The 62,463-nt window shown below is 42.0% G+C and overlaps 12 non-coding genes and 5 pseudogenes across 12 annotated transcripts; all 17 read right to left on the minus strand.

Moving 5' to 3' along the window:
• Positions 1 to 13,526: 13,526 nt before the first annotated feature.
• Positions 13,527 to 13,741, minus strand: LOC130131868 (small nucleolar RNA U3). The gene has a single exon (XR_008812417.1). It is a non-coding gene; the product is annotated as a small nucleolar RNA U3 (small nucleolar RNA).
• A 4,733-nt stretch (positions 13,742 to 18,474) lies between these two features.
• LOC130131858 (small nucleolar RNA U3) lies at positions 18,475 to 18,651 on the minus strand (annotated as a pseudogene).
• Positions 18,652 to 20,099: 1,448 nt separating this feature from the next.
• LOC130131844 (small nucleolar RNA U3) lies at positions 20,100 to 20,318 on the minus strand. Its single transcript, XR_008812401.1, has one exon. It is a non-coding gene; the product is annotated as a small nucleolar RNA U3 (small nucleolar RNA).
• A 2,647-nt stretch (positions 20,319 to 22,965) lies between these two features.
• On the minus strand, positions 22,966 to 23,182 carry LOC130131847 (small nucleolar RNA U3). The gene has a single exon (XR_008812404.1). It is a non-coding gene; the product is annotated as a small nucleolar RNA U3 (small nucleolar RNA).
• A 3,990-nt stretch (positions 23,183 to 27,172) lies between these two features.
• On the minus strand, positions 27,173 to 27,384 carry LOC130131854 (small nucleolar RNA U3). The gene has a single exon (XR_008812409.1). It is a non-coding gene; the product is annotated as a small nucleolar RNA U3 (small nucleolar RNA).
• Positions 27,385 to 29,722: 2,338 nt separating this feature from the next.
• LOC130131856 (small nucleolar RNA U3) lies at positions 29,723 to 29,898 on the minus strand (annotated as a pseudogene).
• A 1,020-nt stretch (positions 29,899 to 30,918) lies between these two features.
• LOC130131853 (small nucleolar RNA U3) lies at positions 30,919 to 31,134 on the minus strand. Its single transcript, XR_008812408.1, has one exon. It is a non-coding gene; the product is annotated as a small nucleolar RNA U3 (small nucleolar RNA).
• A 2,692-nt stretch (positions 31,135 to 33,826) lies between these two features.
• Positions 33,827 to 34,044, minus strand: LOC130131839 (small nucleolar RNA U3). The gene has a single exon (XR_008812396.1). It is a non-coding gene; the product is annotated as a small nucleolar RNA U3 (small nucleolar RNA).
• Positions 34,045 to 40,506: 6,462 nt separating this feature from the next.
• LOC130131857 (small nucleolar RNA U3) lies at positions 40,507 to 40,682 on the minus strand (annotated as a pseudogene).
• Positions 40,683 to 41,704: 1,022 nt separating this feature from the next.
• On the minus strand, positions 41,705 to 41,920 carry LOC130131852 (small nucleolar RNA U3). Its single transcript, XR_008812407.1, has one exon. It is a non-coding gene; the product is annotated as a small nucleolar RNA U3 (small nucleolar RNA).
• A 4,718-nt stretch (positions 41,921 to 46,638) lies between these two features.
• On the minus strand, positions 46,639 to 46,814 carry LOC130131850 (small nucleolar RNA U3; annotated as a pseudogene).
• Positions 46,815 to 47,752: 938 nt separating this feature from the next.
• Positions 47,753 to 47,973, minus strand: LOC130131846 (small nucleolar RNA U3). The gene has a single exon (XR_008812403.1). It is a non-coding gene; the product is annotated as a small nucleolar RNA U3 (small nucleolar RNA).
• A 1,962-nt stretch (positions 47,974 to 49,935) lies between these two features.
• On the minus strand, positions 49,936 to 50,153 carry LOC130131840 (small nucleolar RNA U3). Its single transcript, XR_008812397.1, has one exon. It is a non-coding gene; the product is annotated as a small nucleolar RNA U3 (small nucleolar RNA).
• A 1,445-nt stretch (positions 50,154 to 51,598) lies between these two features.
• Positions 51,599 to 51,809, minus strand: LOC130131855 (small nucleolar RNA U3). The gene has a single exon (XR_008812410.1). It is a non-coding gene; the product is annotated as a small nucleolar RNA U3 (small nucleolar RNA).
• A 4,023-nt stretch (positions 51,810 to 55,832) lies between these two features.
• On the minus strand, positions 55,833 to 56,044 carry LOC130131841 (small nucleolar RNA U3). Its single transcript, XR_008812398.1, has one exon. It is a non-coding gene; the product is annotated as a small nucleolar RNA U3 (small nucleolar RNA).
• Positions 56,045 to 58,726: 2,682 nt separating this feature from the next.
• On the minus strand, positions 58,727 to 58,900 carry LOC130131859 (small nucleolar RNA U3; annotated as a pseudogene).
• Positions 58,901 to 59,923: 1,023 nt separating this feature from the next.
• On the minus strand, positions 59,924 to 60,145 carry LOC130131848 (small nucleolar RNA U3). Its single transcript, XR_008812405.1, has one exon. It is a non-coding gene; the product is annotated as a small nucleolar RNA U3 (small nucleolar RNA).
• Positions 60,146 to 62,463: the final 2,318 nt, after the last annotated feature.

The raw sequence follows: 62,463 nt of genomic DNA on the forward strand, positions 1-62,463 counted from the left end.
GGGCGGCAGTGTCTTCCAGCTGGCTCGGGTTCAGGCCGCACTTCTTTATGATGGTCTTCAGCTGGTCTTTGTACCGTTTTTTCTGGCCCCCTGCCAAGCGGCGGCCAAGATGTAGCTGGCCATACAGCACTTTACGCGGTAAGCGCTCCTTTGGCATCCTGATGACGTGACCGAGCCATCGAAGTTGGTGCTGGGTGACGGTAGCCTCCATGCTGATGCAGTTGGTCTTGCGGAGTATTTCAGTATGGGCACTCGGTCACGCCAGGTTATCCTCAGGATGCATTGTAGGCATCTGATGTGGAAGGCCTCAAGCATCCTGAGGTGGTGGCTGTACAGGGTCCACGCCTCACAGCTGTAGAGGAGAGTCGTGATGACAACTGCCAAGTAGACAGATATTTTGGTGTGGAGGTTGAGGTCTTTGTTTTGAAAGACCCTTCTCCTAAGTCTGCCAAAAGAGGATGACGCTTGTTTAATCCGGTTTTGCATCTCCCTGTCGATGCTGCAGTCGTCAGAGAGAAAGCTGCCCAGGTATTTGAAGGATTCCACTGTTGCAAGCGGTTTGTCGGAGATGTTGAAGGTTGGTGAATGAGATGGAGGAGTAGATGCCCACTGGCATACTACTTCAGTCTTTGTCACATTTATAGAGAGCCCCGGCCTACCATACGCCCTTGTAGCAGCTGCAAGGGTAGCTTGTAGTGCCTCGGGTGTGTGGGCCACAACTGCACAGTCATCTGCGTACTGTAACTCAATGATGTGCTCCGATGTCATTTTTGTGACCGCTTGGAGCCTACGGATGTTAAATAGGTTTCCATCTAGTCTGAAGTCCACAGTAACCCCACTGTCCTTCCTGATTTCCTTGTGGAGCAGCAATGTCACACACAGGAGGAAGATGTTAAAAAGAACTGGAGCAAGGATGCACCCCTGACGTACCCCGGTGCACACCCTGAAGGGCTCAGATTCCTGGCCTCCAATGGTCACACGTGCCATCATCCCCACGTGAAATCTTTGAAGGATGTTGACAAACTTTCGTGGACAGCCAAACTTCAGGAGGATGTTCCATAGGATGTCCCTGTTGACTGTGTCGAAAGCCTTTGACAGGTCGATGAAGGCTATGAAGAGGTTCTGATGTTGCTCCCTGCACTTCTCTTGGAGTTGCCGTGCTGTGAACACCATGTCCACAGTACTCCTATTCTTCCTAAACCCACACTGTGACTCAGGCAACAGCTCCTCTGAGATGTGTTTTACCAGCCTGTGTAACATGAGTTTGGCCAGGACTTTTCCAGCAACAGCCAGTAGTGAAATGCCACGGCTGTTGCAACAGAGGGACTTGTCTCCTTTGCCTTTATATATGGAGATGTTAGCATCCCTCCACTGCTGAGGGACAGTTTCGTTCTTCCATACGTGTGAGATGAACAGGAAAAGTGCACGGGTGCAGAGGTAGCCTCCCTGTTTAAAAATCTCTGCAGGGATACTGTCAGGGCCAGGGGTCTTGTTATTTTTCAGCGACCTAACTGCACAATGAACCTCTTCAAAGGTTGGTGGAAGGTCAAGGTCTTGGATGGTGGGGCGGACAGGTAGTTCATCCAAGATCGAGGGATCGGTTGGGGAGGGCTGGTTCAAAAGAGTCTCAAAATGTTCTGCCCATCTTTTTGTGATGAGTTTCTGGTCTTTTATGAGGGTGGTACCATCATCAGACTTCAGGGGGGAGACAGAGCAGTTTCTTGGGCCGTAGATGGTTTTCACTGCATCATAAAAGTTGTGCATATCATTTCTATCGGCATGGGATTGTATTTCATTTGCCTTCGATATCCACCACTCATTCTGCAGGGCACGCAATTTTGACTGCACCTCTCTCCTGGATGCTTGCCATTGTTGCCGGAGTGTAGCTGATGTGGGATTGTTGAGGACAGCACTGTGTGCTTTATGCATGCCTTTGAGTATGGAAGTTATTGTGCCTGTGTTGTCATTGAACCAGTCCTGGTGTTTTCTGCTCTTGTAACCGATGGATTGGGATGCTGCCTTGTAGAGTCTGGAGCTCACGGAAGACCATTTCCTGTCAATGGAATCATCCGTGCTCAAGAGAAGCTCAATGTCTTCCAGGTTTTCAGCCAGAGAGAGGCGGAGATTGTTCTGGACCTCAGCCTTTTCTAGCCGGGTACAGTCAAGCCTCTTCTTTCCTGACCTTTGGAGACGAACAGCAGGGCGTACCTCCACCTGGAGCCTGGTCATGATGAGCCGGTGATCTGTCCAGCACTCAGCACCTCTCATTGCACGAGTGAGTAAGACGTCTTTTGTATCAGCACGTCTCACAATGATGTAGTCCAATAGGTGCCAATGTTTGGAGCGTGGGTGCATCCAGGATGTTTTGTGCTTGTTTTTTAATTGGAAGAGGGTGTTTGTGATGGTCAAGCCATGCTCAGCACAGAGGCTTAGGAGGCGCAGTCCATTTGCATTGACTTTCCCAATGCCATGCCCACCAATGACACCACTCCACACCTTGTTGTCTTTCCCCACTCTGGCATTGAAATCGCCCAGCAAAAAGATCTTGTCCTCCTTGGGTATATGACGGAGAGCCTCATCTAGTGACTGATAGAAGCGGTCCTTTACGTCATCCTCTGATGGCAGTGTTGGTGCATAGGCACCTAGGAGGGTGGCATAACGTTTCTTGGCCAGAGGGATCCTGAGCGACATGAGTCTTTCACTTATGCCAATCGGTGTTTCAGTGAGTCTTGGTAGGAGGCTGTTTTTTATTGCAAATCCCACACCATGCTGATGTTGTCCTCCTGCAGGGTATCCCTTCCAGAAGAAGGTGTAGGTGTCCTCCTTCAGGGAGCCTTCATCCAGGAACCTGGTTTCACTGAGTGCAGCAATGTCAATATTGTAGCGATTGAGTTCCGCTGCAATTAGTGCAGTCCTTCGCTGAGGTCTTTCGGCATTAACGTCCAGCAGAGTTCTTATGTTCCATGTTGCCAGTTTAAAGGGAATTATTTTCTTTTTTTTATTTCGACCGCAGAGTGGAATGTCCTGATAGGTGCGGTAGCCTATCCAGGATGTTTTGAGTGGGCAATGTTTAGGCCACCTTTTCTAGGCCCCTCCCCAGTTGGGGTGAGCAGTGTGGCTCCTAAATAGGGCTGCTCAGACACACAGGGGTCTGCCGAGAGCAGCTGCCACTCAAGCCCAGCTGCTGGCGACCATGAATAGCCCTGTGCCGCTGGCGTGCAGGGGTCTGATCAGGAGCTTCCAGTGCATTCATACCTGCTCCCGTCACCAGACACCCCATCGCCGCCAGACTTTGATCCATATTCCGGTTGCTGGTCTCACCGAGGCAGAGGTGGATACCTGCGCAAAGAGATTATTTACAGTGCCGCTGGGGGTGCGCATGTCCCAGCAGCACTTCTTCACTGTGAGAGGGTGGGATCTGGTGGCAAGGGGGGCCCAAGACGACCAGCACTCTTCCACAGCTGCAGGAGGCTGCCGGAGCTCCAGTCTGTCAGAGGACCGCCTATCGTGCGCCGCCATGCACATTGCTTTTCTCTCAGGGTGTGCTCCCCTAGCCTTTGTCGTCCTACACTTACCCACAAGGCAGTGGGACAGTGGTTGGTCAATGCCAGGGCGTATCCACTTCACATGGGCCTGCGCATTAGACCTCTGGGGACCACTGTAGCTCCGAGATCCCCTACAGTTTAGCCAGGGACCGCAAGGTACCCAGTTACCGTGTGTGGCCACGAGGAGGCACTGCAGGAGTCTTGGCGGTAGAGAGGCTATGTACCGGCAGGGGAGACTTACGCACTCGGCTCCTCTTTTCACCCCCACAAAGAGGGCTAGCCGGCGGCAGTAGCTGAGAGCAGAGAGTAGCAAGCAGAAGCAGCATGCAGCATGCACTAACTACAAGCACTACTACCCCAGTATTACTGCACTGACGCATCACACACGCCCTGTGCATCACACACACACACAATATATGGTACTACCTACGAGACAAAGGCACATTGCAAATTTGGCAAAAGCGGCATTAGGGCTCATTTAAAAGACTTAAGATCACGGTGCAACCAGCAAACACAAGGTTCGTTGCCTGTCTAGTGTGAAACCCTTTACTGTGCCCATGACGAGCAACCAGAACATCAAAGACGACCAGAAACGCCACGAGCTCAGCATAGCAACGTCTATCGCTCGCCACACTTCTATTAACGCTGTGAACGACTTATCAGATATACTGCAAGATGAGACCGGAGAATTTAAAACGCACAGAACCAAGTGTAGGACTGTAATCAAATCAGTACTGGCACCGCATTTCAGACAAGAGTTTAGAGAGGACATCGGTGAGTCCCCTTACTTTATCTGAATGAAACCACCAACATTTCTGTAAACAAACTGCTTTGCATTTACGTGAAATGTCGCTCCAAGAAACAACTTTGTCAGCAATTACCTCGGCCTGGCTGAACTTTCACGTTCAGATGCCAAAAGGGATTGTGGAAGCTATCATTAGGTTTTTGGAAGATAGCAGTCTAAAAATTAACAACATGGTGAGAATTGCTCCTGACGGAGCCAGGGTCATAGTTGATAAACAACAGTTTACACTACTCATAAAACAAGAACCCGGTTTACAGCTAATTAGCTGTGTGTGCGCCATTTCCTTGACATCGTTGCTCAAGGCGATGCAGCATCTCCCTAACAATCTGGATTACATACGAGTCCTACAACTGGTTCGCTCATTCAGCCAAGCGCCAGTCGAGCTATCTACAAGACCATTAACAATGGGGAATGTCCGCTGAAAATGTTTTCACCAAGTGCTACCCGTTGGTTAGTGACAGCTGACTGCATCGATAGAATACTTGAGCAAGAAAATAAGCTCAAGTTACACTTCACTCAGGCAACAAATGATGAGCACTGCTATGCTGTGCAACTCCTGAGTGAGATGTATAATGACTCGACAAAGTGTTTTCATGCATTTTCTACATCCAATTCTTCAGGAGATCAAAGTTGTGATCAAGTACTTTCAGCTGGAAACAGGAGACAGCTTAGGCGTTTTCAGGGACCTTAACAGGCTGTTCATGTCAACACAGACGAATAATCAAGCAGATCATACGTCGCATGAACACTGATCAACAGATCAGGTAACTGGACCTACAACACCCAAACATTCATTTCACCTCTTTGGAAATGCTGTGGAAACTGGAGCTACTGTGCCCGGCTTTTTTTCCATGCTCACTTGAGACCCAGTGGAGAAATATGGCATCAACAAATTTCTCCCATGATCAGCCCATCGATGCCTTTCGGCTGAAGGTGGAAGCCTTTAAAGATGTCAGAAGAAACCAGTGCTTCCAGGATTTAGCACTAGGTGCAATAACATTTCTGACCCTGCCCATCTCAACTGCGCATGTGGAAAGAACATTTCCCAAGTAACACAAGGACGATACCAGAAATTGCATGGAATTACTGCTCCTTTCTGCTCTGATGGATGTGCGCACAGGTCTAACACAGATGTACCTCAGCCATGTTCCAACCTCCCCCACAGCTGTTGGGGAAGTTTGACTCATCCATGTACTACACAGCTGTGTCAAACTGTACATAGTTCTACAAAGTTAACATGTGTTTTTCACCAGTGTGTTCAAGTTGCAACCGACAGCCTGTTCTGCATCTAAAGGCCAGATATCACTCACTCTCACACACACACACACACACACACACACACGTCTGGAGTAAAAGCTAATATTGATTACTGTGTATGTTCACAGATAAACTCTATTTAAATCTACCCTGTAAAAGTGCAATGCCTGCGTGCGCTTGAGCACACTGACCGCGCTCTGTGCCTCTTTGTGCTTTTGCAAAGAGGGACATAGATTTGATCGCAACATATTGTTGCTGCATTGACATGAAAACGATAATTGTTTGGTTCAGCTCTGTCTGGCTTCCCGAGGAGTAGAGAGATGCGCAGCACCATGGCGAACCCATTTGATGACTCTCATACAGTACATATGTTGTCCAGAGGGTGGCAGTAGCACCCAAGATCGATATGCTGTGGTTTGCGGTGCTGTAATTTCTCATTATAAGAGTTGGGCTATTTTGTGCGTGCTTCGGCTGTTAGTGTACATTGTTTTTATGCTGGATAGTATGGCAATTAAATAACATTACTGAACTATATATTGATTTTACATTTTGGGCAGTTTTATGTGCATCCTGGCGGTTTTTGGACAGCTTTTGGGCTGGAAGCTATCAGCTGTATCTGGCAACCACACATTCTCCACCGCCAAACCTAAGCACAGCCCGGCTACAAACGAGATAAGAATACATGTGCTGAACAGAGAAATGTTAAAAGACAATACAAAAATCAAAGTAAACCAATTTTACCTTCAGTTGCCCTTTCCACTTTTCAGTTTCAGCGTTGTGAAGATTTCTCCCAAGTGGCTGAATCAACTGGGTCGCAAAAAAACGTATCATCCAAAGCACTGTCTGGTTGTGTGGTCAGTTCGTTCTCACTATCGGGCTGTCTTTTTTAGTAATGACTGGGGGGCTTTGGCGCTAACTATGGGCAATGCTGGTGTGGATCTGCAGCATTTAACAGAATGATTGAGTTTGCCACAATTATTGCATTGTTTATTGAATGCATAACATTTACTACGGTCAGGAGCGTGTGTTGTCCATTGCAGTTGCCACAGCGAGTTTTCTGAATAGCGTACATATCCGCTTCTTTCTTTAACTCCTTGAAGCTCTTTTCTGACTGTTCATGAAGCACACAGGTGCTCATCGCTAATTCCAGGGTGACATTCTTTTCACGGAGTAGCTGCTTACAGACAAAGTCCCTTTCTATGCCACTGTGGTGATACACATTTGAGGGTAGATTCACCAGGGGCTCCTGCTCCTTTAAGGCCCTCTACAACAACAAATAGAGCTAAATGAAATTAAAGACAACGGTCTGATGACAGACTTCGGCTTAAAGACGGCGAATTTTCATAAACCGCTCACAGCAAACCATCACTCGAAAACTGCATCGGCCTCACAGCAGCCCCCAACCAACCAGTTAGTCTGGCCAACAATTTGACTACCACCATTAAACCAGCAGTCCTGAACGAAGACACGGAGAAATATTGAGGACATTGCAAAAAAAACTGGGCTGCCACAACTATGAGAATAGTACAGCAACACTACAAAAACTTGATAAAAGGAGAAATGGATAAATTCACCAACCTATCCACACGGGACTAGGATGGCCCGTTCCAGGTAGCCTCATCCTCAGCAAGGAAAGGCCTGGGCTGCCACTTGCAGGAGGAGACGATTGACGACAGACAATATTCATCTCCAAATTGACAGACTTCGAGGCTGAGGACAGCCAATCGAAGCCACCAAACGCCCAAGTCAGTCACCAATGGCGGGGCCATCTGGTACAACGAAGCTTGTGGTCACCCAAGTCCATGTGCCGCCGAATCGCATCACGGGGGCAGAAAACAGCAAACAACCTCCCCCACGCAAACAATGAGTGATCGCCCACAGCCGTCTACGGCCCCACAGCTGCAACTGAGGACCAGCGAGGCCGCGAAGATCAGGGGAGACTGGTCAGCTGAAAAGCAGGACTATACTCCCCCACACCACCACTGCAGCCACCATCCCCAAAAGAACAGAGACAGGGAAGGAACCACACTGGAATACCCACCCAACAGACTGATCCATATGGGAATCCAGACCAAATAAACACTCCTACAGGACGAGGCGGGACCGTCCCAACAACAACAACTCACCAAGCCTGACTGGTCTGACCCTCACACCAAATCACACAACAGCTAAACAGAGCTGTCTGGAAGTGGACGCCGGACGAAAAATAAACCTGACCACTATACCCCAGACTATCTGGCAAACAAACAAAACAAATGCCAAGACTAGAGGTTTAACATAAGCACAAGCAAAACTATACTGATAATGGGAGACTCAAATGCTGCCAAATTCCCACCTTTCGACTTGACTAACCTACAAATTGACAGTTATCCGGGAGCCACATTCAGACATGCGGAGAGCACAACCAACAAAGCCACCCACTCCAACACAATAAAAGAGGTGATTGTGTCCTTTAGGCGAAGTAATAGATCACAAAAACTGAAAAAGACCACCATCAAGCAGCTTCAGGGGGCATCAGAGCAGCAAAAAGCAAATTCCTACGGGCCAATGTGCAGATACCCATGATTAACTACTCCATAAGCCTCCTGCTGGGGGAACAAACAAACCTACAAAAACTGAATGAATACATCAAAGGCAACTCCAACCATGCCACCACTAAATAGGACTCTCTTCGAGACTTATAGAAGGACAACGTGCACTGGACTCCACAGACGGCAATATAATTACTGACAATACTGGTTGAAGTATTTAAAAGTCCCCACAAGCCTGCCGATACAGGACGGGAATGAAAATGTAGTACTAGCGAAAAACTTTCTCCTAACTTCCCCACAATTAACCCTACTGAACAGAGGAATAAAATTCATTCCAACTAAGTAACAAAAAGCATCATGGAACAGATCAGAAGGGACATTCAACAATGCCACAGAAGACTGAAACTAGCAGTGTATTACAAGGACAGCACAGATGCGGAGCCCCTGCCATTCACTCCCAAGTCGGAATAGACTCCTAACAGCACGCTGCTGGCGGAACTCGCGACCCTCAGTGGCCAATTTGAATTATTTCGACAAATTCTTCCGCATACAGCATGTAGTAAAACCTAATAGTACAAAAGACAGAGCCTTATCAGAACTCCTCGATAACAGACGGATCATTAAACCGGCCGACAAGGAGTGCAATTGTCATGGCCAGAGAACAGTATCTGTGGAAAGCATAAAGACGACAATTACTACCTAAAACTGAGGAAACCCCATCTATCTGGACACAGTCCCATTAGTTTGAAGCAAGCAAAATTTTATTTACATCATTTGATTTATATCACTGTTAAACACCGTTACAAAGTGCTTTACATTACATACACAAAATGCGAACAAATACATAGTGAATGAAATCTTTTTTAATATATATATATATATATATATATATATATATATATATATATATATATATATATATATATATATAGAACCGGTAGTAACAGACCAAGCTAAAAAAAACAAAACAGAAGTCAAACGTGGGAATCCATTAAAAAGTCATATTTTGTTTTGCAGTTGGAATAAGCAATAGATAAAAGACTGATGCCATCATGTTTAAATAATTTGTAATATTCGTCTACCTTTTCCAAGACCAATGTTGTGATTGAGAGTTCATTTGAACTGCATGTTATGTATATATCATTTCATTTATTACAAGTAATAGTACTATAATTTTGAAGTCTCAGCTTAAGGTTATGTACACATACGTATACATCAGGAAGACTTAAGCAGTACCGGCAAGCAATTATTGTATTACATGCAACTATGATTTGTATTGAGACTTATTTCGACAGCCGATTTTAATGTTGAGGGGCAAATCCTGTTGGGTTTCTTTCACATAAGTTAGATGAAGGGAAGATCTCCGCAAGCAAGCAACTAACAAGACTTCATGTGTAATGAAAGTTTGTCGTATATAGCGAACTTTGAGAAGTTAATATTTACAAACAAGATTTGACGACTTCCCTGTCGTAGCATGCAGCCAACGAGGTGTAACCCCCCTGATTTTAGCTGCCCTAGAAAGAGTTAATGCATGTCCATGCAGTCCCCTGTGGAGGGCGCTAGCAGCCTGTCCAAATGGAAAATTACCAGGCCTTGTCAGATCAGAACGAAAGTAAAAGATTGACTGCAGACCTTTCTTGAGCTGCAGACGAATGAACCAAAGTCCAACTCGCAGAAGCTGGAACAGAGATATAAAATGTATGCCTTTGTTACCCTTACTCATTTAAGTTTCCCAGTTTAAATTAATTAATCCCGTTTGGATTGCAGAGGAATGCTTGCTTGGAAACCGGTTTTCTTTATTTGCCCGGATTCTTCAGTGAGTTTCTACACTAGCTAACCATGTGCTAGTTTAGCCATGTTTGTCTTTTTTCTATCCATGCACTGTAGTAGCATAGTAGTGGTCTTATAATGTGTAGGCCTGTTAGGCCTAGAACTGAAGAGAACCTAGAACATTTCATTACAAGAACCAATCAGAGGATTTTCAGATAGCCCATATCCTATAGCTTAATATGAATGTGAAATTTATACAATTCCACTGTGATTTGTACTTGTTAGTTGCAAGGACCTTCACTACCTTCGTTTTGTTTCCTAATTCCATTATTTGGGAATGTGAAAGATTGATTCAAATATTCTAGAACTGGTGCTTTAGAGAGCAGAGACTTATTTTCTACCCTGCGGTATGCAGGTTGGTTTTTTTGTGTACTGGATTCCTTCCCCAAGAGAAGGGAGCAGCAAGCCCTGTGACCCACGAGGCGTAGACAGCACGTGGAAGAGTGGCGTCTTGCTTCTCCATTGAGGACGACCAGGAGAGACAGACAAGACCGTTTTGGAGATCTCCATTTTTGTGAATGAACACTACACACACTACCCAGGTAGCTTCAGACTTTTATCTTTTCATATTTTCTCTTTTTGACCAGAGCTCTGAGTCTACACACTGAAAAGACATTACAGACAAACCAAAAGGGGTTTGACCCTTATTCTTTTCCTTATTGACCATTCAAAGTGCACTTATGTTGTTATTAATATGTTTAATAAATGCCGGCCGTTTCTCTTTTATAATATTGTTGGTCTGAATAATATTCTTTTCCAATGCCTCCTTAGCCAAACCTATTTTAGATTTAGCCCAGTTTGCCTTCTAACCCATTTTCTGGGTCATAGGCATTTTCTTTGTCTGTATGTTACTTCAATATATGTTACGCAACATGGAGCGTATACCATTTTTTCCATGTGAAGCTATTATGGTCTTCATGGGTCATTAATACTGTCAGTTTTCATGGTGGATTTGGAGGCGAATACAACTTTCAAATAAACCAGTAGCGAGAAAGCCACTTGTGTCTGTGCTTTGAGGGAAATATAACTGAGGTTTGAGGATCAGAGTGGTCTGAAAGTGAAATGAGAAGATCGCAAATATAACTGGGGGCAAGATCATGCAGTGCTTTAAATGTAATCAATAAACTCAAGATTATTCTGAACTTCACAGGAGGCCAATAAAGAGATGCAAGAATAGGGGTAATATGGGACCTACAACTAGTTCTAGTTAGTTTAGCAACTGCATTTTGAACCAACTGTAGATGATTTAAAGTAGCATAGTTGAGGCCAGAGTAGAGAAAGTTACATTAATCTAGAAGGGAGAAAGTGTGAATTAATTTTTCGATGTCTTTAAAAGGGATTTTTGCAATATTTTGTAGCTGAAGGAAACAGGATTGGACAACCTTAGTAACATGGTGATCAAAAGACACTGGTCAAAGATGACACCAAATTTTTAGCGGTAGGTTTCATGTTTGAATGAAGTGGACCAATAAACTGACTTATATATGTCTGTATAACATTTTGATTGTAAAATTTCAATAAATAACATTTGTGAAATAAGTACCGGATCAAACATCTACTGCTCGTCATTTTACTCAGCCATTACCCGAGTCCATCATAACATCTTCTATTACAGTATTACCGTATGGTACAGCAGCACAGACAGTCAAACACGAAAAAACTGCAGTGGATTATCAACAAGGCATCCAAAATCATAGGCAACCCATTCCCCTCAGTTGAATCTCTACATACTAACTGGACTGTAAAGCGAGCAAAGATCACCTGCGACCCCTCACATCCTGCTCATCACTTCTTCCAGCTCCTTCTCTCAGGGAAGTGCTACAAGTCACTGTCAACTAAGACTACACGCTTTGCAAACAGTTTTTTTCTCCCTATCCATCAAGACTCTGAATTCCTCCCTATAGTCCCATCCTCACACACCATTGGCATAAATACCACCATTCACCTGTTATACCGGATACGTTTATTTCTGCTATTGTGTAACTGTATTGTTCATGATTTGTGGAGTGTCTGTTGTTGTACATGTATATATTGTGCTGCAGAATCAAACAGTAGCAAAAAATAATTCCACCGGTTTTGCTCGTGTGGCTAATAAAATTATTTACCAAAAAGCATATCATCAAATCAACTTGTCTCTGCCATGTTCTCTGCTCTATACTATTATATCCATCGATTATATCCAACTATACTATGTCCTATACTCTATGTTCTCTGCTCTATACTATCTAACGATTATATTACATCTATACTATGTTCTATACTCTATGTTCTCTGCTCTATACTCTATTTATTATATCTATCAAATACCATGTTGCGCGCGCGCACACACACACACACACACACACACACACACACACACACACACCCCCAATACAAGTTCCTCTCACAGCTGGGGAACAGTTATTAAATAAAGAAGGGGGGCACATCTTTGTTAGGACCTTGGTTTGGTATGGACCCAAGTACAGAAAAAAAATAAATCAGACAGAAACCAGGCTTCAAACAATAATCCAGTCTTTCACTTGACAAACTCACCAGGAACAAACAATAAACCAGTATTTATGACTTGACAAACTAAATCAGGGGAAAAAAATAATCCAGCCTTTATGACTTGACAAAACTAAATCAGGAGCAAATAACCCAGTCTTCATGACTTGAGACCCTAACTCAGGAACATGTGCTTGCACATTGTTTTTAATGACAATAAAACTGAAAATAATCCAGTCTTTATGACCTGACAAACTAAACCAAGTACAAACAATAATCCAGTCTTTATGACTTGAGAAACTAAATCAGGAACAAATAATAATCCAGTCTTTATGACTTGACAAACTAAACCAGGAACAAACAAACCAGTCTTTATGACGAGACAAACTAAATCAGGGACAAAATGTCCCCCCCAAAGTATTTTTGTTAAAATTTGTTTGGGCACTATTTGGGTATGTGTAGTGAGGGGAGCTTGTTGCTGGTGGGTATACTGTAAAATATCACAACAACAAAGACGAACTCTTAAGCTAACCATGGCAATGACATTTCTGATGGGAAGTACCAAGCTTCTCGGAGTGACAGTTTTGGATAAAGTGTACAGATGGCTCTTTCTATATGTTGCGGTTGAGGTATGTTTTGGGTTATAGTGGAGCGGATAAAAGCCAAACTCGAGTGGAATTGTGCAAATTATGATACAAGCGTGAAATTTGGTGAATTTCTTCTCCACAGGCTTCCAATCAAATCTGTCCGATTGGCCACTTGAAAATCCAAGATGGCCATTTTTCAAGATGGCTGTCAAATTAGCCTCCAAAAATGGCTTTTTTTTTAATATATATATTTTGTGTCGTTTTTTGGCTTGATTGATCTTGGTGTCAATTCCTATGTTTTCAAGCCTGTTGGGTTGGATTTTGGGATTTTTATATAGCAACACATTTTATATACAAAATTAATGAGTGGGTGTGTTTTTTTTTGTTTTTTTTAATTGTACTTTTCTGCAATTTAATGTTTTTAGGTTTAGGACTAAGGTTTAGATTTGGATAAAATTGACGAATTCTTGCATTTTTTTCCCTTTTTACCACTCAGAACATGCTCCTTCCCTTGATGCTCCCATAAAAGGAACACTGAACGGTCACCAAAAGCACAGAGCTTGTGATTAAACCACTTCTCTGTACCTGCTTCGCACTCAGGAAGAAGCACCCCAGCTCATCATTGTGGGTGGTGGGACTCACACTTTAGAAAAACATTTCTCAATATGAAAACTAAAGAAATTATCCCCGAAATTAGGATGAGGTGTAGATAAACGTAACGGGTGGCTCTATATCTTTCAGTTAGCGTTGGGATAAGGGTTCTATCTGCTCGGGCAGACAATCCTACAGAGCCACAGCAATACAGACTAACTCGTCGCGATAGCCAAGCTATCCATGGCAATGGCATTTCTAAAGCAAAGAACCGAGCTTTTCAGAGTAAAAGTTTTGCATAAAATTAACAGACAGCGCTTTCTACATGTTTCACTTGAGGTAGGTTTGAGTTAGGAATTATCTGCTCAGTCAGACAATCCCACAAAAAAAATACAACAGAGAATAACTCTTGACATAGCCAAGCTATCCATGACAAAGTCATTTCTGAGGGAAAGTACTGACCTTTTCTGAGTGAAACGTTTGGATAAAATTAAAAGATGGCTCACAGTCATGTTTTTTCTTCTTTTGTTTGTTTTTTCCTCTTTTTTTTTTCTTCTTTCATTATTTCAGGATGTCTCTCCTATCTTTTATTTATTTTCGGTCTGGTTGTGCTTGTTTCGTTCGTATTCTGATTTAATGTCCATGTTATTTCAAACTGATATACTTGTTTATATGTTTTATTATTGTGAAAAAAAAACTCTTAATCATAAAAAAGAAAAAAAAGATGGCTCTTTCTACATCTTTCGGTTAGGGATGAGTTAGGCTAAGAGTTTTATCTGCTCAGGCAGACAATACCTCAGCAACATCGACTAACTCTTCACAGTTGCCAAACTAACCATGGCAAAGACATTTCTGATGGAAAGTACAGAGCTTCATGGAGTGATAGTTTTGGATGAAATTAACAGATGGCTCTTTCTACACGTTTCGGTTGGGTTAGGGTAAGTGTTTTATCGGTTCAGGCAGACCATCCCACAGAGAATACCACAGCAACAGAGATCAACTCTTTGCGAAAGCCAAACCAACCACAACAATGGCATTTCTGACAGAAAGTACTGAGCTTCACGGAGTGAAAAGAGAATAAAATTAACGGATGGCTCTTTCGACATGTTTTGCTTAGGGTAGGGGTTTATCAGCTCAGGCAGACAATCGCACAGAACACCACAGAGACCAACTAAGCAGTAGCCAGGCTATGCACAGCAATGTCATTTCTGATGAAAAGTGCCAAGCTTCTAGGAGTGATAGTTTCTGATAACAATAACGTATGCTCTCTCTACGCATTTCAGTTTGGTTAGGGTGAGGGTTTTACTTACTCAGGCAGAAAATCCCACAGAGAATACCACAGCAAAAGAGACTAACTCTTCATAGTAGCAAAGCTAACCACGGCAATGGCATTTCTGACGGAAGGTACCGAGCTTCTCAGAGTGATAGTTTCGGATAAAATTAACATATGCTCTTTGTACATGTTTGGGTTGGGGTAGGGTACGGGTTTTACCTGTTCAGGCAGAAAATCCTACAGAGAATACCAATGCAAGAGAGAATACCTTCGCATACATAAGCCAACCATGGCAGTGGCATTTCAGAGGAAAAGTACAGCGCTTCTCAGAGTAAAACTTTTGGATAAAATTAAGGGTTGGCTCTTTCTACATCTTTTGGTTAGGTTTGGGATAGGGTTACGGTAAGGGTTTTATCAGCTCAGGCAAATCGATCCCACAGAAAATACCACAGCAACAGACACCAACTCTTCGTGGTAGCCAAGCTAACCACGGCAATGGCATTTCTGATGAAAAGTACCAAGCTTCTCGGAGTGATAGTTTCAGTTAAAATTAACGGACAACTCTTTCTACAGGTTTCACTTAAGAGTAATGGGATTTATCTGCTCAGGCCAAAAATCCTACAGAGAATACCACCGCAACAGAGAATAACTTCGCTAGACAAGCTAACCACGTAAATGGCATTTCAGATGGAAAGTACCGAGCTTCTCGGAGGAACAGTTTCAGATAAAATTAACGGACGGCTTTTTCTACATGTTTGTCTTAGTTGTAAGGGTTTTATCTGCTCTAGCAGACGATCCTACAAAGAACAATACAGCAATAGAGACAAACTCTTCGCAGTAGCCAAGCTAACCACGGCAATTGCATTTCTGAAGGAAAGAACCAGCTTTTCAAAGTAAAAGGTTTGCATAAAATTAACGGACAGCGCTTTCTACATGTTTCGCTTGAGGTAGGGTTTGGGCTCATCTACTCAGTCACACCATCTCACAACAAAATACCACAACAACATAAAACAACTCTTAGCAGTAGCCAGGCTATCTATGGCAAAGTCATTTCTGAAAGAAAGAACCAAGCTTCTTAGAGTGAAAGTTTTGGATAAAATTAATGGAGGACTCTTTCTACATCTTTCGGTTAGGGATGAGTTAGGCTAAGATTTTTGTCTGCTCGGGCAAACAATCCAACACACAATACCACAGCAACAGAGAATAATTCTTCGCAGTAGCATTTCTGAACATGGAACGATAGTTTCAGATAAAACTAATGGATTGCTCTTTCTACATGTTTCGGTTGGGATAGGGTAAGGGTTTTACCTGCTCAGGCAGACAATCTCACAGCTACAGAGGCTAACTCTTCGCAGTAGCAAAGCTCACCATGGCCATGACATTTCTGATGGAAAGTACCAAGCTTCTCGGAGTGACAGTTTTTCTTTCTTATTAATGTATGCACTTTCTACAATGTTTCGGTTTGGTTGACGCAAGGGATTTACCTGCTCAGGCAAACAATCCCACAGCAACAGAGAATTACTTCATCGTAGACAAGCTAACCACAGCAATGGCACTGCTCTTCTCAAGTACCAAGCTTCTGAGTGATACTTTCGGGGCAAAAAATTGACAGAGGCCGTTTCTACATGTTTCACTTAGGGTAAGGGTTTTATCAGCTCAGGCACACAATCGCACAGAGACTACCACAGCAACAGAGACTAACTCTTCGCAGTAGCCAAGCTCATTACGGCAATGGCATTTCTGATTAAAAGTACCAAGCTTCTCGGAGTGAAAGTTTTGGATAACATTAATGGACGGCACTGTCTACATGTTTCACTTATGGTAAGGGTTTCATCTGTTCAGTCGGACAATCCCGCAAAAATACAACAGCAACAGAGAGACTCTTCATGGTAGCCAAGCTAACTACGGCAATGGCATTCCTGATGGAATGTACCAAGCTTCTCGGAGTTAAAGTTTTGGAAAAAAATTGCTGGACAGCTCTTTCTACATATTTCGCTTAGTGTAAGGGTTTTATCAGGCAGACAATCGCACAGAAAATACCACAGCAACAGAGACCAACTATTCATAGTAGCCAAGCTAACTACAGCAATGGCATTCCTGATGGGAAGTATCAAGTTTCTTGCAGTGAAAGTTTTGGATAAAATTAATGGACAGCTATTCTACATATTTCACTTATAGTAAGGGTTTTATCTGTTCAGTCAGACAATCCCGCAGAAATACAATAGCAACAGAGACTAACTCTTCGTGGTAGCCAAGCAAACCAGGGCAATGTCATTACTGAGGGTAAGTACCAAGATTCTCGGAGTGAAAGTTTTGGATAAAATTAATGGACGGCTCTTTCTACATGTTTCGCTTAGATCTAAGGGTTTTATCGGCTCAGACAGACAATCGCACAGAGAATACCACAGCAACAGAGACGAACTCTTCGCAGTAGCCAAGCTAACTACGGCAACGGCATTTCTAATGGAAAGTACCAAGTTTCTCGGAGTGCAAGTTTTGGATAAAATTACTGGACAGCCATTTCTACATATTTCACTTAGTGTAACGATTTTATCAGCTCAGGCAGACAATCACACAGAACATCACAGCAACAGAGTCTAACTCTTCGTAGTAGCCAAGCTAACTACGGCAATGGTATTACTGATTGAAAGTACGAAGCTTCTCAAAGTGAAAGTTTTGGATAAAATTAATGGACGGCTCTTTGTACATGTTTCACTTAGCGTTTTATCAGCTCAGGCAGTCAATCGCACAGAGAACACCACAGCAACAAAGACTAACTCTTCATTGTAGCCAAGCCAACTACGAAAATGGAATTTCTGATGGAAAGTACCAAGCTACTCGTAAAAGTTTTGGATAAAATCACTGGACGGCTTTTGCTATATATTTAGCTTAGTTGTAAGGGCATTATCTGCTCATGCAGACAAATCGCACAGAGAATACCACAGCAACAGAGACTAACTCTTCGCAGTAGCGAAGCTAACAACGGCAATGGCATTTCTGAAGGAAAGAACTGAGCTTCTCGGACTGAAAATGTTGGATGAAATTAACGGAGTGCTTTCTAAATGTTTCACTTAGAGTAAGGGGTTTATCTGTTTAGGCGGACAATCTCTCAGAAATACAACAGCGACAGAGACTAACTCTTCGTGGTAGCCAAACTAACCACGCTAATGGCATTTATGATGGAAAGTAGAGGTACTCGTAGTAAACATTTTAGATAAAAATCAACGGATGGTCCTTGCTACATGTTTTGGTTGACGTAGTGTTTGAGTTTAGGGTCAAGTTTTTCTGGTCAGGCGGACAGTGCCCAACCGCTGGCTTAGCGATACCCCAATATGAGAGTTATGGAGAGCTTGATGGGTTCAATTTGGATGTTTTTTTCTTCTTTACAACTGATCTGCCACTGTCCTGTATCTTGATTAGTTTATCCCGTGTTAAACTTGCAAAATTGCTGGTGAGGTTTGGAGCATTATAAGTGATTTTTTTTTTTAGTTGAAGTTCACTGCTATTGGTTTGTTTTTAGGGTTAGGTTTAAAATAAAAGTAATTGATGGCTTTCTCAATTTTTTTCTTTTACCACTCAGAGCACGCTCTCTGCCTCAAAAAGGACAGAGCTTGTAATCAAATCACTTCTCTGTACCTGCTTCATGCTCAGGAAGAAGCACCGTAGCTCATCATCGTGGGTGGTGGACTCACACTTAAACATTTTTCAAACCAAGAACGACAGAAATGACCGCTGAAAGTGTACTCTTCTGAATCTTTTGGATAAAATTAATGGCCGTCTCTTCCTACATCTTTTGGCCAGGGTTGGCGTAGGGTTACAATGAGGGTTTTTCCTACTCAAAAGTAGTTCCACAGAGAATACCACAGCAGCAGACACTGTCTGCCTGAGCAGATAAAACTCTTATACTAAACCTATCCCAACCCTTACAGAAAGATGTAGAAAGAGCCATCCGTTAATTATATCCAAACCTTAAGCTCCGTGACATTATTTTCCATCAAATACCATTGTCGTGGTTAGCTTGACTTCTGCTAAGAATTAATCCCACAAAGAATACCATAGCAACAGAGACTGTCTTGGCGGTTGCCAAGCTAACCATTGCAATGGCATTTCTGATGGAAAGTACAGAGCTTCTCGGTGTGAAAGGTTTGGATAAAAATCAACATACGGCTCTTTCAACACGTAAGGGTAGGGTTTGTGTTAAGGTAAAGGTTTTACCTGCTCGGGCAGAAAATCCCACAGCAACAGATTTTAACTCTTCATGTTAGCCACGCCAACCATGGCAATGGCATTTTTGATGGGAGATACTAGGCTTCTCCGAGTGAAAGGTAAGGGTTAGAATTGAATGCCAGAGCCAACACATGTCAACCAGGCGCCTCAACAATGCCCAAATACTGGCTTACAGATACCCCCAGGTTTAGGGTTACGAATTTGGAGAGAGTTTGATGGATTGGGTATAGGATCTATTTGGAGGTTGTTTATTCTTTACACTTGATCCCCCATTGTCTTCCCTCTTGATTAGTTTATCCCGTTTTAAACTTGAAAAGTTGTTGGTGGGGTTTGCAGTAGTACAAGTGGGTTTCTTTTATTGGATTGCACTTCTACAATCGTCATGTTTTTAGGGTTTGGACTAAGTTTTAGGGGTAGGTTTAAATAAAATTGAGGAATTTCTACATTTTTACCCCTCCTTTTTACCACACCGAACAGGCTCCTTCCTCTTGATATCTCCATAAAAGCAACACTGAACGGTCACCAAAAGCACAGAGTGAGTGATTAAACCACTTCTCTGTACCTGCATTTCACACTGAACATACTAGGTTAACTTTATGGTTAGGGTTGAATGCCAGAGCCAACACATGTCAACTGAGCACCTCCGCCAATGCCCAAGTGCTGGATTAGAAATACCCCCAGGATTCGGGTTAGGGATATGGATAGAGTTTGATTGGTTAAGTCTGGGGGCAATTTGGGTGTTTATTCATTACAACTGATCTCCCAGTCTTATATCTTGATTACTTTATCCCGTTTTAAACTTGAAAAGTTGTTGGTGGGGTTTGGAACAATACAAGTGTTTGTCGTTTGTTTGTTTTGTTTTTTTTTCAAATTGAACTTTTCTGCAATTACAATTTAATGTTTTAAGAGTTAAGAGTAAGGTTTAGGGTTAGATCAAATTGATGAATTTCTGCACTTTTTTTCCTTTTTACCACTCAGAACATGCCCCTTCTCTTGATGCTCCCATAAAAGGAACATTGAATGTCATCTAAAGCACAGAGCTTGTGATTAAACAACTTCTCTGTACCCGCTTAGCGCTCAGGAAGAAGCACCCCAGCTCATCATGGTGGGTGGCGGGACTCGCACTTTAGAAAAACATTTCTCAAGATAAAAACTAAAGAAATTATCTCTGAAATTAGTATTAGGCTTTGATAAACGCAATGGATGGCTCTATATCTTTCGGTTACGGTTGGGGTAAGAGTTTTATCTGCTCTGGCAGACAATACCACAGCAATAGAGACCAACTCGTCGCAGTAGCCAAGCTAACCACGGCAAGGGTATTTCTGATGGAAAGTAGAGCTTCTCAGAGTAAAAGCTTTGCATAAAATTAACGGACAGCGCTTTCTACATATTTCACTTGAGGTAGGATTTGGGTTAGGGTAAGGGTTTTATCTGCTTAGCCACACAATCCCAAAGAAAACACTACAGTAACAGAGACAAACTGTTCATAGTAGCCAAACTAACCACAGCAAAGTCATTTCTGATGTTAAGTACCGAGCTTCTCGAAGTGATAGTTCCGGATGAAATTAACAAACGACTCTACATGTTTCACGTAAGAGTAAGGGTTTTATCTGCTCAGCCAGATAATCCCAAAAAATACCACAGCAACAGACAGTCTTGGTGGTAGCCAATGGCATTTCTGATGGAGAGTAGCAAGCTTCTCACAGCGATAGCTTTGGCTAAAATAAACGGATGGCTCTTTCTACATGTTTCAGTTGGTTTAGTGTAAGTGCTTTACCTGCTCAGGCAGACAATCCCACACAAAATAGCACAGCAACAGAGACTAACACTTCACGGTAGCCAAGCTAAACACAGCAAGGAAAATTCAGAAATTAAGTACCGACTTATTCGTACTCGAAATTTTAGATCAAACTAACTGACTTTCTTCATGTTTTGGTTGAGGGTTTTATCAGCTCAGGAAAACTCACAGCAACAGAGACTAACCCTTCGTAGTAGCAAAGCTCGCCACGGCAATGGCATTTCTGATGGAAAGTACCCAGCTTCTCGGAGTGACAGTTTTGGATCTTACTGACCTAAGCTCTTTCTACAACGTTTCGTTTTAGTTAGCATAAGTGTTTTACCCGCTCAGGCAGACAATCCCACAGCAACAGAGACTAACTTTATCGTAACCAAGCTAAATACAGCAATGGCACTGCTCTTCTCAAGTACCGACTTTCTGAGTGACAGTTTCGGAAAAAAAATTCACGGAGGCTGTTTCTACATGTTTCACTTAGCGTAAGGGTTTTATCAGCTCAGGCAAACAATCACACAGAGAATACCACAGCAACAGAGACTAACTCTTCGTAGTAGCCAAGCTAACTACAGCAAATGGCATTACTGATGGAAATTACCAAGCTTCTCGGAGTGAAAGTTTTGGATAACATTAATGGACGGCTCTTTCTAAATGTTTCATTTATAGTAAGGATTTTATCTGTTCAGGCGGACAATCCCGCAGATATTACAACAGCAACAGAGACCAACTCTTCGTGGTAGCCAAGCTAACCACGGCAATGGCATTTCTGATGGAAAGTACCAAACCTCTCAGAGTATACGTTTTAGATAAAATTAATGGACGGCTCTTTCTACATTTTTCGCTTAGTTGTAAGGGTTTTATCAGCCAAACAATCACACAGAGAATACCAGAGCAACAAAGTCAAACTCTTCGCAGTAGCCATGGAGTAATAGTTTTGGATGAAATTAATGGACGACTCCGTCTACATATTTCGCTTAATTGTAAGGGTTTTATCAGCTCAGGCAGTCAATTGCACAGAACATACCACAGCAACAGAGAAAAACTCTTTGTAGTAGCCAAGCTAACTACGGCAATGGCATTCCTGATGGAAAGTACCAAGCTTCTCGGAGTGAAAGTTTTGGTTAACATTAATGGACGCGTCTTTCTACATGTTTCACTTATGGTAAGGGTTTTATCTGTTCAGGCGGACAATCCCGCAGAAATACAACAGCAACAGAGACTGTCTGCCTAAGCAGATAAAACCCTTATACTAAACCTATCCCAACCCTTACAAAAACATGTAGAAAGAGCCAGCCGCCAATTATATCCGAACCACAAGCTCCGAAACACTCCGTATCTTCCACCAGAAATACCATTGCCGTGGTTAGCTTGGCTCCTGCTAAGAATTAATCCCACAAATAATACCATAGCAACAGAGACTGTCTTGGCGGTTGCCAAACTAATCACTGCAGTGGCATTTCTGATGCGAAGTACAGAGCTTCTCGGAATGCAAAATTTGGATAAAATTAACAGACGGCTCTTTCAACACGTTTGGGTTGGGGTTTGTATTAGGGTAGAGGTTCTACCTGCTCAGGCAGCAAATCCCACAGAAAACCCCACAGCAAGAGACCAACTCTTCGCGGTAGCCAAGCTAACCACGGCTCCGGCATTTCACACTGAACATACTAGGTTAACTTTATGGTTAGGGTTGAATGCCAGAGCCAACACATGTCAACTGAGCACCTCCGCCAATGCCCAAGTGCTGGATTAGAAATACCCCCAGGATTCGGGTTAGGGATATGGATAGAGTTTGATTGGTTAAGTCTGGGGGCAATTTGGGTGTTTATTCATTACAACTGATCTCCCAGTCTTATATCTTGATTACTTTATCCCGTTTTAAACTTGAAAGGTTGTTGGTGGGGTTTGGAACAATACAAGTGTTTGTCGTTTGTTTGTTTTGTTTTTTTTTCAAATTGAACTTTTCTGCAATTACAATTTAATGTTTTAAGAGTAAGGTTTAGGGTTAGATCAAATTGATGAATTTCTGCACTTTTTTTCCTTTTTACCACTCAGAACATACCCTTCTCTTGATGCTCCCATAAAAGGAACATTGAACGTCATCTAAAGCACAGAGCTTGTGATTAAACAACTTCTCTGTACCCGCTTAGCGCTCAGGAAGAAGCACCCCAGCTCATCATGGTGGGTGGTGGGACTCGCACTTTAGAAAAACATTTCTCAAGATAAAAACTAAAGAAATTATCCCCGAACTTAGTATTAGATTTTGATAAACTCAATGGATGGCTCCATATCTATCGGTTACGGTTGGGGTAAGAGTTTTATCTGCTCTGGCAGACAATACCACAGCAATAGAGACCAACTCGTCGCAGTAGCCAAGCCAACCACAGCAATGGTATTTCTGATGGAAAGTAGAGAGCTTCTCAGAGTAAAAGCTTTGCATAAAATTAACGGACAGTGCTTTCTACATGTTTCGCTTGAGGTAGGATTTGGGTTAGGTTAAGGGTTTTATCTGCTCAGCCAAACAATCCCAAAGAAAATACCACACCAACAGAGACAAACTCTTCATAGTAGCCAAACTAACCACAGCAAAGTCATGTCTGATGGAAAGTACCGAGCTTCTCGGAGTGATAGTTCCGGATGAAATTAACAGACGACTCTTTCTACATGTTTCACGTAAGAGTAAGGGTTTTATCTGCTCAGCCAGATAATCCCAAAGAAATACCACAGCAACAGACAGTCTTGCTGGTAGCCAAGTCAACCATGGCAATGGCATTTCTGATGGAGAGTAGCAAGCTTCTCGCAGCAATAGTTTTGGGTAAAATAAACGGATGGCTCTTTCTACATGTTTCGCTTAGTGTTTTATCAGCTGAGGCAGTCAATCACACAGAGAACACCACAGCAACAGAGACTAACTCTTCGTAGTAGCCAAGCTAACTACGGCAATGGCATTCCTGATGGAACGTACCAAGTTTCTTGCAGTGAAAGTTTTGGATACAATTAATGAAAGGCTATTCTACATATTTCACTTATAGTAAGGGTTTTATCTATTCAGTCGGACAATCCCGCAGAAACACAATAGAAACAGAGACTAACTCTTCATGGTAGCGAAGCAAACCAAGGCAATGTCATTACTGAGGGAAGGTACCAAGATTCTCGGAGTGAAAGTTTTGGATAAAATTAATGGACAGTTCTTTCCATATATTTCGCTTAGTGTAAGGGTTATATCAGCTTAGGCAGACAATTACACAGAGAACACCACAGCAACAGAGACTAACTCTTCGTAGTTGCCAAGCTCAACACAGCAATGGCATTACTGATGGAAAGTACCAAGCTTCTCAGAGTCTAAGTTTTGGATAAAATTAATGAACGGCTCTTTCTACATGTTTCGCTTAGCGTAAGGGTTTCATCAGCTCAGGCAGTCAATCGCACAGAGAATACCATAGCAACAGACACCAACTCTTCGCAGTAGCCAAGCTAACCATGGGAATGGCATTTCGGATGGAAAGTACCAAGCTTCTCGGAGTGAAAGTTTTGGATAACCTCAATGGACAGCTCTTTGTACATGTTTCGCTTAGCATTAGTGTTTTATCAGCTCAGGCAGTCAATCGCACAGAGAACACCACAGCAACAGAGACTAAATCTTCGTAGTAGCCAGGCTTACTACGGAAATGGCATTCCTGACGGGAAGTACCAAGCTTCTCGAAGTGAAAGTTTTGTATAACATTATTGGACGGCTCTTTCTTCATGTTTCACTTATGGTAAGGGTTTTATCTGTTCAGTCGGACAATCGCGCAGAAATACAACAGCAACAGAGACTAACTCTTTGTGGTAGCCAAGCAATCCAGGACAATGGCATTACTGAAGAAAAGTACCAAGATTCTCGGAGTGAAAGCTTTGGATAAAATTACTGGACAGCTCTTTCTACATGTGTCGCATAGTATAAGGGTTTTTATCAGCTCAGGCAGACAATCGCACAGAGAACACCACAGCAACAGAGACTAACTCTTCGCAGTAGCCAAGCTAACTACAGCAATGGCATTCCTGATGGAAAGTACCAAGCTTCTCGGAGTGAAAGTTTTGTATAACATTAATGGACGGCTCTTTCTACATGTTTCACTTACGGTAAGGGTTTTATCTGTTCAGGCGGACAAACCCACAGAAATACAACAACAACAACAACAGAGACTAACTCTCTTCGTGGTAGCCAAGCTAACCACAGCAATGGCATTTCTGATGGAAAGTACCAAGCTTTTTGGAGGGAAAGATTTGGGTAAAATTAATGCCCGGCGTTTTTACATATTTCGCTTAGTGTACGCGTTTTATCCATTTAGGCGGACAATCCCTCAGAAATACAACAGCAACAGAGACCAACTCTTCGTGGTAGCCAAGCTAACCACGGCAATGGAATTTCTGAAGCAAAGAACCGAGCTTCTTGGACTGAATGTTTTGCATAAAATTAACGGACGGCTCTTCCTACATGTTTTGGTTGGGTTAGGGCAAGTATGTTACCTGTGTAAGCAGACAATCGCAGAAATACAATAGCAACAGAGACTAACTCTTCATTGTAGCCAAGCTAACTACGAAAATGGAATTTCTGATGGAAAGTACCAAGCTACTCGTAGTAAAAGTTTTGGATAAAATTCCCGGACGGCTTTTTCTATATATATTTCGCTTAGTTGTAAGGGCATTATCTGCTCAGGCAGACAATCGCACAGAGAATACCACAGCAACAGAGACCAACTCTTCGCAGTAGCGAAGCTAACCACCGCAATGGCATTTCTGAAGGAAAGAACCGACCTTCGACTGAAAATTTTGGATGAAATAAACGGAGTGCTTTCTATATGTTTCGCTTAGAGTAATGGGTTTATCTGTTTAGGCGGACAATCCCTCAGAAATAGAACAGCGACAGAGACTTAACTCTTCGTGGTAGCCAAGGTAACCATGGCAATGGCATTTTTGAAGGAAAAACCGAGCATCTTGGAGTGAGAGTTTTGGACAAAATTAACGGATGGCTCTTAGATGTTTTGGTTGGGTTAGGGCAAGTGTGTTACCTGTTTAAGCAGATAATCGCACAGAGAATACCATAGCAACAGAGACTAACTCTTCATTGTAGCCAAGCTAACCACAGCAATGGCATTTATGATGGAAATTAGAGGTACTCGTAGTAAAAATTTTGAATAAAATTACTGAACGGCTCTCTCAACATATTTCAGTTAGTATAAGGGTTTTAACAGCTCAGGCAGTCAATCACACAGAGAACACCACAGCAACAGAGACTAACTCTTTGTCGTACCCAAGCTAACTACGGCAATGGCATTCCTGATGGAAAGTACCAAGCTTCTCGGAGTGACAGTTTTGGATAACATTAATGGACGGCTCTTTCTAAATGTTTCACTTATGGTAAGGGTTTTATCTGTTCAGGCAGACAATCCCGCAGAAATACAACAGCAATAGAGACTGTCTGCCTAAGCAGATAAAACCCTTATACTAAACCTATCCCAACCCTTACAAAAACATGTAGAAAGAGCCAGCCGCTAATTATATCTGAACCAAACGCTCCGAAACACTCAGAATATTCCACCAGAAATACCATTGCCGTGGTTAGCTTGGCTCCTGCTAAGAATTAATCCCACAAATAATACCATAGACACAGACTGTCTTGGAGGTTGCCAAGCCAACAATAGCATTTCTGATGGAAAGTACAGAGCTTCTCGGTATGCAAGATTTGGATAAAACTAACAGACGGCTCTTTCAACACGTTTGGGTTGGGTTTGTATTAGGGTAAAGGTTTTATCTGCTCAGGCAGCAAATCCCACAGAAAACCCCTCAGCAACAGAGACCAACTCTTGGCAGTAGCCAAGCTAACCACAGCAACAGCATTTCAGATTGAAAATACTAGGTTAACTTTATGGTTAGGATTGAATGCCAGAGCCAACACATGTCAACTGAGCACCTCTGCCAATGCCCAAGTGCTGGATTAGAAATATACCCAGGATTAGGGATATGGATAGATTGGTTAAGTCTAGGAGCAAATTGGGTGTTTATTCGTTATAACTGATCTCCCTTTGTCTTATATCTTGATTACTTTATCCCGTTTTAAACTTGAAAAGTTGTTGGTGGGGTTTGAAACAATGCAAGTGTTTTTTTTTTGTTTTTTTTTAATTGAACTTTTCTGCAATTGCAATTTAATGTTTTAAGAGTTAAGACTAAGGTTTAGATCAAATTGATGATTTTCTGCACTTTTTTCCGTTTTACCATTCAGAAAATGCCCCTTCTCTTGATGCTCCCATGAAAGGAACATTGAACATCATCTAAAGCATAGAGCTTGTGACTAAACCACGTCTCTGTACCCGCTTAGCGCTCAGGAAGAAGTACCCCAGCTCATCGTCGTGGGTGGCAGGACTCACTTTAGAAAAACATTTCTCACGATAAAACTAAAGAACCTATCCCTGAAAATAGGATTAGGTTTGGCTAAACGTAACGGATGGCTCTATATCTTTGGGTTAGGGTAAGGGTTTCATCTGCTCTGGCACACAATCCTACAGAGAATACCACAGGAAGACACCAACTCGTCGCAGTAGCCAAGCTAACCATGGCAATGGCATTTCTGATGGAAAGTACTGAGCTTTTCAGAGTAAAAGATTTGCATAAAATGAACAAAGAGAGCTTTCTACATGTTTCACTTGAGATAAGGTTTGGGTTAGGGCTTATCTGCTCAGTCAGACAATCCCACAAAAAAATACGACAACAGAGAATAACTTAGCAGTAGCCAAGCTATCCATGACAGTCATTTCTGATGGAAATACTGAGATTTTCCAACTGAAAGGTTTGGATAAAATTAACAGATTGCCCTTTCTACATCTTTCGTTTAGGGATGAGTTAGGCTAAGAGTATTGTCTGCTCAGGCAAACAATACAACAGACAATACCACATCAACAGCGACTACCTCTTCGCAGTAACATTTCTGAACATGGAGTGATAGTTTCAGATAAAATTAATGGATTGCGCTTTCTAAATGTTTCGGTTGGGATAGGGTTAGGGTTTCACCTGCTAAAGCAGAAAATCTTAGAGAATACCACTGCAACAGAGAATAACTTCGATAGACAAGCTAACCACGGTAATGGTATTTCAGATGGAATGTACCAAGCTGCTCAGAATAAAATCTTGTGATAAAATTAATGGACGGCTCCTTCTACATGTTTCGCTTAGGGTAAGTGTTTTATCAGCTCAGGTAGACAATCAAACAGAGAACACCACAGCAACAGAGTCTAACTCTTCATAGTAGCCAAACTAACCACAACAATGTCATTTCTGATGTAAAGTACCGAGCTTCTCGGAGTGATAGTTCCGGATGAAATTAACAGATGACTCTTTCTACATGTTTCACTTAAGAGAAAGGGTTTTATCTGCTCAGCCGGATAATCCCATAGAAGTACCACAGTACCAGACAGTGTTGGTGGTAGCCAAGCCAACCACGGCAATGGCATTTCTGACGGAGAGCAGCGAGCTTGTCGCTGCGATAGTTTTGGGTAAAATAAACGGATGGTTCTTTCTACATACATGTTTGGGTTGGGTTAGGGTCAGTGTTTTACCTGCTCAGGCAGACAATCCCACAGCGACAGAGACTACCACTTCGCGGTAGCCAAGCTAAACACAGAAATGACAATTTTGAAATAAAGTACCGAATTCTCGTAGTCAATTTTGGATCAAATTAACTGATGACTTTCTTCATGTTTTGGTTGACGTAGGGTTTGGGATTGGTTAAGGGTTTTATCTACTCAGGCAAACAATCTCAGAGCAACAGAGACTAACTCTTCGCAGTAGCCAGGCTAACCACGGCAATCGGATTTCTGATGGAAAGTACCAAGCTTCTCGGAGTGAAAGTCTTGGATAAAATTAACGGACGGCTCCTTCCATGTTTCGCTTAGTTTAAGGGTTTTATCAGCTCAGGCAGACAATCGCACAGAGAATTCCACAGCAACAGAGACCAAATCTTCGCAGTAGCCAAACTAACCACAGCAATGGCATTTCTGATGGAAAGTACCAAGCTTCTCGGAGTGAAAGTTTTGGATAAAATTAATGGAAGGCTCTTTCTACATGTTTCACTTATGGTAAGAGTTTTATCAGCTCAGGCAGACAATCGCACAGAGAATACCACAGCAATAGAGACCAACTCGTCGCAGTAGCCAAGCTAACCACGCCAATTGCATTCCTGAAGGAAAGAACCAAGCTTCTCGTAGTAAAAGTTTTGGAAATAAATCAACGGATGGTCCTTGCTACATGTTTCGGTTGACAGTGTTTGAGTTTAGTGTCAAGTGTTTCTGCTCAGGCGGACAGTGCCCAAGCACTGGCTCAGCGATACCCCAATATGAGAGTTATGGAGAGATTGATGGGTTCAATTTGGATATTTTTTCTTCTTTACAACTGATCTGCCACTGTCCTGTATTTTGATTAGTTTATCCCGTGTTAAACTTGAAAAATTGCTGGTGAGGTTTGGAGCATTATAAACCTTTTTTTTTTTTAAATTGAAGTTCTCTGCTATGGCAGTTTGTTATTAGAGTTATGTTTCAATAAAATAGATAGATTTCTCCATTTTACCAATCAGAGGATGCATCTTGCCTCAAAAGCACACAGCTTGAGATTATCCACCGTTTATCCTGATTTAAACTTGAAAAGTTGTTGATGGGGTTTGGAGCATAAGTGATTTTTTTTTTAATTGAAATTCACTGCTATTGCAGGTTAATGTTTTTAGAGTTAGGTTTAAAATAAAAGTAATTGATGGCTTTCTCAATTTTTTTCTTTTACCACTCAGAGCACACTCTGCCTCAAAAGCACAGAGCTTGTAATCAAATCACTTCGCTGTACCTGCTTCATGCTCAGGAAGAAGCACCGCAGCGCATCATCGTGGGTGGCGGACTCACACTTAGAAACATTTTTCAAGCCAAGAACGACAGAAATGACCGCTGAAAGTGTAGTCTTCTGAATCTTTTGGTTAGGATTAGGTTTGCATAATTTGATGGAAATTGCATTTCTGATGGAAAGTACTGAGCTTCTCGAAATGAAAGTTTTGGATAAAATTAATGGAGGTCTCATTCTACATCTTTTGGCCAGGGTTGGCGTAGGGTTACAATGAGGGTTTTTCCTACTCAAAAGTAGTTCCACAGAGAATACCACAGCAGCAGACACTGTCTGCCTGAGCAGATAAAACTCTTACACTAAACCTATCCCAACCCTTACAGAAAGATGTAGAAAGAGCCATCCATTAATTATATCCAAACCTTAAGCTCCGTGACATTATTTTCCATCAAATACCATTGCCGTGGTTAGCTTGACTTCTGCTAAGAATTAATCCCACAAAGAATACCATAGCAACAGAGACTGTCTTGGCGGTTGCCAAGCTAACCATTGCAATGGCATTTCTGATGGAAAGTACAGAGCTTCTCGGTGTGAAAGGTTTGGATAAAAATCAACATAAGGCTCTTTCAACACGTAAGGGTAGGGTTTGTGTTAAGGTAAAGGTTTTACCTGCTCAGGCAGAAAATCCCACAGCAACAGAGATTAACTCTTCATGTTAGCCACGCCAACCATGGCAATGGCATTTTTGATGGGAAATACTAGGCTTCTCCGAGTGAAAGGTAAGGGTTAGAGAATTGAATGCCAGAGCCAACACATGTCAACCAGGCGCCTCAACAATGCCCAAATACTGGCTTACAGATACCCCCAGGTTTAGGGTTACGAATTGAGAGAGTTTGATCGATTGAGTATAGGATCTATTTGGAGGTTGTTTATTCTTTACACTTGATCCCCCATTGTCTTCCCTCTTGATTAGTTTATCCCGTTTTAAACTTGAAAAGTTGTTGGTGGGGTTTGCAGCAATACAAGTGGATTTCTTTTATTGAATTGCACTTCTACAATTGTCATGTTTTTAGGGTTAGGACTAAGTTTTAGGGGTAGGTTTAGATAAAATTGATGAATTTCTACATTTTGCCCCTCCTTTTTACCACACCGAACAGGCTCCTTCCTCTTGATAACTCCTTAAAAGCAACACTGAACGGTCACCAAAAGCCCAGAGTGAGTGATTAAACCACTGCTCTGTACCTGCTTCGCGGTCAGGGAGAAGCACCCCAGGCTCATCATGGTGAGTGGCGAGACTCGCACTTTAGAAAAACATTTCTCAAGATAAAAACTAAAGAAATTATCCCCGAAATTACTGTTGGGTTTTGATAAACTCAATGGATGGCTCTATACCTTTCGGTTACGGTTGGGGTAAGAGTTTTATATGCTCTGGCAGACAATCCTACAGACAATACCACAGCAATAGAGACCAACTCGTCGCAGTAGCCAAGCTAACCACGACAATGGTATTTCTGATGGAAAGTAGAGAGCTTCTCAGAGTAAAAGTTTCGCATAAAATTAACGGACAGCGCTTTCTACATGTTTGCTTGAGGTAGGATTTGGGTTAGGTTAAGGGTTTTATCTGCTCAGCCACACAAACCCAAAGAAAATACCACACCAACAGAGACTAACTCTTCAGAGTAGCCTAACTAACCACAGCAAAGTCATTTCTGATGGAAAGTACCGAGCTTCTCGGAGTGATAGTTCCGGATGAAATTAACAGACGACTCTTTCTACATGTTTCACGTAAGAGTAAGGATTTTATCTGCTCAGCGAGATAATCCCAAAGACATACCACAGCAACAGACAGTCTTGGTGGTAGCCAAGCCAACCATGGCAATGGCATTTCTGATGGAGAGTAGCAAGCTTCTCGCAGCGATAGTTTTGGGTAAAATAAACGGATGGCTCTTTCTACACGTTTCGGTTGGTTTAGGGTAATTGTTTTACCTGCTCAGGCAGACAATCCCACACAGAATATCAAAGCAACAGAGACTAACACTTCACGGTAGCCAAGCTAAACACAGCAAGGAAAATTCAGAAATTAAGTACCGACTTATTCGTACTCGAAATTTTAGATCAAACTGACTTTCTTCATGTTTTGGTTGAGGGTTTTATCAGCTCATGAAAACTATCTCACAGCAACAGAGACTAACCCTTCGCAGTAGCAAAGCTCGCCACGGCAATGGCATTTCTGATGGAAAGTACCCAGCTTCTCGGAGTGACAGTTTTGGATCTTACTGACGTAAGCTCTTTCTACAACGTTTCGTTTTAGTTAGCATAAGTGTTTTACCTGCTCAGGCAGACAATCCCACAGCAACAGAGACTAACTTCATCGTAACCAAGCTAAATACAGCAATGGCACTGCTCTTCTCAAGTACCGACTTTCTGAGTGACAGTTTCGGAAAAAAATGTCACGGAGGCTGTTTCTACATGTTTCACTTAGCGTAAGGGTTTTATCAACTCAGGCAGACAATCGCACAGAGAATACCACAGCAACAGAGACTAACTCTTCGTAGTAGCCAAGCTAACTACAGCAAATGGCATTACTGATGGAAATTACCAAGCTTCTCGGAGTGAAAGTTTTGGATAACATTAATGGACGGCTCTTTCTAAATGTTTCATTTATAGTAAGGATTTTATCTGTTCAGGCGGACAATCCCGCAGATATTACAATAGCAACAGAGACCAACTCTTCGTGGTAGCCAAGCTAACCACGGCAATGGCATTTCTGATGGAAAGTACCAAACCTCTCAGAGTATACGTTTTAGATAAAATTAATGGACGGCTCTTTCTACATTTTTCGCTTAGTTGTAAGGGTTTTATCAGCCAAACAATCACACAGAGAATACCAGAGCAACAAAGTCAAACTCTTCGCAGTAGCCATGGAGCAATAGTTTTGGATGAAATTAATGGACGACTCCGTCTACATATTTCGCTTAATTGTAAGGGTTTTATCAGCTCAGGCAGTCAATTGCACAGAACATACCACAGCAACAGAGAAAAACTCTTTGTAGTAGCCAAGCTAACTACGGCAATGGCATTCCTGATGGAAAGTACCAAGCTTCTCGGAGTGAAAGTTTTGGTTAACATTAATGGACGCGTCTTTCTACATGTTTCACTTATGGTAAGGGTTTTATCTGTTCAGGCGGACAATCCCGCAGAAATACAACAGCAACAGAGACTGTCTGCCTAAGCAGATAAAACCCTTATACTAAACCTATCCCAACCCTTACAAAAACATGTAGAAAGAGCCAGCCGCCAATTATATCCGAACCACAAGCTCCGAAACACTCCGTATCTTCCACCAGAAATACCATTGCCGTGGTTAGCTTGGCTCCTGCTAAGAATTAATCCCACAAATAATACCATAGCAACAGAGACTGTCTTGGCGGTTGCCAAACTAATCACTGCAGTGGCATTTCTGATGCGAAGTACAGAGCTTCTCGGAATGCAAAATTTGGATAAAATTAACAGACGGCTCTTTCAACACGTTTGGGTTGGGGTTTGTATTAGGGTAGAGGTTCTACCTGCTCAGGCAGCAAATCCCACAGAAAACCCCACAGCAAGAGACCAACTCTTCGCGGTAGCCAAGCTAACCACGGCTCCGGCATTTCACACTGAACATACTAGGTTAACTTTATGGTTAGGGTTGAATGCCAGAGCCAACACATGTCAACTGAGCACCTCCGCCAATGCCCAAGTGCTGGATTAGAAATACCCCCAGGATTCGGGTTAGGGATATGGATAGAGTTTGATTGGTTAAGTCTGGGGGCAATCTGGGTGTTTATTCATTACAACTGATCTCCCAGTCTTATATCTTGATTACTTTATCCCGTTTTAAACTTGAAAGGTTGTTGGTGGGGTTTGGAACAATACAAGTGTTTGTCGTTTGTTTGTTTTGTTTTTTTTTCAAATTGAACTTTTCTGCAATTACAATTTAATGTTTTAAGAGTTAAGAGTAAGGTTTAGGGTTAGATCAAATTGATGAATTTCTGCACTTTTTTTCCTTTTTACCACTCAGAACATGCCCCTTCTCTTGATGCTCCCATAAAAGGAACATTGAACGTCATCTAAAGCACAGAGCTTGTGATTAAACAACTTCTCTGTACCCGCTTAGCGCTCAGGAAGAAGCACCCCAGCTCATCATGGTGGGTGGCGGGACTCGCACTTTAGAAAAACATTTCTCAAGATAAAAACTAAAGAAATTATCCCCGAACTTAGTATTAGATTTTGATAAACTCAATGGATGGCTCCATATCTTTCGGTTACGGTTGGGGTAAGAGTTTTATCTGCTCTGGCAGACAATACCACAGCAATAGAGACCAACTCGTCGCAGTAGCCAAGCTAACCACAGCAATGGTATTTCTGATGGAAAGTAGAGAGCTTCTCAGAGTAAAAGCTTTGCATAAAATTAACGGACAGTGCTTTCTACATGTTTCGCTTGAGGTAGGATTTGGGTTAGGTTAAGGGTTTTATCTGCTCAGCCACACAATCCCAAAGAAAATACCACACCAACAGAGACAAACTCTTCATAGTAGCCAAACCACAGCAAAGTCATGTCTGATGGAAAGTACCGAGCTTCTCGGAGTGATAGTTCCGGATGAAATTAACAGACGACTCTTTCTACATGTTTCACGTAAGAGTAAGGGTTTTATCTGCTCAGCCAGATAATCCCAAAGAAATACCACAGCAACAGACAGTCTTGCTGGTAGCCAAGTCAACCATGGCAATGGCATTTCTGATGGAGAGTAGCAAGCTTCTCGCAGCAATAGTTTTGGGTAAAATAAACGGATGGCTCTTTCTCCATGTTTCGCTTAGCGTTTTATCAGCTCAGGCAGTCAATCACACAGAGAACACCACAGAAACAGAGACCAACTCTTCGTAGTAGCCAAGCTAACTACGGCAATGGCATTCCTGATGGAACGTACGAAGTTTCTTGCAGTGAAAGTTTTGGATACAATTAATGAAAGGCTATTCTACATATTTCACTTATAGTAAGGGTTTTATCTATTCAGTCGGACAATCCCGCAGAAACACAATAGAAACAGAGACTAACTCTTCATGGTAGCGAAGCAAACCAAGGCAATGTCATTACTGAGGGAAGGTACCAAGATTCTCGGAGTGAAAGTTTTGGATAAAATTACTGGACAGTTCTTTCCACATATTTCGCTTAGTGTAAGGGTTATATCAGCTTAGGCAGACAATTACACAGAGAACACCACAGCAACAGAGACTAACTCTTCGTAGTTGCCAAGCTCAACACAGCAATGGCATTACTGATGGAAAGTACCAAGCTTCTCAGAGTCTAAGTTTTGGATAAAATTAATGGACGGCTTTTTCTATACGTTTCGCTTAGCGTAAGGGTTTCATCAGCTCAGGCAGTCAATCGCACAGAGAATACCATAGCAACAGACACCAACTCTTCGCAGTAGCCAAGCTAACCATGGGAATGGCATTTCGGATGGAAAGTACCAAGCTTCTCGGAGTGAAAGTTTTGGATAACGTTAATGGACAGCTCTTTGTACATGTTTCGCTTAGCATTAGTGTTTTATCAGCTCAGGCAGTCAATCGCACAGAGAACACCACAGCAACAGAGAGTAAATCTTCGTAGTAGCCAAGCTTACTACGGAAATGGCATTCCTGATGGGAAGTACCAAGCTTGTCGAAGTGAAAGTTTTGGATAACATTATTGGACGGCTCTTTCTTCATGTTTCACTTATGGTAAGGGTTTTATCTGTTCAGTCGGACAATCGCGCAGAAATACAACAGCAACAGAGACTAACTCTTTGTGGTAGCCAAGCAAACCAGGACAATGGCATTACTGAAGAAAAGTACCAAGATTCTCGGAGTGAAAGCTTTGGATAAAATTACTGGACAGCTCTTTCTACATATGTCGCATAGTATAAGGGTTTTTATCAGCTCAGGCAGACAATTGCACAGAGAACACCACAGCAACAGAGACTAACTCTTCGTAGTAGCCAAGCTAACTACAGCAATGGCATTCCTGATGGAAAGTGACAAGCTTCTCGGAGTTAAAGTTTTGTATAACATTAATGGACGGCTCTTTCTACATGTTTCACTTACGGTAAGGGTTTTATCTGTTCAGGCGGACAAACCCACAGAAATACAACAACAACAGAGACTAACTCTCTTCGTGGTAGCCAAGCTAACCACAGCAATGGCATTTCTGATGGAAAGTACCAAGCTTTTTGGAGGGAAAGATTTGGGTAAAATTAATGCCCGGCGTTTTTACATATTTCGCTTGGTGTAAGCGTTTTATCCATTTAGGCGGACAATCCCTCAGAAATACAACAGCAACAGAGACCAACTCTTCGTGGTAGCCAAGCTAACCACGGCAATGGAATTTCTGAAGCAAAGAACCGAGCTTCTTGGACTGAATGTTTTGCATAAAATTAACGGACGGCTCTTCCTACATGTTTTGGTTGGGTTAGGGCAAGTATGTTACCTGTGTAAGCAGACAATCGCAGAAATACAACAGCAACAGAGACTAACTCTTCATTGTAGCCATTTTAACTACGAAAATGGAATTTCTGATGGAAAGTACCAAGCTACTCGTAGTAAAAGTTTTGGATAAAATTCCCGGACGGCTTTTTCTATATATATTTCGCTTAGTTGTAAGGGCATTATCTGCTCAGGCAGACAATCGCACAGAGAATACCACAGCAACAGAGACCAACTCTTCGCAGTAGCGAAGCTAACCACCGCAATGGCATTTCTGAAGGAAAGAACCGACCTTCGACTGAAAATTTTGGATGAAATAAACGGAGTGCTTTCTATATGTTTCGCTTAGAGTAATGGGTTTATCTGTTTAGGCGGACAATCCCTCAGAAATAGAACAGCGACATAGACTTAACTCTTCGTGGTAGCCAAGGTAACCATGGCAATGGCATTTTTGAAGGAAAAACCGAGCATCTTGGAGTGAAAGTTTTGGACAAAATTAACGGATGGCTCTTAGATGTTTTGGTTGGGTTAGGGTAAGTGTGTTACCTGTTTAAGCAGATAATCGCACAGAGAATACCATAGCAACAGAGACTAACTCTTCATTGTAGCCAAGCTAACCAGAGCAATGGCATTTATGATGGAAATTAGAGGTACTCGTAGTAAAAATTTTGAATAAAATTACTGAACGGCTCTCTCAACATATTTCAGTTAGTATAAGGGTTTTATCAGCTCAGGCAGTCAATCACACAGAGAACACCAAAGCAACAGAGACTAACTCTTTGTCATACCCAAGCTAACTACGGCAATGGCATTCCTGATGGAAAGTACCAAGCTTCTCGGAGTGACAGTTTTGGATAACATTAATGGACGGCTCTTTCTAAATGTTTCACTTATGGTAAGGGTTTTATCTGTTCAGGCAGACAATCCCGCAGAAATACAACAGCAATAGAGACTGTCTGCCTAAGCAGATAAAACCCTTATACTAAACCTATCCCAACCCTCACAAAAACATGTAGAAAGAGCCAGCCGCTAATTATATCTGAACCAAACGCTCCGAAACACTCAGAATATTCCACCAGAAATACCATTGCCGTGGTTAGCTTGGCTCCTGCTAAGAATTAATCCCACAAATAATACCATAGCAACAGAGACTGTCTTGGAGGTTGCCAAGCCAACAATAGCATTTCTGATGGAAAGTACAGAGCTTCTCGGTATGCAAGATTTGGATAAAACTAACAGACAGCTCTTTCAACACGTTTGGGTTGGGTTTGTATTAGGGTAAAGGTTTTATCTGCTCAGGAAGCAAATCCCACAGAAAACCCCTCAGCAACAGAGACCAACTCTTGGCAGTAGCCAAGCTAACCACAGCAACAGCATTTCAGATTGAAAATACTAGGTTAACTTTATGGTTAGGATTGAATGCCAGAGCCAACACATGTCAACTGAGCACCTCTGCCAATGCCCAAGTGCTGGATTAGAAATACACCCAGGATTAGGGATATGGATAGATTGGTTAAGTCTAGGAGCAAATTGGGTGTTTATTCGTTATAACTGATCTCCCTTTGTCTTATATCTTGATTACTTTATCCCGTTTTAAACTTGAAAAGTTGTTGGTGGGGTTTGAAACAATGCAAGTGTTTTTTGTTTGTTTTTTTTTTAATTGAACTTTTCTGCAATTGCAATTTAATGTTTTAAGAGTTAAGACTAAGGTTTAGATCAAATTGATGATTTTCTGCACTTTTTTCCTTTTTACCATTCAGACCACGTCTCTGTACCCGCTTAGCGCTCAGGAAGAAGTACCCCAGCTCATTGTCGTGGGTGGCGGGACTCACTTTAGAAAAACATTTCTCACGATAAAACTAAAGAACCTATCCCTGAAAATAGGATTAGGTTTGGCTAAACGTAACGGATGGCTCTATATCTTTGGGTTAGGGTAAGGGTTTCATCTGCTCTGGCACACAATCCTACAGAGAATACCACAGGAAGACACCAACTCGTCGCAGTAGCCAAGCTAACCATGGCAATGGCATTTCTGATGGAAAGTACTGAGCTTTTCAGAGTAAAAGATTTGCATAAAATGAACAAAGAGAGCTTTCTACATGTTTCACTTGAGATAAGGTTTGGGTTAGGGCTTATCTGCTCAGTCAGACAATCCCACAAAAAAATACGACAACAGAGAATAACTCTTAGCAGTAGCCAAGCTATCCATGACAGTCATTTCTGATGGAAATACTGAGATTTTCCAACTGAAAGGTTTGGATAAAATTAACAGATTGCCCTTTCTACATCTTTCGTTTAGGGATGAGTTAGGCTAAGAGTATTGTCTGCTCAGGCAAACAATACAACAGACAATACCACATCAACAGCGACTACCTCTTCGCAGTAACATTTCTGAACATGGAGTGATAGTTTCAGATAAAATTAATGGATTGCTCTTTCTAGATGTTTCGGTTGGGATAGAGTTAGGGTTTCACCTGCTAAAGCAGAAAATCTTAGAGAATACCACTGCAACAGAGAATAACTTCGATAGACAAGCTAACCACGGTAATGGTATTTCAGATGGAATGTACCAAGCTGCTCAGAATAAAATCTTGTGATAAAATTAATGGACGGCTCCTTCTACATGTTTCGCTTAGGGTAAGTGTTTTATCAGCTCAGGTAGACAATCAAACAGAGAACACCGCAGCAACAGAGTCTAACTCTTCATAGTAGCCAAACTAACCACAACAAAGTCATTTCTGATGTAAAGTACCGAGCTTCTCGGAGTGATAGTTCCGGATGAAATTAACAGATGACTCTTTCTACATGTTTCACTTAAGAGAAAGGGTTTTATCTGCTCAGCCGGATAATCCCATAGAAGTACCACAGTACCAGACAGTGTTGGTGGTAGCCAAGCCAACCACGGCAATGGCATTTCTGACAGAGAGCAGCGAGCTTGTCGCAGCGATAGTTTTGGTTAAAATAAACGGATGGTTCTTTCTACATACATGTTTGGATTGGGTTAGGGTCAGTGTTTTACCTGCTCAGGCAGACAATCCCACAGCGACAGAGACTACCACTTCGCGGTAGCCAAGCTAAACACAGAAATGACAATTTTGAAATAAAGTACCGAATTCTCGTAGTCAATTTTGGATCAAATTAACTGATGACTTTCTTCATGTTTTGGTTGACGTAGGGTTTGGGATTGGTTAAGGGTTTTATCTACTCAGGCAAACAATCTCAGAGCAACAGAGACTAACTCTTCGCAGTAGCCAGGCTAACCACGGCAATCGGATTTCTGATGGAAAGTACCAAGCTTCTCGGAGTGAAAGTCTTGGATAAAATTAACGGACGGCTCCTTCCATGTTTCGCTTAGTTTAAGGGTTTTATCAGCTCAGGCAGACAATCGCACAGAGAATACCACAGCAACCGAGACTAACTCTTCGCAGTAGCCAAGGTAACCACGGCAATGGCATTTCTGACAGAAAGTACCAAGCTTCTCGCAGTGAAAGTCTTGGATAAAATTAACTGACAGCTCTTTCTATATCTTTCGCTTAGTGTAAGGGTTTTATCAGCTCAGGCAGACAATCGCACAGAGAATACCACAGCAATAGAGACTAACTCTTCGCAGTAGCCAAGCTAACCACGCCAATTGCATTCCTGAAGGAAAGAACCAAGCTTCTCGTAGTAAAAGTTTTGGAAATAAATCAACGGATGGTCCTTGCTACATGTTTCGGTTGACAGTGTTTGAGTTTAGTGTCAAGTGTTTCTGCTCAGGCGGACAGTGCCCAAGCACTGGCTCAGCGATACCCCAATATGAGAGTTATGGAGAGATTGATGGGTTCAATTTGGATATTTTTTCTTCTTTACAACTGATCTGCCACTGTCCTGTATTTTGATTAGTTTATCCCGTGTTAAACTTGAAAAATTGCTGGTGAGGTTTGGAGCATTATAAACCTTTTTTTTTTTAAATTGAAGTTCTCTGCTATGGCAGTTTGTTATTAGAGTTATGTTTCAATAAAATAGATAGATTTCTCCATTTTACCAATCAGAGGATGCATCTTGCCTCAAAAGCACACAGCTTGAGATTATCCACCGTTTATCCTGATTTAAACTTGAAAAGTTGTTGATGGGGTTTGGAGCATAAGTGATTTTTTTTTTTAATTGAAATTCACTGCTATTGCAGGTTAATGTTTTTAGAGTTAGGTTTAAAATAAAAGTAATTGATGGCTTTCTCAATTTTTTTCTTTTACCACTCAGAGCACACTCTGCCTCAAAAGCACAGAGCTTGTAATCAAATCACTTCGCTGTACCTGCTTCATGCTCAGGAAGAAGCACCGCAGCGCATCATCGTGGGTGGCGGACTCACACTTAGAAACATTTTTCAAGCCAAGAACGACAGAAATGACCGCTGAAAGTGTAGTCTTCTGAATCTTTTGGTTAGGATTAGGTTTGCATAATTTGATGGAAATTGCATTTCTGATGGAAAGTACCGAGCTTCTCGAAATGAAAGTTTTGGATAAAATTAATGGAGGTCTCTTTCTACATCTTTTGGCCAGGGTTGGCGTAGGGTTACAATGAGGGTTTTTCCTACTCAAAAGTAGTTCCACAAAGAATACCACAGCAGCAGACACTGTCTGCCTGAGCAGATAAAACTCTTATACTAAACCTATCCCAACCCTTACAGAAAGATGTAGAAAGAGCCATCCATTAATTATATCCAAACCTTAAGCTCCGTGACATTATTTTCCATCAAATACCATTGCCGTGGTTAGCTTGACTTCTGCTAAGAATTAATCCCACAAAGAATACCATAGCAACAGAGACTGTCTTGGCGGTTGCCAAGCTAACCATTGCAATGGCATTTCTGATGGAAAGTACAGAGCTTCTCGGTGTGAAAGGTTTGGATAAAAATCAACATACGGCTCTTTCAACACGTAAGGGTAGGGTTTGTGTTAAGGTAAAGGTTTTACCTGCTCAGGCAGAAAATCCCACAGCAACAGAGATTAACTCTTCATGTTAGCCACGCCAACCATGGCAATGGCATTTTTGATGGGAAATACTAGGCTTCTCCGAGTGAAAGGTAAGGGTTAGAGAATTGAATGCCAGAGCCAACACATGTCAACCAGGCGCCTCAACAATGCCCAAATACTGGCTTACAGATACCCCCAGGTTTAGGGTTACGAATTTGGAGAGAGTTTGATCGATTGAGTATAGGATCTATTTGGAGGTTGTTTATTCTTTACACTTGATCCCCCATTGTCTTCCCTCTTGATTAGTTTATCCCGTTTTAAACTTGAAAAGTTGTTGGTGGGGTTTGCAGCAATACAAGTGGATTTCTTTTATTGAATTGCACTTCTACAATTGTCATGTTTTTAGGGTTAGGACTAAGTTTTAGGGGTAGATTTAGATAAAATTGATTAATTTCTACATTTTGCCCCTCCTTTTTACCACACCGAACAGGCTCCTTCCTCTTGATAACTCCTTAAAAGCAACACTGAACGGTCACCAAAAGCCCAGAGTGAGTGATTAAACCACTTCTCTGTACCTGCTTCGCGGTCAGGGAGAAGCACCCCAGGCTCATCATGGTGAGTGGCGAGACTCGCACTTTAGAAAAACATTTCTCAAGATAAAAACTAAAGAAATTATCCCCGAAATTACTGTTGGGTTTTGATAAACTCAATGGATGGCTCTATACCTTTCGGTTACGGTTGGGGTAAGAGTTTTATATGCTCTGGCAGACAATCCTACAGACAATACCACAGCAATAGAGACCAACTCGACGCAGTAGCCAGGCTAACCACGACAATGGTATTTCTGATGGAAAGTAGAGAGCTTCTCAGAGTAAAAGTTTCGCATAAAATTAACGGACAGCGCTTTCTACATGTTTGCTTGAGGTAGGATTTGGGTTAGGATAAGGGTTTTATCTGCTCAGCCACACAAACCCAAAGAAAATACCACACCAACAGAGATTAACTCTTCAGAGTAGCCTAACTAACCACAGCAAAGTCATTTCTGATGGAAAGTACCGAGCTTCTCGGAGTGATAGTTCCGGATGAAATTAACAGACGACTCTTTCTACATGTTTCACGTAAGAGTTTTAACTGCTCAGCGAGATAATCCCAAAGAAATACCACAGCAACAAACAGTCTTGGTGGTAGCCAAGCCAACCATGGCAATGGCATTTCCGATGGAGAGTAGCAAGCTTCTCGCAGCGATAGTTTTGGGTAAAATAAACGGATGGCTCTTTCTACACGTTTCGGTTGGTTTAGGGTAATTGTTTTACCTGCTCAGGCAGACAATCCCACACAGAATATCAAAGCAACAGAGACTAACACTTCACGGTAGCCAAGCTAAACACAGCAATGAAAATTCTGAAATTAAGTACCGACTTTCTCGTACTCAAAATTTTGGATCAAACTAACTGACTTCATGTTTTGGTTGAGGTAGGGTTTGGGATTGGTTAAGGGTTTTATGTGCTCAGGCAAACAATCTCACAGCAAGAGAGACTAACCCTTCGCAGGAGCAAGCTCACCACGGCAATGGCATTTCGGATGGAAAGTACCCAGCTTCTCGGAGTGACAGTTTTGGATCTTATTGACGTATGCTCTTGCTACAATGTTCCGATTAGGTTAGCGCAAGTGTTTTACCTGCTCAGACAGACAATCCCACAGCAACAGAGACTAACTTCGTTGTAGCCAAGCTAACCACAGCAATGGCACTGCTCTTTTCAAGTACCGGGTTTGGAAAAAGCTTCGGAAAAAAAAATTTCACGGAGGCCGTTTCTACATGTTTCACTTAGGGTAAGGGTTTTATCAGCTCAGGCAGACAATCACACAGAGAACACCACAGCAACAGAGACTAACTCTTCGTAGTAGCCAAGCTAACTACGGCAACAGCATTCCTGATGGAAAGTACCAAGCTTGTTGGAGTGAAAGTTTTGGATAATATTAATGGACGGCTCTTTCTAAATGTTTCATTTATAGTAAGGGTTTTATCTGTTCAGACGGACAATCCCTAAAAAATACAACAGCAACAGAGACTAACTCTTTGTGGTAGCCAAGCAAACCAGGGCAATGGCATTACTGAAGGAAAGTACCAAGATTCTCGGAGTGAAAGTTAGATAAAATTACTGGACAGCTCTTTCTACATGTTTCGCTTAGGGTAAGGTTTTAACAGCTCAGGCAGACAATCGCACAGAGAATACCACAGCAACAGAGACTAACTCCTCACAGTAGCCAAGCTAACCACAGCAATGGCATTCCTGATGGAAAGTACCAAGCTTCTCGGAGTGAAAATTTTGGGTAAAATTAATAGACGGCTCTATCTACATGTTTCGCTTAGCGTTTTATCAGCTCAAGCAGTCAGTCACACAGAAAACACCACAGCAACAAAAACTAACTCTTCGTAGTAGCCAAGCTAACTACGGCAATGGCATTCCTGATGGAAAGTATCAAGTTTCTTGCAATGAAAGTTTTGGATAACATTAATGAAAGGCTATTCTACATATTTCACTTATAGTAAGGGTTTTATCTGTTCAGTCGGACAATCCCGCAGACACACAATAGCAACAGAGACTAACTCTTCATGGTAGCCAAGCAAACCCGGGCAATTGCATTACTGAAGTAAAGTACCAAGATTCTCGGAGTGAAAGTTTTGGATAAAATTACTGGACAGCTCTTTCTACATGTTTCGCTTACTGTAAGGGTTTTATCAGCTCAGGCAGACAATCGCACAGAGAATACCACAGCAACAGAGACTAGCTCTTCGCAGTAGCCAAGCTAACCATGGCAATGGCATTTCTGATGGAAAGTACCAAGCTTCTCCGAGTGAAAGTTTTGCATAAAATTAACGGACGGCTCTTTCTACATGTTTCGCTTAGTGTAAGGGTTTTATCAACTCAGGCAGACAATCACACAGACAACACCACAGCAACAAAGACTAACTCTTCGTAGTTGCCAAGCTTAACACAGCAATGGCAATACTGATGGAAACTACCAAGCTTCTCAGAGTGAAAGTTTTGGATAAAATTAATGGACGGCTCTTTCTACATGTTTCGCTTAGCGTAAGGGTTTCATCAGCTCAGGCAGTCAATCGCACAGAGAATACCACAGCAACAGACACCAACTCTTCGCAGTAGCCAAGCTAACCATGGCAATGGCATTTCAGATGTTAAGTACCAAGCTTCTCGGAGTGAAAGTTTTGCATAAAATTACTGGACGGCTCTTTCTACATGTTTCACTTAGTGTAAGGGTTTTATCTGTCCAGTCGGACAATCCCGCAGAAACACAATAGAAACAGAGACCAACTCTTCATGGTAGCGAAACAAACCAAGGCAATGTCATTACTGAGGGAAAGTACCAAGCTTCTCGAAGTGAAAGTTTTGGATAACATTATTGGACGGCTCTTTCTACATGTTTCACTTATGGTAAGGGTTTTATCTGTTCAGTCGGACAATCGCGCAAAATACAACAGCAACAGAGACTAACTCTTTGTGCTAGCCAAGCAAACCAGGGCAATGGCATTACTTAAGAAAAATACCAATATTCTCGGAGTGAAAGTTTTGGATAAAATTACTGGACAGCTCTTTCGACATGTTTCGCTTAGTGTAAGGGTTTTATCAGCTCAGGCAGACAATCACACAGAGAACACCACAGCAACAGAGTCTAACTCTTCGTAGTAGCCAAGCTAACTACGGCAATGGCATTCCTGATGGAAAGTACCAAGCTTCTCAGAGTGAAAGTTTTGTATAACATTAATGGACGGCCCTTTCTACATGTTTCACTTACGGTAAGGGTTTTATCTGTTCAGGCGGACAAACCCACAGAAAAACAACAACAACAGAGACTAACTCTTCGTGGTAGACATGCTAACCACAGCAATGGCATTTCTGATGGAAAGTACCAAGCTTTTTGGAGGGAAAGATTTGGGTAAAATTAATGCCCGGCGTTTTTACATATTTCGCTTAGTGTAAGCGTTTTATCCATTTAGGCGGACAATCCCTCAGAAATACAACAGCAACAGAGACCAACCCTTCGTGGTAACCAAGCTAACCACGGCAATGGAATTTCTGAAGCAAAGAACCGAGCTTCTTGGACTGAATGTTTTGCATAAAATTAACGGACGGCTCTTCCTACATGTTTTGGTTGGGTTAGGGCAAGTGTGTTACCTGTTTAAGCAGACAATCGCAGAAATACAACAGCAACAGAGACCAACTCTTAATTGTAACCAAGCTAACTACGAAAATGGAATTTCTGATGGAAAGTGCCAAGCTACTCGTAGTAAAAGTTTTGGATAAAATTACTGGACGGCTTTTTCTATATATTTCGCTTAGTTGTAAGGGCATTATCTGCTCAGGCAGACAATCGCACAGAGAATACCACAGCAACAGAGACTAACTCTTCGCAGTAGCGAAGCTAACCACAGCAATGGCATTTCTGAAGGAAAGAACCGAGCTTGTTCGACTGAAAATTTTGGATGAAATAAACGGAGTGCTTTCTAAATGTTTCGCTTAGAGTAAGGGGTTTATCTGTTTAGGCGGACAATCCCTCAGAAATACAACAGCGACAGAGACTAACTCTTCGTGGTAGCCAAGGTAACCACGGCAATGGCATTTTTGAAGGACAAACCGAGCATCTTGGAGTGAAAGTTTTGGACAAAATTAACGGATGGCTCTTCTTACATGTTTTGGTTGGGTTAGGGTAAGTGTGTTACCTGTTTAAGCAGATAATCGCACAGAGAATACCATAGCAACAGAGATCAACTTCATTGTAGCCAAACTAGCCATGGCAATGGCATTTATGATGGAAAGTAGAGGTACTCGTAGTAAACATTTTGAATAAAATTACCGAATGGCTCTTTCAACATATTTCACTTAGTATAAGGGTTTTATCAGCTCAGGCAGTCAATCGCACAGAGAATATCACAGCAATAGAGACTAACTCTTCGCAGTAGCCAAGCTAACCACGCCAATTGCATTCCTGAAGGAAAGAACCAAGCTTCTCGTAGTAAACGTTTTGGATAAAAATCAACGGATGGTCCTTGCTACATGTTTTGGTTGACGTAGTGTTTGAGTTTAGGGTCAAGTTTTTCTGCTCAGGCGGACAGTGCCCAACCGCTGGCTTAGCGATACCCCAATATGAGAGATATGGAGAGATTGATGGGTTCAATTTGGATGTTTTTTTCTTCTTTACAACTGATCTGCCACTGTCCTGTATCTTGATTAGTTTATCCCGTGTTAAACCTGAAAATCTGCTGGTGAGGTTTGGAGCATTATAAATCTTTTTTTTTTTTTAGTTGAAGTTCACTGCTATTGCAGTTTAATGTTTTTAGGGTTAGGTTTAAAATAAAAGCAATTGATGGCTTTCTCAATTTTTTTCTTTTACCACTCAGAGCACGCTCTTTGCCTCAAAAGGACAGAGCTTGTAATCAAATCACTTCTCTGTACCTGCTTCATGCTCAGGAAAAAGCACCGTAGCTCATCATCATGGGTGGTGGACTCACACTTAAACATTTTTCAAACCAAGAACGACAGAAATGACCGCTGAAAGTGTAGTCTTCTGAATCTTTTGGATAAAATTAATGGCCGTCTCTTTCTACATCTTTTGGCCAGGGTTGGCGTAGGGTTACAGAGGGTTTTTCCTACTCAAAAGTAGTTCCACAAACAATACCACAGCAACAGACAGTCTGCCTGAGCAGATAAAACTCTTATACTAAACCTATCCCAACCCTTACAGAAAGATGTAGAAAGAGCCATCCGTTAATTATATCCAAACCTTGAGCTCCGTGACAGTATTTTCCGTCAAATACCATTGCCGTGGTTAGCTTGACTTCTGCTAAGAATTAATCCCACAAAGAATACCATAGCAACAGAGACTGTCTTGGCAGTTGCCAAGCTAACCATTGCAATGGCATTTCTGATGGAAAGTACAGAGCTTCTCGGTGTGAAAGGTTTGGATAAAAATCAACATACGGCTCTTTCAACACCTAAGGGTAGGGTTTGTGTTAAGGTAAAGGTTTTACCTGCTCGGGCAGAAAATCCCACAGCAACAGAGATTAACTCTTCATGTTAGCCACGCCAACCATGGCAATGGCATTTTTGATGGGAGATACTAGGCTTCTCCGAGTGAAAGGTAAGGGTTAGAATTGAATGCCAGAGCCAACACATGTCAACCAGGCGCCTCAACAATGCCCAAATACTGGCTTACAGATACCCCCAGGTTTAGGGTTACGAATTTGGAGAGCGTTTGCTGGATTGGGTATAGAATCTATTTGGAGGTTGTTTATTCTTTACACTTGATCCCCCATTGTCTTCCCTCTTGATTAGTTTATCCCGTTTTAAACTTGAAAAGTTGTTGGTGGGGTTTGCAGCAATACAAATGGGTTTTTTTTATTGAATTGCACTTCTACATTCGTCATGTTTTTAGGGTTTGGACTAAGTTTTAGGGGTAGGTTTAAATAAAATTGATGAATTTCTACAGTTTTGCCCCTCCTTTTTACCACACCGAACATGCTCCTTCCTCTTGATAACTCCATAAAAGCAACACTGAACGGTCACCAAAAGCACAGAGTGAGTGATTAAACCACTTCTCTGTACCTGCTTCGCGGTCAGGGAGAAGCACCCCAGGCTCATCATGGTGAGTGGCGGGACTCGCACTTTAGAAAAACATTTCTCAAGATAAAAACTAAAGAAATTATCTCTGAAATTAGTATTAGGTTTTGATAAACTCAATGGATGGCTCTATATCTTTCGGTTACGGTTGGGGTAAGAGTTTTATCTGCTCTGGCAGACAATACCACAGCAATAGAGACCAACTCGTCGCAGTAGCCAAGCTAACCACGGCAATGGTATTTCTGATGGAAAGTAGAGAGCTTCTCAGAGTAAAAGCTTTGCATAAAATTAACGGACAGCGCTTTCTACATATTTCGCTTGAGGTAGGATTTGGGTTAGGGTTTTATCTGCTCAGCCACACAATCCCAAAGAAAACACCACAGTAACAGAGACCAAATCTTCATAGTAGCCAAAGTAACCACAGCAAAGTCATTTCTGATGTTAAGTACCGAGCTTCTCGGAGTGATAGTTCCGGATGAAATTAACAGACGACTCTTTCTACATGTTTCACGTAAGAGTTTCTGCTCAGCCAGATAATCCCAAAAAATACCACAGCAACAGACAGTCTTGGTGGTAGCCAATGGCATTTCTGATGGAGAGTAGCAAGCTTCTCACAGCGATAGCTTTGGCTAAAATAAACGGATGGCTCTTTCTACATGTTTCGCTTAGAGTTTTATCAGCTCAGGCAGTCAATCACACAGAGAACACCACAGCAACAAAGACTAACTCTTCGTAGTAGCCAAGCTAACTATGGCAATGGCATTCCTGATGGAAAGTACCAAGTTTCTTGCAGTGAAAGTTTTGGATAAAATTAATGAAAGGCTATTCTACATATTTCACTTATAGTAAGGGTTTTATCTATTCAGTCGGACAATCCCGCAGAAACACAATAGAAACAGAGACTAACTCTTCATGGTAGCGAAGCAAACCACAGCAATGGCATTTCTGATGGAAAGTACCAAGCTTCTTGGAGTAATAGTTTTGGATGAAATTAATGGACGACTCCGTCTACATATTTCGCTTAATTGTAAGGGTTTTATCAGCTCAGGCAGTCAATCGCACAGAAAATACCACAGCGACAGAGAAAAACTCTTTGTAGTAGCCAAGCTAACTACGGCAATGGCATTCCTGATGGAAAGTACCAAGCTTCTCGGAGTGAAAGTTTTGGTTAACATTAATGGACGCGTCTTTCTACATGTTTCACTTATGGTAAGGGTTTTATCTGTTCAGGCGGACAATCCCGCAGAAATACAACAGCGACTGTCTGCCTAAGCAGATAAAACCCTTATACTAAACCTATCCCAACCCTTACAAAAAGAGCCAGCCGCTAATTATATCCGAACCACAAGCTCCGAAACACTCCGTATCTTCCACCAGAAATACCATTGCCGTGGTTAGCTTGGCTCCTGCTAAGAATTAATCCCACAAATAATACCATAGCAACAGAGACTGTCTTGGCGGTTGCCAAACTAATCACTGCAGTGGCATTTCTGATGCGAAGTACAGAGCTTCTCGGTATGCAAAATTTGGATAAAATTAACAGACGGCTCTTTCAACACGTTTGGGTTGGGGTTTGTATTAGGGTAGAGGTTCTACCTGCTCAGGCAGCAAATCCCACAGAAAACCCCACAGCAAGAGACCAACTCTTCGCGGTAGCCAAGCTAACCACGGCTCCGGCATTTCACACTGAACATACTAGGTTAACTTTATGGTTAGGGTTGAATGCCAGAGCCAACACATGTCAACTGAGCACCTCCGCCAATGCCCAAGTGCTGGATTAGAAATACCCCCAGGATTCGGGTTAGGGATATGGATAGAGTTTGATTGGTTAAGTCTGGGGGCAATTTGGGTGTTTATTCATTACAACTGATCTCCCAGTCTTATATCTTGATTACGTTATCCCATTTTAAACTTGAAAAGTTGTTGGTGGGGTTTGGAACAATACAAGTGTTTGTTTTGTTTTTTTTTCAAATTGAACTTTTCTGCAATAGCAATTTAATGTTTTAAGAGTTAAGAGTAAGGTTTAGAGTTAGATCAAATTGATGAATTTCTGCACTTTTTTCCTTTTGACCACTCAGAACATGCCCCTTCTCTTGATGCTCCCATAAAAGGAACATTGAACGTCATCTAAAGCACAGAGCTTGTGATTAAACAACTTCTCTGTACCCGCTTAGCGCTCAGGAAGAAGCACCCCAGCTCATCATGGTGGGTGGCGGGACTCGCACTTTAGAAAATCATTTCTCAAAATAAAAACTAAAGAAATTATCCCCGAACTTAGTATTAGATTTTGATAAACTCAATGGATGGCTCCATATCTTTCGGTTACGGTTGGGGTAAGAGTTTTATCTGCTCTAGCAGACAATACCACAGCAATAGAGACCAACTCGTCGCAGTAGCCAAGCTAACCACAGCAATGGTATTTCTGATGGAAAGTAGAGAGCTTATCAGAGTAAAAGCTTTGCATAAAATTAACGGACAGTGCTTTCTACATGTTTCGCTTGAGGTAGGATTTGGGTTAGGTTAAGGGTTTTATATGCTCAGCCACACAATCCCAAAGAAAATACCACACCTACAGAGACTAACTCTTCATAGTAGCCAAACTAACCACAGCAAAGTCATTTCTGATGTTAAGTACCGAGCTTCTCGGAGTGATAGTTCCGGATGAAATTAACAGACGACTCTTTCTACATGTTTCACGTAAGAGTTTTATCTGCTCAGCCAGATAATCCCACAGAAATACCGCAGCAACAGACAGTCTTGGTGGTAGCCAAGCAAACCATGGCAATGGCATTTCTGATGGAGAGTAGCAAGCTTCTCGCAGCGATAGTTTCGGGTAAAATAAACGGATGGCTCTTTCTACATGTTTCGGTTGGTTTAGGGTAAGTGTTTTACCTGCTCAGGCAGACAATCCCACACAGAATAGCAAAGCAAAAGAGACTAACACTTCACGGTAGCCAAGCTAAACACAGCAATGAAAATTCTGAAATAAAGTATCGACATTCTCGTACTCAAAATTTTGGATCAAACTAACTGACCTTCTTCATGTTTTGGTTGAGGTAGGATTTGGTTAAGGGTTTTATGTGCCCAGGCAAACAATCTCACAGCAACTGAGACTAACCCTTTGCAGTAGCAAAGCTCACCACGGCAATGGCATTTCTGATGGAAAGTACCCAGCTTCTCGGAGTGACAGTTTTGGATCTTATTGACATATGCTCTTGCTACAATGTTCCGATTAGGTTAGCGCAAGTGTTTTTCCTGCTCAGACAGACAATCCCACAGCAACAGAGATTAACTCTTCATGTTAGCCACGCCAACCATGGCAATGGCATTTTTGATGGGAAATACTAGCCTTCTCCGAGTGAAAGGTAAGGGTTAGAGAATTGAATGCCAGAGCCAACACATGTCGACCAGGCGCCTCAACAATGCCCAAATACTGGCTTACAGATACCCCCAGGTTTAGGGTTACGAATTTGGAGAGAGTTTGATCGATTGAGTATAGGATCTATTTGGAGGTTGTTTATTCTTTACACTTGATCCCCCATTGTCTTCCCTCTCGATTAGTTTATCCCGTTTTAAACTTGAAAAGTTGTTGGTGGGGTTTGCAGCAATACAAGTGGATTTCTTTTATTGAATTACACTTCTACAATTGTCATGTTTTTAGGGTTAGGACTAAGTTTTAGGGGTAGGTTTAGATAAAATTGATGAATTTCTACATATTTGCCCCTCCTTTTTACCACACCGAACAGGCTCCTTCCTCTTGATAACTCCTTAAAAGCAACACAGAACGGTCACCAAAAGCCCAGAGTGAGTGATTAAACCACTTCTCTGTACCTGCTTCGCGGTCAGGGAGAAGCACTCCAGGCTCATCATGGTGAGTGGCGGGACTCGCACTTTAGAAAAACATTTCAAGATAAAAACTAGAGAAATTATCCCAGAATATCAAAGCAACAGAGACTAACACTTCACGGTAGCCAAGCTAAACACAGCAATGAAAATTCTGAAATAAAAGTACCGACTTTCTCGTACTCAAAATTTTGGATCAAACTAACTGACTTTCTTCATGTTTTGGTTGAGGTAGGGTTTGGGATTGGTTAAGGGTTTTATGTGCTCAGGCAAACAATCACAGCAACAGAGACTAACCCTTCGCAGGAGCAAGCTCACCACGCCAATGGCATTTCGGATGGAAAGTACCCAGCTTCTCGGAGTGACAGTTTTGGATCTTATTGACGTATGCTCTTGCTACAATGTTCCGATTAGGTTAGCGCAAGTGTTTTACCTGCTCAGACAGACAATCCCCCAGCAACAGAGACTAACTTCGTCGTAGCCAAGCTAACCACAGCAATGGCACTGCTCTTTTCAAGTACCGGGTTTGAGTTACAGCTTCGGAAAAAAAATTTCACGGAGGCCGTTTCTACATGTTTCACTTAGGGTAAGGGTTTTATCAGCTCAGGCAGACAATCGCACAGAGAATACTACAGCAACAGAGACTAACTCTTCGTAGTAGCCAAGCTAACTACGGCAACAGCATTCCTGATGGAAAGTACCAAGCTTGTTGGAGTGAAAGTTTTGGATAATATTAATGGACGGCTCTTTCTAAATGTTTCATTTATAGTAAGGGTTTTATCTGTTCAGACGGACAATCCCGCAGAAATACAACAGCAACAGAGACTAAGTCTTTGTGGTAGCCAAGCAAACCAGGGCAATGGCATTACTGAAGGAAAGTACCAAGATTCTCGGAGTGAAAGTTATAGATAAAATTACTGGACAGCTCTTTCTACATGTTTCGCTTAGGGTAAGGGTTTTATCAGCTCAGGCAGACAATCGCACAGAGAATACCACAGCAACAGAGACTAACTCTTCGTAGTAGCCAAACCAACTACGGCAACAACATTCCTGATGGAAAGTACCAAGCTTGTTGGAGTGAACGTTTTGGATAATATTAATGGACGGCTCTTTCTAAATGTTTCATTTATAGTAAGGGTTTTATCTGTTCAGACGGACAATCCCGCAGAAATACAACAGCAACAGAGACCAACTCTTCCTAGTAGCCAAGCTAACTACGGCAATGGCAGTACTGATGGAAAGTACCAAGCTTCTCGGAGTGAAGATTTTGGGTAAAATTAATAGACGGCTCTATCTACATGTTTTGCTTAGCGTTTTATATGCTCAAGCAGTCAGTCACACAGAAAACACCACAGCAACAGAGACTAACTCTTCGTAGTAGCCAAGCTAACTACGGCAATGGCATTCCTGATGGAAAGTACCAAGCTTCTCGGAGTGAAAGTCTTGGATAAAATTAATGGACGGCTATGTTTCGCTTAGTGTAAGGGTTTTATCAGCTCAGGCAGACAATCGCACAGACAATACCACAGCAACAGAGACTAACTCCTCACAGTAGCCAGGTTAACCACAGCAATGGCATTCCTGATGGAAAGTACCAAGCTTCTCGGTGTTTAAGTTTTGGATAACATTAATGGACGCCTCTTTCTAAATGTTTCACTTATAGTAAAGGTTTTATCTGCTCAGTCGGACAATCCCGCAGAAACACAATAGCAACAGAGACTAACTCTTCATGGTAGCCAAGCAAACCAGGGCAATTGCATTACTGAAGTAAAGTACCAAGATTCTCGGAGTGAAAGTTTTGGATAAAATTACTGGACAGCTCTTTCCCATATTTTGCTTAGTGTAAGGGTTATATCAGTTTAGGCAGACAATCACACAGAGAACACCACAACAACAAAGACTAACTCTTTGTAGTTGCCAAGCTTAACACAGCAATGGCATTACTGATGGAAAGTACCAAGCTTCTCGAAGTGAAAGTTTTGGATAACATTATTGGACGGCTCTTTCTACATGTTTCACTTATGGTAAGGGTTTTATCTGTTCAGTGGGACAATCGCGCAGAAATACAACAGAGACCAACTCTTTGTGCTAGCCAAGCAAACCAGGGCAATGGCATTACTTAAGAAAAGTACCAATATTCTCGGTGTGAAAGTTTTGGATAAAATTACTGAAGAGCTCTTTCTACATCTTTCGCTTAGTGTAAGGGTTTTATCAGCTCAGGCAGACAATCACACAGAGAATACCACAGCAACAGAGACTAACTCTTGGCAGTAGCCAAGCTAACTACGGCAATGGCATTCCTGATGGAAAGTACCAAGCTTCTCGGAGTGAAAGTTTTGTATAACATTAATGGACGGCTCTTTCTACATGTTTCGCTTAGTGTAAGGGTTTTATCAGCTCAGGCAGACAATCGCACAGAAAACACCACAGCAACAGAGTCCAACTCTTCATAGTAGCCAAGCTAACTACGGCAATGGCAGTACTGATGGAAAGTACCAAGCTTCTCGAAGCGAAAGTTTTGGATAAAATTGGACGGCTCTTTCTACATGTTTCACTTATGGTAAGGGTTTTATCTGTTCAGTCGGACAATCCCGCAGAAACACAAATAGCAACAGACTAACTCTTCATGGTAGCCAAGCAAACCAGGGCAATGGCATTACTTAAGTACCAAGATTCTCGGAGTGAAAGTTTTGGATAAAATTACTGAACAGCTCATTCTACATGTTTCGCTTAGTGTAAGGGTTTTATCAGCTCAAGCAGACAATCACACAGAGAATACCACAGCAACAGAGACTAACTCTTGGCAGTAGCCAAGCTAACGACAGCAATGGCATTTCTGATGGAAAGTACCAAGCTTCTCGGGGTGACAGTTTTGCATAAAATTAACGGACGGCTCTTTCTACATGTTTCGCTTAGCGTAAGGGTTTTATCAGCTCAGGCAGACAATCACACAGAGAATACCACAGCAACAGAGTCTAATTCTTCGTAGTAGGCAAGCTAACTACGGCAATGGCAGTACTGATGGAAAGTACCAAGCTTCTCGGAGTGAAAATTTTGGGTAAGATTAATGGACGGCTCTTTCTACATGTTTCACTTAGCGTTTATCAGCTCAGGCAATCAATCACACAGAGAACACCACAGCAACAGAGACTAACTCTTCGCAGTAGCAAAGCTAACTACAGCAATGGTATTCCTGATGGAAAGTACCAAACTTCTCGGAGTGACAGTTTTGGATAACATTAATGGACGGCTCTTTCTAAATGTTTCACTTATGGTAAGGGTTTTATCTGTTCAGGCAGACAATCCCGCAGAAATACAACAGCAATAGAGACTGTCTGCCTAAGCAGATAAAACCCTTATACTAAACCTATCCCAACCCTTACAAAAAGAGCCAGCCGCTAATTATATCTGAACCAAAAGCTCCGAAACACTCAGTATATTCCACCAGAAATACCATTGCCGTGGTTAGCTTGGCTCCTGCTAAGAATTAATCCCACAAATAATACCATAGCAACAGAGACTGGTTTGGAGGTTGCCAAGCCAACAATAGCATTTCTGATGGAAAGTACAGAGCTTCTCGGTATGCAAGATTTGGATAAAACTAACAGACGGCTCTTTCAACACGTTTGGGTTTGTATTAGGATAAAGGTTTTATCTGCTCAGGCAGCAAATCCCACAAAAACCCCACAGCAACAGAGACCAACTCTTCGCGGTAGCCAAGCTAACCACGGCAACAGCATTTCAGATTGAAAATACTAGGTTAACTTTATGGTTATGGCTGAATGCCAGAGCCAACACATGTCAACTGAGCACCTCTGCCAATGCCCAAGTGCTGGATTAGAAATACACCCAGGATTAGGGATATGGATAGCGCTTGATTGGTTAAGTCTAGGGGCAATTTGGGTGTTTATTCATTACAACTGATCTCCCATTGTCTTATATCTTGATTACTTTATCCCGTTTTAAACTTGAAAAGTTGTTGGTGGGGTTTGAAACAATACAAGTGTTTTTGTTTGTTTTTTTTAATTGAACTTTTCTGCAATTGCAATTTAATGTTTTAAGAGTTAAGACTAAGGTTTAGGTTTAGATCAAATTGATGATTTTGTGCACTTTTTTCCTTTTTACCATTCAGAACATGCCCCTTCTCTTGATGCTCCCATGAAAGGAACATTGAACATCATCTAAAGCACAGAGCTTGTGACTAAACCACGTCTCTGTACCTGCTTAGCGCTCAGGAAGAAGCACCCCAGCTCATCATCGTGGGTGGCGGGACTCACTTTAGAAAAACATTTCTCACGATAAAACTAAAGAACTTATCCCCGAAAGTAGGATTAGGTTTGGCCAAACGTAACGGATGTCTCTATATCTTTGGGTTAGGGTTTCATCTGCTCTGGCACACAATCCTACAGAGAATACCACAGGAAGAACCCAACTCGTCGCAGTAGCCAAGCTAACCACAGCAAAGTCATTTCTGATGTAAAGTACCGAGCTTCTCGGAGTGATAGTTCCGGATGAAATTAACAGATGACTCTTTCTACATGTTTCACTTAAGAGAACGGGTTTTATCTGCTCAGCCGGATAATCCCATAGAAATACCACATTACCAGAGTGTTGGTGGTAGCCAAGCCAACCACGGCAATGGCATTTATGATGGAGCGCAGCGAGCTTGTCGCAGCGACAGTTTTGGGTAAAATAAATGGATGGTTCTTTCTACATGTTTCAGTTGGGTTAGGGTAAGTGTTTTACCTGCTCAGGCAGACAATCCCACAGCGACAGAGACTACCACTTCGCGGTAGCCAAGCTAAACACAGAAATGACAATTTTGAAATAAAGTACCGACTTTCTCGTAGTCAATTTTGGATCAAATTAACTGATGACTTTCTTCAGGTTTTGGTTGAGGTAGGGTTTGGGATTGGGTAAGGGTTTTATCTACTCAGGCAAACAATCTCACAGCAACAGAGACTAAATCTTCGCAGTAGCCAAACTAACCACAGCAATGGCATTTCTGATGGAAAGTACTGAGCTTTTCAGAGTAAAAGATTTGCATAAAATGAACGAAGAGAGCTTTCTACATGTTTCACTTAAGATAAGGTTTGGGTTAGGGCTTATCTGCTCAGTCAGACAATCCCACAAAAAAATACTACAACAGAGAATAACTCTTAGCAGTAGCCAAGCTATCCATGACAAAGTCATTTCTGATGGAAATACTGAGATTTTCCAACTGAAAGATTTGGAGAAAATTAACAGATTGCTCTTTCTACATCTTTCGTTTAGGGATGAGTTAGGCTAAGAGTATTGTCTGCTCAGGCAAACAATACAACAGACAATACCACATCAACAGTGACTACCTCTTCGCAGTAGCATTTCTGAACATGGAGTGATAGTTTCAGATAAAATTAACGGATTGCTCTTTCTAGATGTTTCGGTCGGGATAGGGTTTCACCTGCTAAGGCAGAAAATCTTAGAGAATACCACTGCAACAGAGAATAACTTCGATAGACAAGCTAACCACGGTAATGGTATTTCTGATGGAATGTACCGAGTGCTCGGAATAAAATCTTTGGAGAAAATTAATGGACGGCTCCTTCTACATGTTTCGCTGAGGGCAAGTGTTTTATCAGCTCAGGTAGACAATTAAACAGAGAATACCACAGCAACAGAGTCTAACTCTTCATAGTAGCCAAACTAACCACAGCAAAGTCATTTCTGATGTAAAGTACCGAGCTTCTCGGAGTGATAGTTCCGGATGAAATTAACAGTTGACTCTTTCTACATGTTTCACTTAAGAGAACGGGTTTTATCTGCTCAGCCGGATAATCCCATAGAAATACCACATTACCAGAGTGTTGGTGGTAGCCAAGCCAACCACGGCAATGGCATTTATGATGGAGCGCAGCGAGCTTGTCGCAGCGACAGTTTTGGGTAAAATAAATGGATGGTTCTTTCTACATGTTTCAGTTAGGTTAGGGTAAGTGTTTTACCTGCTCAGGCAGACAATCCCACAGCGACAGAGACTACCACTTCACGGTAGCCAAGCTAAACACAGAAATGACAATTTTGAAATAAAGTACCGACTTTCTCGTAGTCAATTTTGGATCAAATTAACTGATGACTTTCTTCATGTTTTGGTTGAGGTAGGGTTTGGGATTGGGTAAGGGTTTTATCTACTCAGGCAAACAATCTCACAGCAACAGAGACTAAATCTTCGCAGTAGCCAAACTAACCACAGCAATGGCATTTCTGATGGAAAGTACCAAGCTTCTCGGAGTGAAAGTTTTGGATAAAATTAATGGAAGGCTCTTTCTACATGTTTCACTTATGGTAAGAGTTTTATCAGCTCAGGCAGACAATCGCACAGAGAATACCACAGCAATAGAGACCAACTCGTCGCAGTAGCCAAGCTAACCATGCCAATTGCATTCCTGAAGGAAAGAACCAAGCTTCTCGTAGTAAAAGTTTTGGATAAAAACCAACGGATGGTCCTTGCTACATGTTTCGGTTGACGTAGTGTTTGAGTTTAGTGTCAAGTTTTTCTGCTCAGACGGACAGTGCCCAAGCGCTGGCTTAGCGATACCCCAATATGAGAGTTATGGAGAGATTGATGGGTTCAATTTGGATGTTTTTTGTTCTTTACAACTGATCTGCCACTGTCCTGTATTTTGATTAGTTTATCCCGTGTTAAACTTGAAAAATTGCTGGTGAAGTTTGGAGCATTATAAATGATTTTTTTTTTAAATTGAAGTTCTCTGCTATGGCAATTTGTTTTTAAAGTTATGTTTCAATAAAATTGATAGATTTCTCCATTTTACCAATCAGAGGATGCATCTTGCCTCAAATGCACACAGCTTGAGATTATCCACCGTTTATCCGGTTTTAAACTTGAAAAGTTATTGGTGGGGTTTGGAGCATTATAAGTGATTTTTTTTTTAATTGAAGTTCACCGCTATTGCAGTTTAATGTTTTTAGGGTTAGGTTTAAAATAAAAGTAATTGATGGCTTTCTCAATTTTTTTCTTTTACCACTCAGAGCACACTCTGCCTCAAAAGCACAGAGCTTGTAATCAAATCACTTCGCTGTACCTGCTTCATGCTCAGGAAGAAGCACCGCAGCTCATCATCGTGGGTGGCGGACTCACACTTAAACATTTTTTAAGCTAAGAACGACAGAAATGACCGCTGAAAATGTAGTCTTCTGAATCTTTTGGTTAGGATTAGGTTTGCATAATTTGATGGACATGGCATTTCTGATGGAAAGTACCGAGCTTCTCGAAATAAAAGTTTTGGATAAAATTAATGGATGTCTTTTTCTACATCTTTTGGCCAGGGTTGGCGTAGGGTTACAGTGAGGGTTTTTCCTACTCAAAAGTACTTCCACAGAGAATACCACAGCAACAGACACTGTCTGCCTGAGCAGATAAAACTCTTACACTAAACCTATCCCAACCCTTACAGAAAGATGTAGAATGAGCCATCCGTTAATTATATCCAAACCTTAAGCTTCGTGACAGTATTTTCCGTCAAATACCATTGCCGTGGTTAGCTTGACTTCTGCCAAGAATTAATCCCACAAAGAATACCATAGCAACAGAGACTGTCTTGGCGGTTGCCAAGCTAACCATTGCAATGGCATTTCTGATGGAAAGTACAGAGCTTCTCGGTGTGAAAGGTTTGGATAAAAATCAACATACGGCTCTTTCAACACGCAAGGGTAGGGTTTGTGTTAAGGTAAAGGTTTTACCTGCTCAGGCAGAAAATCCCACAGCAACAGAGATTAACTCTTCATGTTAGCCACGCCAACCATGGCAATGGCATTTTTGATGGGAAATACTAGGCTTCTCTGAGTGAAAGGTAAGGGTTAGAGAATTGAATGCCAGAGCCAACATATGTCAACCAGGCGCCTCAACAATGCCCAAATACTGGCTTACAGATACCCCCAGGTTTAGGGTTACGAATTTGGAGAGAGTTTGATGGATTGGGTATAGGATCTATTTGGAGGTTGTTTATTCTTTACACTTGATCCCCCATTGTCTTCCCTCTTGATTAGTTTATCCCGTTTTAAACTTGAAAAGTTGTTGGTGGGGTTTGCAGCAATACAAGTGGGTTTCTTTTATTGAATTGCACTTCCACAACTGTCATGTTTTTAGGGTTAGGACTAAGTTTTAGGGGTAGGTTTAGATAAAATTGATGAATTTCTACATTTTTGCCCCTCCTTTTTACCACACCAAACATGCTCCTTCCTCTTGATAACTCCATAAAAAGCAACACTGAACGGTCACCAAAAGCACATAGCGAGTGATTAAACCACTTCTCTGTATCTGCTTCACGGTCAGGGAGAAGCACCCCAGGCTCATCATGGTGGGTGGCGGGACTCGCACTTTAGAAAAACATTTCTCAAGATAAAAACTAAAGAAATTATCCCCGAAATTAGTATTAGGTTTTGATAAACTCAATGGATGGCTCTATATCTTTCGGTTACGGTTGGGGTAAGAGTTTTATCTGCTCTGGCAGACAATCCTACAGACAATACCACAGCAATAGAGACCAACTCATCGCGGTAGCCAAGCCAACCACGTTAATGGTATTTCTGATGGAAAGTAGAGAGCTTATCAGAGTAAAAGCTTCGCATAAAATTAACAGACAGCGCTTTCTACATGTTTCGCTTGAGGTAAGATTTGAGTTAAGGTAAGGGTTTTATCTGCTCAGCCACACAATCGCAAAGAAAATACCACAGCAACAGAGACCAACTCTTCATAGTGGCCAAACTAACCACAGCGAAGTCATTTCTGATGTTAAGTACCGAGCTTCTCGGAGTGATAGTTCCGGATGAAATTAACAGACGACTCTTTCTACATGTTTCACGTAAGAGTAAGGGTTTTATCTGCTCAGCCAGATAATCCCACACAAATACCGCAGCAACAGACAGTCTTGGTGGTAGCCAAGCCAACCATGGCAATGGCATTTCTGATGGAGAGTAGCAAGCTTCTCGCAGCGATAGTTTTGGGTAAAATAAACGGATGGCTCTTTCAACATGTTTCGGTTGGTTTAGGGTAAGTGTTTTACCTGCTCAGGCAGACAATCCCACACAGAATAGCAAAGCAACAGAGACTAACACTTGACGGTAGCCAAGCTAAACACAGCAATGAAAATTCTGAAATAAAGTACCGACTTTCTCGTACTCAAAATTTTGGATCAAACTAACCGACCTTCTTCATGTTTTGGTTGAGGTAGGATTTGGTTAAGGGTTTTATGTGCCCAGGCAAACAATCTCACAGCAACTGACACTAACCCTTTGCAGTAGCAAAGCTCACCACGGCAATGGCATTTCTGATGGAAAGTACCCAGCTTCTCGGAGTGACAGTTTTGGATCTTATTGACGTATGCTCTTGCTACAATGTTCCGATTAGGTTAGCGCAAGTGTTTTACCTGCTCAGACAGACAATCCCAGAGCTACAGAGACTAACTTCGTCGTAGCCAAGCTAACCACAGCAATGGCACTGCTCTTTTCAAGTACCGGGTTTGAGTGACAGCTTCGGAAAAAAAATTTCACGGAGGCTGTTTCTACATGTTTCACTTAGGGTAAGGGTTTTATCAGCTCAGGCAGACAATCGCACAGAGAATACCACAGCAACAGAGACTAACTCTTCGTAGTAGCCAACTACGGCAATAGCATTCCTGATGGAAAGTACCAAGCTTCTTGGAGTGAAAGTTTTGGATAATATTAATGGACGGCTCTTTCTAAATGTTTCATTTATAGTAAGGGTTTTATCTGTTCAGACAGACAATCCCACAGAAATACAACAGCAAGAGAGACTAACTCTTTGTGGTAGCCAAGCAAACCAGGGCAATGGCATTACTGAAGGTAAGTACCAAGCTTCTCGGAGTGAAAGTTTTGGATAAAATTACTGGACAGCTCTTTCTACATGTTTCGCTTAGTGTAAGGGTTTTATCAGCTCAGGCAGACAGTCACACAGAGAACACCACAACAACAGAGTCTAACTCTTCGTAGTAGCCAAACTAACTACTTAAATGGCAGTACTGATGGAAAGTACCAAGCTTCTCGGAGTGAAAATTTTGGGTAAAATTAATGGACGCCTCTTTCTAAATGTTTCATTTATGGTAAGGGTTTTATCTGTTCAGTCGGACAATCCCACAGAAATACAATAGCAACAGAGACTAACTCTTCGTGGTAGCAAAGCTAACTACGGCAATGGCATTCCTGATGAAAAGTATCAAGTTTCTTGCAGTGAAACTTGTGGATAAAGTTAATGAACGGCTATTCCACATTTCACTTATAGTAAGGGTTTTATCTGTTCAGTCGGAAAATCCCGCAGAAACACAATAGCAACAGAGACTGTCTGCCTAAGCAGATAAAACCCTTATGCTAAACCTATCCCAACCCTTACAAAAAGATGTAGAAAGAGCCAGCCGCTAATTATATCTGAACCAAAAGCTCCGAAACACCAGATATACCATTGCCGTGGTTAGCTTAGCTCCTGCTAAGAATTAATCCCACAAATACCATAGCAACAGACACTGTCTTGGAGGTTGCCAAGCTAACAATAACATTTCTGATGGAAAGTACAGAGCTTCTCGGTATGCAAGATTTGGATAAAACTAACAGACGGCTCTTTCAACACGTTTGGGTTGGGGTTTGTATTAGGGTAAAGGTTTTATCTGCTCAGGCAGCAAATCCAACAGAAAACCCCACATTAACAGAGACCAACTCTTCGCGGTAGCCAAGCTAACCACGGCAAC

This window comes from Lampris incognitus, chromosome 21 (assembly GCF_029633865.1).
Source record: "Lampris incognitus isolate fLamInc1 chromosome 21, fLamInc1.hap2, whole genome shotgun sequence".
Classification (NCBI taxonomy): Eukaryota; Metazoa; Chordata; class Actinopteri; order Lampriformes; family Lampridae; genus Lampris; species Lampris incognitus.